Source organism: Vigna unguiculata, chromosome 10 (genome assembly GCF_004118075.2).
Source record: "Vigna unguiculata cultivar IT97K-499-35 chromosome 10, ASM411807v1, whole genome shotgun sequence".
Classification (NCBI taxonomy): domain Eukaryota; kingdom Viridiplantae; phylum Streptophyta; class Magnoliopsida; order Fabales; family Fabaceae; genus Vigna; species Vigna unguiculata.
Window position 1 is genome coordinate 10,800,734 of NC_040288.1, and position 72,089 is coordinate 10,872,822.

At 38.0% G+C, this 72,089-nt stretch overlaps 4 protein-coding genes across 4 annotated transcripts; 1 reads left to right on the plus strand and 3 right to left on the minus strand.

Annotated features, from left to right (window-relative positions):
* The first annotated feature begins 17,981 nt into the window (after positions 1 to 17,981).
* On the plus strand, positions 17,982 to 19,760 carry LOC114165224. The gene is made up of 5 exons (XM_028049883.1): positions 17,982 to 18,536; positions 18,625 to 18,678; positions 18,733 to 18,848; positions 18,932 to 19,189; positions 19,313 to 19,760. The coding sequence occupies exons 1-5, from the start codon at positions 17,982 to 17,984 to the stop codon at positions 19,758 to 19,760; spliced, it is 1,431 nt and encodes a 476-aa protein (XP_027905684.1).
* A 9,555-nt stretch (positions 19,761 to 29,315) lies between these two features.
* Positions 29,316 to 29,873, minus strand: LOC114165226 (uncharacterized mitochondrial protein AtMg00860-like). The gene is made up of 2 exons (XM_028049884.1): positions 29,802 to 29,873; positions 29,316 to 29,753 (listed from the first exon to the last, which is right to left on the minus strand). The coding sequence occupies exons 1-2, from the start codon at positions 29,871 to 29,873 to the stop codon at positions 29,316 to 29,318; spliced, it is 510 nt and encodes a 169-aa protein (XP_027905685.1).
* Positions 29,874 to 29,956: 83 nt separating this feature from the next.
* On the minus strand, positions 29,957 to 31,609 carry LOC114165227. The gene is made up of 2 exons (XM_028049885.1): positions 31,286 to 31,609; positions 29,957 to 31,204 (listed from the first exon to the last, which is right to left on the minus strand). The coding sequence occupies exons 1-2, from the start codon at positions 31,607 to 31,609 to the stop codon at positions 29,957 to 29,959; spliced, it is 1,572 nt and encodes a 523-aa protein (XP_027905686.1).
* A 17,273-nt stretch (positions 31,610 to 48,882) lies between these two features.
* LOC114167080 (metallothionein-like protein type 2) lies at positions 48,883 to 49,931 on the minus strand. Its single transcript, XM_028052012.1, has 2 exons — positions 49,806 to 49,931; positions 48,883 to 49,351 (listed from the first exon to the last, which is right to left on the minus strand). Exons 1-2 carry the CDS (start codon positions 49,868 to 49,870, stop codon positions 49,177 to 49,179), a joined length of 240 nt encoding a protein of 79 aa, XP_027907813.1. The 5' UTR covers positions 49,871 to 49,931; the 3' UTR covers positions 48,883 to 49,176.
* Between the last annotated feature and the right edge of the window lie 22,158 nt (positions 49,932 to 72,089).

A 72,089-nucleotide genomic window follows, 5' to 3' on the forward strand; every position in this document is an offset into this window, starting at 1 on the left:
AAACATAAAACATAAAGACTAAAAACATAAACTAGACGAAAATCCTAAGTGAAAATTCAAGTAGCCTTTGGAACCCCTTGAACCTCACACTACACGCTTAAACTATTACAATTAAATGTTAAGGATGGGATTGCTCTAAAGCATTTTCCCACCTAAGCCAAACGAAGCAAATATAAACATAAAACTGAAAAAAAATTACACAAAGTCCGTGACATCAAAACAGCAAAACACAAAAGAAAGCTATGTCCACTCTCACTCCAGCCTCCAAATATGTCTCCCTCAAGTGTTTCTCCCACTTTGATGCTCTATAGTCCCAGCTTACTCCCACAATTCCTCTCGGCAGTTTTACTTCCCAACAGATTCACTCACCCCACAAGAAAAGGCTTCACCTACAAGGCTGCTAACATAGTGAGATGCAACGAATCCAAAACAGAACCAAGGAAAGCAAGCTGCGTAAGAGTAAAAAATCAGAAACACAATAAAAGCTCAAATGAAAGAATTGAACAACATCAAATGAAAGATTTAATAGAAAAACTCAAAGGATAGCCAATAAAGACAAGCAAGAAAAACAAGCTAACCAATAAAGAAGGCACACAAAAGGAACCTAAAGAAGGGGTCTAGAAGACGATTAACAAAACTAAAATCAATAAGATGCAAAACAAGCTGAATCAAGAGTATATGCAATTGACATTGAAAAAGTAGTAGTCTTAATGTGAGCTGGGCAAGACAACTTGTATGTTGCTGAAAAAAATGTTTTCAAATGCAATCAAGACTTTTTCATTTTCATTTTCAGTTGTGTCTATCTTTCGCATCATATTCTTTTTCTTATCACTGATTTCTTCCTCGTTTTCTTTTCAGCTCTAAAAAACTTGAAGAACAGCTCACACAAAGGTCAAGTTTCTACCACCAAATCAATAAACAAATGCATATGACAGATTTCAAATCATCCAACTTAAAAACAATGAAAAGCACACTAGAAAACAATGAATGGTCAAGTACAATAAGTTTGGCCAGTACAATACTCAATCCATAAAACTGTTTCACACAAGGAAAACTGATTTGGTGAATCACATAGAGGACACAACTGCAGTAAACCACGTCAATCAGTGTAATAACACAAATAGATGCAATAGATTTTGTAATGAAACAGTTGCAGTGGTATATGGCAGAAATGAAATTGATACGCAACCAATCCTCAATGATGAGATAATGTGATAGTGTAAAAGAGCAGCAACAGAACCAAGACTCAAAGGTAATTTGCAAGCAAATGTTACTCAAACAACACTGACTCTCTGATTCAAACAAAATGAAGCAGCTGCACTAAAACTGGATGCAATTAACATAACAGCAAATTGAACAGGACACAAAGTGCGTGAAGCAGAATTGAAACTGCAGTATACTGAAACAGATATGGCCAAATCCAATGTTTCACAATGAATCCAATGTTCACTCCACAAGGTTATCAAGCCACAAGGAGAAATAGAAAACTGACTCAACATGCCTCAATTCAGTGAACAAATAAGGAACATCAGTAGAACAATTGATTCAACGCAACAGATCGTGAAGAAGGCAGATGCAACTATTCAACCAGAGCAGTATTGTTTCACGCAAAAGCTAAATACACACATGGCCAAGTAGACAGATAGATACTAAACCAGTACTAGAAAAAAAATGAACACAAGGACTAGTATTCAAAGAAAATAGACAAGACTACAGTTTGGAATTCAGATTCAAACAACTCCAACAACCAAGCAATATTTGCAAAATCTAAATGAGTTGATTAAAGCAAATCTGAATGGCAGAAAGAAACATGAAACCCGTGAATGCTCACAGAGACTGATACAACACTCAAACTCAAACAAATATACTAGTCCAGTAACAACATTTGAGCACAAAACCAAGATTTAATCATCTGTGAAGGAATAGAAGACTGTAGTGAACAAGGTACTTATAATGCCTATGCTTTCACAGACCAAGCTTGCATTTCCACACATAGATTGTGATATGAATCAGAGTACACAGTGATGGAATGCGCATGAAATGCTTTGGTCACAACAATCCTAGGTAAACAATGGATTTTCAGATAGCACAGATTGAACACATAGGCAGTTTAAGCATAATTGAACAAGAGCAATATCAATTGGCATTGCAGACAATTTGCTAACGATCTAATAGCAAATTCAGAAATCATACAATCATAGTAACTAGTCAATTAAAAATAGAACAGAACATAGACTGAACAAAAGCGAATAAGTGAACAATACACAAATTAGGCACAACGTCTATGGAATTCAGTGACATAAAAAACAACTACACAAAAACCTAAGACAAAACATCAGATCAGAAAATTTGAAAGCTACGTAATAAAATGAAATCAAACCTACGGACATACATTGACAACAACAGATTCAGCGAGCTAAAAACAGTCTTTACAGTATTGATTCAGAAAATTAGAGCAACGAATTGTGAATCAATTTCAACAGGAAATCACCACAGCACAAATTTAATCACAGGACATCAATCTTGAAACTCAAGAGGAAATAGAACAAGACATAAATCAAACTTAGAAGAAGAAAATAGCAGATATAAGGCTCGAATACTTAGCTTTGAAGACCTCCGAGATCGAGTGGCTTTGAATACCACTTGATGAGGCTCCTCCGTCGTGGTACTCACCAGAAAGCCTCTCCAATCGACGTTCCATCGATTGAAACTCGCGGAGAGTGAGGGAAACGTAGTGGAAAGGCTCGATTAAAAAGGTTATCACTCGGTTCGCTCTGGTTTTTCACTAGTTTGGTAAACCCGAAGAGGCTAAAACGTAATCTAGGGTTTAGGGTGAGCTGATGAACGGTGGGAGTGACCTCTACCGAAAATTTCATTCATCAAAGCTAATCGGTACAAATGGTTGGCTTGCCTTTTATAAATGAAGGCAACCGGAAAACATAAAAGAAAAGGGACGCCATCTAACAAGTTCCTAACGGCGAGAAAGAAGGTGGTTTGGGTATCCCTAACATCTAAAAGATGAGACACCATGAAGATTTGGTACCCCAGCAAAAGGGAGAGGTGGAACACGTGAAGGGCCAAGAGAGGGTTGAGTGAAACCCAACGGCGTGAATGGTGATGCACGAATGAAGAGAATGGCTGCAACGTGATGAACGGGTGAATGTTGTTGTCTCGCTTGTGATGTCTAACCCTAGCCACAAGTGCGCTGATTCACCTTGTGGCCCAACCAGCTGAAGCACAAACCATCTCTCGAAATGTGCAGAAGAATGAAACACGTGGTTCAAACTCATGGAAACGTTGGCGTACATTGGTGGCTGCAAATTATAAATGGGCTGCTCATAACAAATGGAAGCCCACAATGTAAGCGTGACACGCAACACTTATTGGGTTCAAGATTCACACTTCAATTCCAATTAAAGCAGGCCTTCAGATGCAGGCATGAAGAAAGATAGAGTCATGGGCTGAATTAAGAATTGGGCTTCAGGCTCATGATTTGATTGGCCCACTCATGAGACAAGTTGTAAACATGGGCTGCAATTAACAAACAAGCCTAATTAGAATCAAGCTTTATTTAATTAAAAATAAAAGAAATTAAAAAGAATGGGCCTAAGCGTTGGCCCAATGCTATAAGCCTTATTGGGGTCACATCAATTTCTAGATAAGTTTGTTGTAGTCTTCATATATGACATTCTTATTTATTCAACAACACATGAAGAATATGTTTACCATCTAAGGACAATGTTAGGCATATTGAGAGAGAAGTTATACGTCAAACTATCTAAGTGTGAGTTTTGGATGAATGAAGTGTAGTTCTTAGGGCATGTGATATCAACTTATGGGATAATAGTGGATCCATCTAAAGTGCAAGTAGTGTTGTAGTGTGAGCAACCTAAGTCTGTAACAGATATAAAGAGTTTTATGGGTTTAGCTGGCTAATACAGGAGATTCATAGAAGGATTCTCTAAGATAGTGGAACCTTTGACACAACTAACTCGGTAGGATCAATCGTTTGCTTGGATTGATTAGTGTGAGGAAAGTTTCCAAGAGTTAAAGCGGAGGTTGACAAGGGCCCAAGTGTTAATAATTCCTGACATAGGTAAATCTTTTGATGTTTATTGTGATGCTTCTCATCAGGGATTAGGTTATGTGCTTATGCAAGAAAGTAAGGTAGTGGCTTATGCTTCAAGGTAGTTAAAGATTCATGAGAAGAACTATTCTACTCAACATTTAGACTTGGCTGTTGTAGTGTTTGCTTTGAAGATCTAAAGATTTGTATGAAGCTTAGTTTCAAGTTTTTAGTGACCATAAGAGTAAGTATTTGTTCGATAAAAAAGAATTGAATATGAGGCATATATGTTGGATAAAGTTTATGAAAGATCATAACTTTGATCTGCTATACCACTCATGAAAAGCAAATGTAGTAGTAGATGCGTTGAGCAAAAAGAAGGTAAATGTATCCTATATGATGGTCAGAGAATTTGAACTGGTGGCACAGTTTAGAGATAATGCAATTACAAGTGGTTGAAGGAGAAGATGTCATCAAATGTAGTCATATGACTATATCTAGCAATTTTGTTATATTAGTGAAAGAAAAGCAGTGGAAGGATCCTAGCTTGTGGAAAATTGTGTGTTTGCTTGGTACATAATAGGCTAAGGACTTTGTGATAGGAGTTGATGGTGTGTTAAAATTCAGAGATAGGGTTTGTATTCCTAGGGATGTAAAATTGAAGAGCATGATTATAGACGAAGGGCATAAGTGTAAGACCAGTGAAATTTAATTAATTAATTAATTAATTAATAAATGCAGGTAGTGAGAGCATTTATGGCATTAAATATTGATTGATGTGACGTGGAATAGTACTAGTTCAATTGGTGGAGAGTACTTGATTATGTGAGAGGACTTGGGTTCAAGTCCTAGGTATGCCATTCATGTGTTAATTAATTGATTATTACTTTTAATAATATGCTTGATCATGTTCAGTGAATTGGTTGAATGTTTGTGCATTGATTTGTCATTGGCATGGGTATGGGTTCAAACCTTGGTAGAACCAAAGTAAACTTTCTTTTTGCCAAAAACTTCTTGTGGCAAGAATGTGGAAGGGCAAGGAAACCCTAGCAGCCAAGAGGTGCTAAAAAAATAGCCAATAATGAACCTTGAATGACAATTAAACTCCAAGTTTAATGTCATTTTCGTTTTTTGAATTAATGGTGCCTAATCAAGTGAATTAAGAGCATTATGAGAGAGGAGAATGGTTTTTTGCAGCTACCAAAGAGTGAGTATTGTGGAAAGGGTGTTGAGTGCGTGCAAGGAGAGAAGAGAGAGGATGAGAAGGAGTCTTGAGGAGGGATCACATGCTAAGGTCAATTAGGATCAAGAACTCAAAGATTTAAACACTTTTGGAGCAAGGAATCCAGGTTAGGGGAGTTGGACCTAACGTTTTTACTTCGTGTTGTTAATTATATGAAATGTATGTTGAATTGGATGCATATACCTTGCTTATTTCAAGTATTCTTCATGTTTCTAGAATTTTTCTAGAATCCACCTGGCAAGTGATGAACCACCGCCAGGTGACTCATCATTTTGTGCTTGTTTTTGGGTTCTGGATGAAAAACCACTTGGCGGTATGAGTCTGACTGTCAGGCGACACGTGTGTATTAACCCAATTTTTGGGTTTTTGGTTGAATGGCCTGGCAGTGGTGAACACTTGCCAGGCGACGTGAGTCGAATTGACTCGGTTTTTATGTTTTGTGCGTTTTAGGATGATTATGATCAGAGGGAAAGCCAGTTTTAATTGTTCAGGGATGATTTGATGTCAAACATCATTGAATTTCGTGTAATTGATGACTAAATTGGATGGAATAGAGTGAATATGTTTTAGGATTGGAAAGTTTGGGGGTTTGATACTGTGAGACCAGTTGGTGGTGGATTTCTAATGGGAATTGGTAAGGAATGAGTGTGGGTTGTAAATTAGTCTCAATATAGTTGAATATGTGTGAGGAATGGAAAAAATGGGCAAGGAGAAGACAAACTTGTGAGATTTGGGAGCTATCGCAGGGTGGAACAATTTTGGGATGCCAGAAATTATAGGCACCTATTGGCGGCAGGCCTCGTGGGAATTGTACTTATGGGTGATTAGTTAGATAATATAAAGAATTTGTTGTAATGTGCTAGTGATATGAGAAGCAAGAGTTCACCTAAATATATAAGAGCTTGGAGGGATAAACCTTCACTTGTTAAGCCATGGAAGAGGTCAATCTTGAGATAAACCAGACCACATGATGATGAGAATGATATCAGTAGTGTATAAAGTTGATGGTGAGGTTGTGTTCAGGTCAGTTGTAGAAGTCATATAAGTAAATTAAGATTAAGTGATGCTAATGATTTCTAGCAACATAATGTGATTGGGGATTCTTTGACTTGGTAATTAGAATGTGGGTAGGCTACTGTAGGCACCATTATGGTGCAGAGACATGACAAATTAATTGGCCGAGTGACTAGGAGAGTGAGGGTGTGAGCAATGGTTCCTGAACCAGAATTCATACTGCACGAATACATATATGGGGCTTGGCGGTAATATGTGAACCGTCAGGCGATAATTGTGAATCCAGAGGTTACAGGGACGTGTGGCGCCTGGTGGTGCAGGTCGTCCCGCTAGGCGATTCCTGCAGAGATAATGTGTACTGTAGCGCTTGGCGTTTGGCGATATGTGTCTCCCGCTAGGCGATCTAAAAGCCTGTTGCACTTGGCAACTCGTGTACATCGCCAGGTTACATATCTGCAGTAAAATTGTGTTTGTGTGCTTCGGATGTGCGTGATCTACAAGGCTTTGGTGATATCTCGAAGGTTGGGTTGCTAGTGTTCCTTGAGTTATGGCTCGAAACGTATCCCTTGAGTTGTGGCTCGAGATAGGGGTTAAGCATGTGGCATTCCTTGAGTTGTGGCTCAGAATGACATCTCTTGAGTTGTGGCTCGGGGTGGCGGATGAACACGAGGAACTCTTGAGTTGTGGCTCGCGATGGCGAGTGTTACGGGTGTCAGTGTGCACGTTGTGGTGTGTACGGATGGTCCAGTTAGATTTCCTCCTCAGTATCAAGCTGACAAGTTTGGTAGTCTTGAGACATTACGAATGCTTATTCGTATTGGGAATTCCACCTTGCATTACGGAGTGTTGTTCGTAGCATCCTTTCCCGCATGTGCTCTATCAGTTGTTGTTGGTAGGTGTGGCAACAAGACACCTTGAGGTACTCATTAAAAGACATAGAACACGGTTAACATGGTGGTGCCCATGTGGCATGAAATCAAAGGATGAAATGCCTTTGGTATATTTATATTGATATATAAATGTTATATATATATATATATATATATGATTTGTTTGATATTAGCTCACCATATCTGATTGTATTTGGCGATGATCGTGTACACGATACACGGGAGCATATGATGTTGCAGGTGGATCTGATGAGCAGTGGCGGAACTTGACCAAAAATTCTAGGGGGTCCAAATTATATTTGTTATATATAAGTTATTTTTTTTTAATTAAAAAATAATAATTTCTTACATAATTTTTTATTCAAAATAAGCTTTCATGACAATATAATCCAAACAATATAACAATAATATATATGAAAGAGTAACATAAAGTTTATCATCAACAATAATATATAAAAAAAACAAAAGTCAAAATGTTCCTCCAACTTTTAAAACCTATAAAAAAACATTCAAAAAGTTAAAACATGTTAATGACAATCAACTTATTGCCAATTAGAATTCAATGAAAATAAACTCAATTACCTGTAACAATGAAAACATCTGAGTCAGGTCGTCTGCTTGGTTTTTAACTAAAAAGATAGCACGGTAAGCAACATGTAGCATCTTTTAATGGCGAATACTCTAACCATGAAGGAAATAAGCTAAACCATGTGTACTGAAATCTTCTTGGATGATCATCTTTACCAGACAACGGATAATTTTCTAGATGCATTTGATATGAACCCCATTTAGATAAGCCATTTATACCTCATCAATTTGATTTTGTGGGTATTGTCAGATTTGAAGACGCTTCCCCGAATCACGTTCTAAAGTATTTTCAAATTCATTATATGTAACTTTAGGAACCTTAGAGAGTTGTTTTTCGTTTTCTTCAATATTTGGATTATCATGAAGTTTCTCAATTTTAGACGACGTAGATGCATTGTTTTCATCTTCATCACAAGCCTTCCTCTTGAAAACAGAATCAATTCTTTTACTCTTTATCATAATTTTTCTAATATAAATTTGTCAGTTCTTTTACAAAAAAATAAAATTATGAATACCTCAAATTAAATCTTAAAAGCAAGACTCAATATTTTAAGAAAACTAATAACTTCTGAATGATTAGCTTCCCTTACCTTAGAGTAGATTCTTAATCTTGCTCTTCCCTTACACAACTTCAAAGCCTAAAATAGCTCTATCTACACAAAGAAGAGTTTGATCAACAATTAAAGCATGATTTTATGATCTCTAACAGATAGAGATATGCCTAGAGCATAGAAAAGCCACATACAAGAGGAAAACAAATTGCTTAAAAAAAAGAAGGGAAAAAATGAACTTACTCAAAAGAAGAAATTGTTCAATCCAAAATGTTCATTAACTCTTCAATTTTGTCGTAGTGTAATTTGATTTTGAAAATAATAAGGAAATGATGGTGAAAATTGAGATAGAAATAAAACGAGAGAAAGAAATGGAAGCACAAAAGAGAAAAACCAAATAAAAAAAATATAAGAAATTATAATAGAGAAAAAACACGTGATTTTTAAATTTAAAAAAATTCCAAACTAAATTAATATAAATAAAGTAATAATATATAAATAAAATAATAATATATAAATATATTTTTTTAAAATATATAAAAATAAAATAAAATAAAAATCAATTAATATAAATAAAATAATAATAGATAAATATTATTTTTTAAATAAAAAAAAGAAAATGGCTGGGGGAGCCATGGCTCCCCTATGTCATAACCTTCTTCCGCCAATGCTGATGAGGCATAGAGCCGGAGCGGGGCTAGCTTGGGAGATTTTGTATAGAGTTGTTTTAATTATGAATATTACAGACTAGTAATCTTTGGTTTATGAACATGGATTTATTTTATAATTGAGTTTATAAGTGGAATTTGAGATACTTTATAAATGTAATAAAGTTTTAAATTTCCCGCGTTTTTGGGTAATGAGGTTTCATTAATTGACTTTTATTTACTATTTCTTTCTTTTATGATTTAAATTCGTAATATCCTGTCGGGACTTTACATTTGGTATCAAAGCTTTGTTTTCAAAATGATTTTGGGGTCTGTGGGGAGTGAGCTCATCGTGTTACGCTTGCGTGACTGTTTGATGTGTTTTTATGTTAATTTTTGCTTCTATAGTCATGACTTAAGTTGTGTGAATTGAACAGCTAAAAATGTGGCACGCACAAGTTATGGCCAATAGGAGAAGGAGGAACAATGTAGGAGCTAATGAGATCGCCCATGCGATTCATCAGATGCAACCTATTGCAGCACCACCCAGAGCCATGGTCGCGTCCGCTCAGCCGGTGACTATGGAGGACTTCATGCGACGTAAGCCCCCTAAATTCACGGGCAAGGCCACTCCTGACGAGGTGGATGCCTGGTTGAGAGTGTGTGAGAAAATCTGCCGAGTTATAAAGTGCATTGATGCACAGAAGCTGACCTTCGTCACCTTTCTGCTGGTGGTGGATGCTGAGTACTGGTGGGTGGGGATGCAACAACTTATGCAGACCCGAGAGGAACAGGTGACATGGACTACCTTCAGGATGAGATTCCTGGAGAAATACTTTCCAGACAACGCCAAACACGAGAGGGAGGCAAAATTTCTAACCATCCAGTAGGGGAACCTGATTGTGCAGGCATACATAGATAGGTTTGAATATTTGGCGAGGTTCTATTCGGCTGTTTCTACCGAGTAGAGGTGCACAAAATATGAAGGCAGGATGAAACATGAGTTGTATAGTTGGGGTCCAGCAGGGTGGCACGACAACAGAAGTCCACTATAGACTCTAGATTGTAGAAGAAATCATACAGCAAACCACCGACTTTGTCTAGAAAATTGCAGTATTTTAACTGTGGTGGGGAGCAGCTTAGGAGGGATTGTTCAAAACCCTCTAGTAGCTCGGGTGGCAGTAGTAGCACCGACAAGTGCTATGTGTGTGATCAGACTGGATATTTCGCCTAAAATTTCCCAACAAGAAGCCAGCCAGTGGAACACCACTAAAGAAACCAGTGGGAAAGCAACCTAGAGTAGCAGGATGAGTATATGCTCTGACCAGCCCCGAGGTGTCTCAGTCAGGTAATATGATGCAGGAAACTTGTATTCTTTGTGGTGATAATGTGGTGGTATTATTTGATTCAGGAACCACTCATTTATTTGTGTCCAATAAATGCGTGATGAGGTTCGGACTTGTAATGCAAGAGCTGGGGTGCGAACTGATAATTGCGACACCAGTATCTGGGGAGGTATCCACCAATTTTGTTTGTGTGGGATGCCCTATTGAAGTGGCGGACCGCAGATTTAAGAGGAATCTCATTTGCTTGCCAATGGATGGACTGGACGTGATATTGGGGATGGACTAATTGTCCAACAACCACATCGTTACTGATTGTGGACGACATAGTGTGGTGTTCCCAGAAACAGTAGGACTGAAGTTGATCTTAGCTCAGAAGGCGATAAAGGAAATAGAATGTCGAGTTACTTGTTATGTGATAGTAGCTCAAAGAGAAAAGAAAAGTACAGTTGAGCATATCAGAAGCATACATGTGATGGATGAGTATGTTGATGTAGGGATGTGGATTTTGCTATTGATCTCATCCTTGGAGTTGGCCTGGTCTCAATGGCACCATACAGGATGTCGTCGATAGAGTTAATTGAGCTGAAGAAGTAGATTGAAGATCTCCTTGAGAAGAGATTCATTAGACCGAGTTCATCACCCTAGGGAGTGCCTGTACTTTCCGACCATATTTGGATAAGTTAGTCATAGTGTTCATCGACGATATCCTCATCTATTCCAGAGATTGGGAAGAACATACAAATCATCTAAGAGTGGTGTTAGCAGTTCTCAAAGAGCATCAACTTTATGGAAAGTTGTCGAAGTGCGAATTTTGGCTAGATGAGGTACAATTCTTGGGTCATCTAATATCAGCCCAAGGAATAGCAGTGGACCCAGCGAAGATTGAAATAGTGGTGAAGTGGGAGAGACCATAGACAGTTACTGAGGTGCGAAGCTTCTTGGGTCTAGCAAGCTGTTACAGCCGGTTTGTGGAAGGATTTTCCAAGATGGTCAGTCTGAGAGAACCATACAGTCATTGAAGGACTTGCTGAGGACTTGTGTGTTGGATCACCTAGAGTGATATGCTGCCACTGGTGGAATTCACTTATAATAATAGTTATCATTCCAGTATAGGAATGGCACCGTACGAGGCTTTGTATAGTAGGAGATGCATGACACCATTATATTGGCAGTGGGATGGAGAATTAGTGGTGCTTGGGCCAGAATTCTAACAGTAGACTATTGAGAAAGTGAAGGTGATACAAGATCAGATGCGTGCAACCTAGAGTCGGTAGAAGTCTTACGCAGATAAGAGGAGGAGACCGCTTGAGTTTTAGGCAGGTGACCATGTAATCCTTAGGGTTACACCTACAGCGGGAATTAGGAGAGCTCTCAAGTCGAGGAAGTTGACTCCTCGATTCATCGATCCGTATAAGATCACGAGGAGGATTGGACCGGCAGCCTACAAGATCACTTTGCCACCTCACCTGGCAAACCTACACGATGTCTTCCATGTATCAGAACTGAGGAAGTACATTGCGGATCCTACTCATGTGCTAGAGGAGGACAATGTTCAAGTGCACGAAGACCCGACGATAGGAGTTAGGCCCGTGAGAATCTTGGATTCTCAAGTCAAGCGACTAAGAGGAAAGGAGATCCAGACTGTGACAGTTCTCTAGGACGAGGCAACACAAGAGATGACATGGGAGATGGAGGATTTCATGAGGAAGTCTTATCCTCACTTGTTTCTTGGTAAGTCTTATTTTTGGGTTCAAGTCCTAGGTATGCCATTCATGTGTTAATTAATTGATTATTATTTTTAATAATATGCTTGATCATGTTGAGTAATAATATAATCTTAGATTTATAAGAATCATCATGAAACATGAAGTGGTTGAATGGTTGTGCATTGATTTGTCATTGGCATGGGTATGGGTTCAAACCTTGGTAGAACTAAAGTAAACTTTCTTTTTGCCAAAAAATTCTTGTGGCATGAATGTGGAAGGGCAAGGAAACCCTAGCAGTCAAGAGGGGCTGGAAAAACAGTCAACAATGAACCTTGAATGACAATTAAACTCCAAGTTTAATGTCATTTTCGTTTTTTTGAATTAATGGTGCCTAATCAAGTGAATTAAGAGCATTGTGAGAGAGGAGAAAGGGTTTTCTGCAGCTACCAAAGAGTTAGTACTGTGGAGAGGGTGTTTAGTGCGTGCAAGGAGAGAAAAGAGAGGATGAGCAGGAGTCTTGAAGGAGGGATCACAAGCTAAGGTCAATTAGGATCAAGAACTCAAAGATTTACACACTTTTGGAATAAGGAATCAAGGTTAGGGGCTCTGGACCCTGCGTTTTTACTTCGTATTGTTAATTGCATGAAATGTATGCTGAATTGGATTCATATACTCTGCTTATTTCGTGTATTCTTCGTGTTTCTAGAATTTTTCCAGAAACCGCCTAGCGGGTGACGAACCACTGTCAGGCGACTTATCATTTTGTGCTTGTTTTTGGGTTCCAGATGAAGAACCGCCTCGCAGTATGAGTCTGACTGTCAGGCGACACATGTGTGTCAACTTAGTTTATGGGTTTTTGGTTGAATAGCCTGGCAGTGGTGAACACCCGCCAGGCGACATGAGTCGAATTAACTCGATTTTGATGTTCTATGCGTTTTAGGATAATTCTGATCGCAGGGAAAGCCAATTTTAATTGTTGATGGATGATTTGATGTCAAACTTCATTGAATTTCGTGTAATTGTTGGCTAAATTGGATGGAATAGGGTGAATATGTTTTAGGGTTGAAAAGTTTGGGGGTTTGATACTGCGAGACAATTTGGTGGTGGATTTCTAATGGGAATTGGTAAGGAATGAGTGTGGGTTGTACACTAGTCTGAATGTAGGTGAATCTACGTGAGGATTGGAAGAAATGGGCAGGGAGAAGACAAACTTGTGAGATTTGGGAGCTCTCGTAGGGTGGAGCAATTCTGGGATGCCAAAAATTATATGCACCGCTGGTGGCACGAGGCCTGCCGCCAGGCGCCATCGTAGAGACAATTATCTTTGCGTGGCTTCGAGAATTTCTGATGGTTCTGGGATCCCGGGGAATCTAGGTTCTTGCTACCTGTGAGTTGGAAATAATATTTGGATAAAAGCCTTGGGATGACTGGTGCAAGTTAGAAGTATGAATTACTCGATTCTTAATGGAAGAGAAGGTTATAATAATGCAGTATGTGTAGTGTGATTTAGGGTGATGTAAAGAGAAGTGGGAATTGTAATTATGGGTGATTAGTTAGATAATATAGAGAATTTGTTGTAATGTGCTAGTGATATGAGAAACAAGAGTTCACCTAAATATATAAGAGCTTGGAAGGATAAACCTTCACTTGTTAAACCATGGAAGAGGTCAATCTTGAGATAAACCAAACCATATGATGACGGGAATGATATCATTAGTGTATTCAGTTGATGGTGAGGTTGTGTTCAGATAAGTTGTAGAAGTCATATAAGTAAATTGAGATTAAGTGATGCTAAGGATTTCTAGCAACATGATGTGATTGAGGATTCTTTGACTTGGTAATTAGAATGTGGGTAGGCTATTGTAGACACCATTATGGTTCAGAGACATGACAAATTAGCTGGCTGAGTGACTAGTAGAGTGAGGGTGTGAGCAACGGTGCTTGAACCTAAAACAAACATTTGTACTACACGAATACTGATATGGCACCTGGCAGTAATATGTGAACCGCCAAGCGATAACTATGAATCCATAGGTTAAAGGAACGTGTGGCGCCTGGCGGTGAAGGTCATCCCGCCAGGCGATACCCGTACAGATAATGTGTACTGTGGTGCTTGGCGTCTAGCGGTACGTGTACCCCGCCAAGCGGTCTGGAAGCTTGTTGCGCCTAGCGAATTGCGTACAACGCCAGGCGATATGTCTGTAGCAGAATTGTGTTTGTGTGCTTCAGATGTGCATGATCTACAAGGTTTCGATGATATCCCGAAGGTCGGCTTGCCGGTGTTCCTTGAGTCATGGCTCGAAACGTATCCCTTGAGTTGTGGCTCGGGATAGGGGTTAAATACATGGCATTCCTTGATTTGTGGCTCGAAATGGCATCTCTTGAGTTGTGACTCGGGGTGGCAGAAGAAAATGAGGAACTCTTGAGTTGTGCCTCGGGTTGGCGAGTGTTGTCGGTGTGAGTGTGCACGTTGTGGCGTGACAGGATGGTCTAGTTAGATTGCCCTCCTCAGTATCAACCTGACGAGTTTGGTAGTCTTAGGACGTCATGAATGCTTATTCGTATTGGGAACTCCACCTAGCGATACAGAGTGTGATTCGTAGCATCGTTTCCCATATGTGCTCCATTAGTTTTGGCTGGTAGGTGTGGTAGCAAGACACCTTGAGGTACTCATTAAGAAACGTAGAACGCGGTTAATATGGTAGTGGCCATGTGACATGAAATCAAAGGATGAAATTCCTTTGGTATATTTATATTGATATAAAAATGTTTATATATATATATATATATATGATTTGTTTGATATTAGCTCACCCTATCTGCTTGTGTTTGGCGATGATCGTGTACGTGGTACACGGGAGCAGATGCATAAAGCCGGAGCGGGGCTAGCTTGGGAGATTTTCTATAGAGGTTTTGTTTATTATGTATTTTACAGACTGATAATCTTTGGTTTATGAACATGGATTTATTTTATATTGAATTTATAAGTGGAATTTGAGATACTTTATAAATGTAATAAAGTTTTTAATTTCCCGCGTTTTTGGGAAATGAAGTTTCATTAATTGACTTTTATCTACTATTTCTTTATTTTATGATTTAAATTCATAATATCCTGCCGAGATGTTACAATAAGAGTCGTCTCGACATGCATCTTGGCATGACTAAGATGTAAAAAGATTTGAAGGAGTCATTATGGTGGTCTGGTTTAAAAACTGATGTATCTTAGTTTATAACGGTCTGTTTGACATGTCAAAAAGCCAAGGTGGAACATCAAAGACTCGGAGGGATGTTGCAACAGTTTGAAATACGAGAGTGGAAATGGGATAACATCGTCATGGATTTTTTTACCCCTTATGATGCAATCTGGGTGATAGTCGACTATTGACAAAGAGTGCTCATTTTCTAGTTGTTAATTTAAGGATGTCTGTGGCTAAGCTAGCATAGTTGTACATCATGGAGTTGGTGAGTATACACGAAGTACCTGCTAGCATAGTGTCAAACAAAGATCCAAAGTTCACTTCTAGATTTTAGCAATCTTTGTAAAGTGCTTTGGGTAGCATATTGAATATGAGTTCAGCCTATCACCCGAAGATAGATGGTCAGTCAGAAAGAACGATTCAGTCACTTGAACACTTGTTGGGAACATGAATGCTTGATAGTCTTGGTGCATGGGATGAAGTTCTGCCTTTGGTATATTTTACCTAAAACAACAATTATCATGCCACTATTGGTGTAAGACCCGTGAAATTTAATTAATTAAATAAAGGTTTAATTAATCGCAAGGTACCCAGTTTGGTACTAGTGTGTCAAATTGGTATCTGCTTTTAAAAAAGTATCAATTGCGTACCCAAATACGTTGATGTGCATCAATTGGGTCCAATAATTTAGACGCCGTTACAATGGTTAACGTTGACTGATTTAAGTTGGTCTGAGAAGCAAGAAAATAACACGTGGCCATCAGAGAATTAGTGACGTGGATATTGTTGGCGTGAGAAGTAATTTAATGTTATGGTAAAAATTAATTGTAGAAGGCAAAAAATTAAAAAGGAAGGAATTTTGGTAAAGTTACTGGTGTAGTTCGAAGAACAAAAAAGGGGAGAAGACGAGACCGGCGAATCGATTCGCGCTTGCATTCACTGGCATTCAGTACATGATCGGAAGCATCCTTAACAGCGACGTGGGTTTAGCGGTGGAAGAAAGGTATGTGTTCCTGCCATTCAGTAGACGAACCACTCGTACAGGCATTCACTGCCATTTAGGGTTTTTAGTTTTGTCTGACATTGTGGTAATTTTTGGGGTTCTGTTCAATGTATTTATTGTTTTGTGTGCTTTTATTCTTGTGTTGTTGTTATTTGTATTGCGGTGCCGGTGTTGGTCCTCCACTTTCAGATTTCTTTATTCATTTGGTCCCCCATTACATGTGACGGTGACGGTGACGGTGTTGCGTTTACTGTGTGGTCCCCCTTTGTTCATTTTGTCGCTGTCTTTGTGTGTTGGATGGTATGGTTTGTAATTTCTTTTTGATTGTTTGGGCATTTTCATATGTGATAGGTATATATAGATAGGAATATAGTACTTCATATGGAAGAAAATTTCGAAGTTGTTTTTCACCATGGGGGAAGGTTTGTTAATGATGGGTCACTGAAATACGTTGGAGAGAGTAATATTTTGTCATGTGACCCAGACAGATGGAGTTACTTTGAGATAATGTCCATTTTGAGGGAAATGGAATACGTCAATGTCAAAGAATTGTGGTATTCAGTAGGTGGAAGTGTTGTATTGGATGGAAGGCTGGAATTACTGAGCGATGATAGAGGTGCATGTCACATGGTGAACATCGCCACACTAAATGGTCAAGTGCACCTATATGTGGTGCACTTCGTCTGTGAGCCTGTAGTAGTACATATGATAGAGGGTGGGACTGAGACAGAAGTTGGTGTGGATGGTGCAGTTGAGGGTGAGGTTGATGTGGATACTCGGGGTGATGAAGAACCTGCTGGGGTGGGTAGGGTTGAGGTGGAAGCTGCAGGTGAAGGTGAGGGTGATATGGAGGCTGCAGTTGATGTAGAACATGTTGGGGTGGAAGTTGGTGAAGCTCCTACAGATAAGGGTGAGGGTGAAGTGGAGGTTGAGCATGATGAACAACCTGCTGAAGTGGGTGGTGCAAGTGAGAATGAGGGTGAAATGGAGGTTGAGCATGATGACCAACCTACTGAAATGGGTGGTGCAGGTGAGAATGAGGGTGAAGTGGAGGTTGATCATGATGACCAACCTGCTGAAGTGGGTGGTGCAAGTGAGAATGAGGGTGAAGTGGAGGTTGAGCATGATGAAGAACATGTTGTGGAGGGTGAGGAAACAGACTATGAGGGTGATGATGATTATGAAGTGAGGAGTTGGACTGATTCTGAAGAGGAAGTAATGGGTGAGGATGAGTTGTTTGATGTTAGAATTGAAACTGAGGAATTGGAGGATGATTTGTTTGATGTTACTATTGAAGGAGGAAGTGGTTTGTCTAGAACAAACCCAAAGGGTGAAAATGTGTTTGACAGGAGGTTGTCTGATAGGGAATGGGAGTCCGAGACTTTAGATAGTTGTGGAAATAGTGATGCAAGTGATGATGATAGAGAATGTATGGTAACTTTGGGATATTCTCCATGCCCAAAAGTATGGAAGACTATAATTGGGAAGTTGGGACGTACTTTACTGAGAAGGAAGAATTCACTGAGGCTATTAGAACTTATGGTGTCCAAAGTGGCAGAAAGTTAAAAATTTTTAGAAATGACAAAAGGAGAATTTGTGTGAAGTGTTTGGGTGCGAAGGGTAAATGCAAGTGGTATGCATATTGTGCTTATAAAGCAGCACAAAGTACATGGCAGTTAAGGAGAATTATCAACAATCACACATGTAGTAGGGAATTCAATGTGCGTTTGATGACTTCAAAGTGGTTAAGTGGAAGGCTGGAAAAATCACTAAAAGAGAACCCAAATATGAAGTTGACTGATTTGAAAAACAAAATTGGGAGAAAATGGAACATTGGTGTTTCAAGATCAACGGCCTTTAGGGCTAAGACTATGGTATACAAGAACATTGATGGGTCATTCCAAGAACAATATAAACGTGTTTATGACTATGCACATGAGTTGTTAAGGTCAAATCCAGGTTCCACTGTCAAAGTCCATGTTGATGAGAATGAGGGCAATCCAATTTTCAAACGACTATATGTATGCCTCAAGGCTTGTAAAGATAGCTTCTTTTGTTGTAGGCCTATTATTGGTGTAGATGGTTGTTTTTTGAAGGGAAAATATGGGAGAGAACTGTTAACAGCTGTGGGCAGAGATGGAAATGACCAAATGCTTCCATTGGCATACGCTGTGGTAGAAGTAGAGAACAAGGAAACATGGACATGGTTTCTTGATTTGATGATAGAAGACCTAGGAGGAGCTGAAATTTGTTCTAAGATCACTTTCATGTCAGACCAACAAAAAGTAAGTAACTATATCCATGTGCTATTTGATGTTTAATTGTGATTCCTTAATATTTGACCAATCAATTGTTATGCTCTATAAATTGCAGGGTCTGCTTCCAGCATTGCAAGAACTGTTGCCTGGTGTGGACCAAAGATTCTGTGTGCGTCATATATAGGCCAAATTCCGCAAAAAATTCCCTGGAAAAAATCTGAAGAAATTACTCTGGAAAGCAGCATATGCCCTACACCCACAAGCATGGGAGGCTGTGATGAGGGAGATTAAAGAGTTGAATGCTGATGCTTTTAAGCATCTCATACAGATTCCCCCAAGGCATGTTTTTAAATAATTTTTTATAAATACTGTTTTGGATTTAAACTGATTTCAAATTAAAAAGGTTTTTTCCCTGCAATCAGATTCTGGTCCAAGCCCAGATTTACATCAAGACCTGCGTCTGACACTGTTGTGAACAATATGTCTGAGGGTTTCAATAGCACTATAGTAGATTCCAGGAGTAAACCCATCATAACCATGATGGAAGAAATTCGAATGTATCTCATGCAGAGATGGGCTTCCAATAGAAAGAAGGTAAATGCATTTCATGGTTCTATTTGCCCAAAAATTCAAGATAGACTGAACAAGGAAGCACAAAAGACCAAATATTGGTTACCAAGGTAAATGTATTTGATGCACCTAATTGTAATAATGTTTCATTAAATATGAATGTCTTCTGGCTAATTTTTAATTATATCTTGTATTCATTGCAGCTGGTCTAGACAATAACTATTTGAGGTCAGCCATACTGCTATGATTGGGGAGAAATATGTGGTGGATTTAGATAAACAGGAGTATAGCTGCAGGAAGTGGGCAATAACATCAATTCCCTGCTGTCACGCAATCACTGCCATCCGATTTATGAATTTGAATGCAGAGGATTACCTCCCACACTGGTTTCTGAAGTCAACATACGAGGAGACCTATTTGTCCCTCATATATCCTATTAATGGACCTCATCTGTGGGAGATGACATCTTATGCTGATGTGTTACCTCCTACTAAAAGAGTGCTGCCTGGAAGACCAAAAAAGAAACGAAGGCTGGAGTCGTGGGAGCTGAGGAAGGATGACACCCAAGTCAGGCAAGGTGGAACCCGTAAAAGATGTGCCATTTGCAGAGCACTTGGACACAAAAGAAATACTTGTCTGCAGGCACCTCCACCACAACAGCAACCAACTCCAACTGCTTAACAAACACAAGCAAATCAGCCAACTCAGGCAACTGATATCAGTGGTGGTCAACAAAGTTAGATTACTGCATCTGAACCAGTTATGCCAGCAGCAACAAATCAGCCAACCCAAAATCCTTCATGCCAACAGAGTGAAGTGCCTCAAGCAACCCAAAATTCTGCATGCGAACAGACTCAAGTGCCTCAACCACCAACAACAACCACATTCAGAGAAAAACTGTCATTTAGGAGGGGACCAATCACGGAGCCATGAAGAAATTATGGAACACTTGTTTTATTTTGGAAAATCAATATGTGGTGGCTTTTTTTTGACAAACTCAGTGTTGTTATCTTAGAATGTAGCAGTGTTATTTTGGAAACAGCTTGCTAAGTGCTGTTATTTACATATTCAGGTCTTTTGAAGAACAATATTATGTACTGAAATGGCATTATGAACCACTTTAATATTATTTGCTTTCTCATCTCCAGATTATCTTCATTATCAAATCATGTTAAATGCAAATAAATAGAACACAGTCAGTTCACTCAAACTTGTAATTCGTTCATTAAGAATTCATTACAACATTACACCACTGATACTTACTGAAGCAGTCAGTCTAACATCAGTTCAACAACTCTTTTGAACTAACTTACAAACTAAAATTACATTAACGAAAAACAAAAACACTATTATTACACTTAAAATTTTAACCCATCTATTAGAAATCGCAATTGCTTTTTCCAGAGTGTAAATCTTTCTCCTTTGTCTTCCAATGGTAGCATCTTTTTCATCTCCATTATCTTCATTCAGCCATTTGAAGTAATTGCACCCTTTAAATACCTCATTCCCACCACTCCGCTGTTTGCAAGAACAAAGAATCAAACATTAATCAAAAATAGAGAACATCAAAAACATTAATAAAGATTCAATCAAAATTAAATTAAAATCAAACATCTACTCCGACCTTATATTTAGGACACCCCCAAAATTGTTTGTCGGCATTCCTGACTGTTTTAGCGACTCTCAACACAGCGTTCTCCGCACAAAAGCAAAGAGGACATTCACCCAACACCCTATACGAACCACCAGTGGAGGACACACTTTGCTTCTGCAAACCCCACGAAGAGCACGAACAGCCTTCACTGCGAGACATTGCAGATTCACCAAAAATTACCTCTTCCAATCAAGAACGAAGACCAAAATGATTGAAGAAAGAAGAGCAGAGGAAGAACCCCACCACAATGATAGCGAAAACCCAATTCTACAATTAGGGCACAACACAATCTGATTTTTAAATATACCACACCACGTCACTGTACAATTATTTTTTCAGCCACAACTGCTTTTTAAATTGACACGTATCCGTTCACAAATGCCACATCATCTCATTTTTAACGCCATTTCTCACAATTTAACGGTATGGACCCAATTGATGCACATAAACGTATTTGGGTACGCAATTGATACTTTTTTAAAAGCGGGTACCAATTTGACACACTAGTATCAAATTGGGTACCTTGCGATTAATTAAACCTTAAATAATTAATTAATTAATTAATGCGGGTCGTGGAAGCCTTCATGGCATTTGATAGTGGTTGATGTGATGTGGAAAAGTACTAGCTCATGTGGTTGAGAGTACTTGGTTTGTGTGAGAGGACTTGGGTTCGAGTCCTATGTATGCCAATTATGTGTTATTTAATTATTATAGTTTTAATAATATGAATGTGCGGGTTAAGTAAGAATATAGTATTATGATAGTTAGAACGAAACATGAATTGGCTTGATGGTTTAGCATTGACTTAATATTTGCATGGCTAGGGGTTCAAACCTTGGTGAGACCCAAATTAAGTTTTCTTTTTGCTAAACTTGATTTTTGGAAAAGAAGAGAAGAGGTAGAGAACCCAGCAACCACGTTAAGGTAGCCAAAGGGGCTGAAAAACAACCCCATAATGGTCTTGAATGACATTTATCACAAGCAATAAAATCAATTTTCGTTTTTGGCTAATTAACCTTCATTGAGAAGTAATTAAAAGACAAAATTGAAGGGAGAAAGAAGGTTTTCTTGGTCTAGATTGGTACTGCACGAAAAGGGAGAGAAATCAGAGTGAAGAGAGTGAGTTGGGTGAATCTGTGAGGCGTTTTTCAAGAGGACTAAGAGAGACCTTTGAAAGCAAGTGGAAATCTAGAGCCATTCAAGTTTTAAGCAAAAGGATCCAGGTTTTGGGAGTTCTGGTTGTATGATTTATTGTTATTTCGTATGATGATGAATTCTGGATCAAGTTTGAATTATGAACGCTTGCATTTTTTGTGTTATTCACGTTTTCTGGATTTTTTCCAGAAACCGCCTGGCGGCGCATGAACTGTCGCCAGGCGTTGCACTATTGATGTTGTTTTTTCTTCATTTTGATTGGTTGGTCAGTGATGTTGTGGTATTTGGATTGAACTCTTATTGCACATATATCAATTGCATGATGAATTATTGTTTGCAGTGACTAAATTGACAAAAAATGCATGAACTCGCGAAGGAAATTGGGGGTTAGGGTTTATGTTGGGATTGTGGATAATGAACATAAACTATCTCAATATTTAGTACACTGATTTTACAGATTTGAGAATAATATGGATGATTTCTAATCTGGTATTATGTGTGCACTAGAATTTTATGTCAATATGATGGTGTGCCGTAAGTGGGATGTTTGAGTCATGGTTGGTGCGAGAGCGATCCGGGCAAAACCCATAATTTTTATACACCACTTGGTGGCACCTGGGATTACCGCTAGGCAACAACGCAGGCGCAAGCAGAGACATTGGTTTGTCTCGTGATGGGTTCTGGAGTGGAAGTAAATGAAACCTTGGCATGTAAAAATTATGTAAGGGGATGAAGTGTGAGAATAAAACCTTACATGTGAGATGATGAACTTTGGGTGCTAGAAGTTGTGAAGTGAATTGTGTACAAGAAGGTGCATTATAGTTAATTAAAATATATGCTAATAATTGAGTAGGATGGTAGGTACAGGGTGAGTAGGAGTGCTTACTATAATTATATTCATAAATGAATGAAGGTGTGTAATGCCAAGAATGATTGAGTTTATACGCATCCATGTATGTGTAGTTCAAAATTAAAAATATCTTAGTGAAAATCTTGATAGCATGATGTGTCTAAATATTGATTAGTATGAGTATAAGATTTGGACCATATTGAGTGAGATGAGATAGGTTTCAATTCAGTACCTGAAAAACAACATGGTGCGAATAAATGAGAAGAATTGTCTTGTTGATGTGACTTAAATGTGTGTATTGTGATTGAGCTGCGTAGTATAAATGGATAACTGTGAATGTGATTGGAGTTTGGTTAATGTGTGATTTGAGGTCCAATGGGATCTGTTTTAAGGGCCAAAAACCAGTAGCATTGCGCTACTGGTATAAATCTGTGACAGGGGTCACAGTGCGAGCAGGGCGCCTGGCGGTAGGGAGGGTTCCGCCAGGCGGAATGGTGCAGCAGAGACCCTGAAGGCGCATTGGCGCCTGGCGGGGCGAGGAGAAAACGCCATGCGGTGGCGGCGAGTGGCGCTCGGCGGCATGATGGAGTCCGCCCGGCGGTGACGGTGCAATGATGATGCTACAGGCGCGTGGCGCCTGGCGGTGTGTGATGCCAGTGTTTGCCTGACGACGTGAGATGCGCGCCAAGCGGTTTTAGTTCAGTGATGGTGCGCGAGGAAAGGTTTCTACACAACTTTAGGTGATGTTCATGACGCGAGGCTTTGGCTAGGGGTCCAATTACGAGTGTAACCCGTATTGGAGTAACACATGACCACTCTAGGTTGTAGCCTGGTGGTTTAGGAAGTCCAGTGGAGTGTGCGATTTGTGGCTCGTACGGCGAGGTTCGGATGATTTCCCTCTTCAGAGTATTCTGATATAGTTTTGGTAGTTTGGAATAGCTACAAACTTTATGTTTGTTTCGGGGAGCTCCACTTGGTGTCATGGTGAGATGTTGTGGCAAGGTTATTCCCACGTGTGGACTATCAAGTGGTGGCCTGTAGTCGGAGGGGCGAGTAGACACTCGTGCAGCAAAGATCGATCATTGTTCTCACCTAAAGGGTATAGAGATGATAGACGTCTAATGAAAGTATTGGAAGTGGAGAAGTAAGGAAAAAGGGAGAAGAATAATAACCCAGGTTTAAATGTTTTGATGTTGTATTTAATATTTTATTAGTTGGTTTTATTTAAATGAGCTCACCCTATCTCTGTGTGTGTGGCGATGATCATGTAACTTGTTACATGGGAGCAGATGTTGATGCAGGTGAGCGGACAGGTGCATAGAGACGGAGTGGGGATCTCTTGGGGAATTTTCTCACTAGTTATTTTATTGGACTATGGTGTTATTGTAATAATTTTATAGACCATTTTAATTGTATTATAGTATTAATGCGAATTATTTTATCTGTTTTGGCGCGTTGAACTTTAGGTTTTAAATATTTCCCGCGTTTTGGGAAATTGTTGAATGATAAATGAGGTTGTTTTATTGAATTTTATTTTTTTTTATTTTAATAAGTAATTTCCGGCTAGGACGTTACAATTGGCATGGCTCCGTATGAAGCCTTATATGGCAAGCAATGTAGAGCCCCTCTGTGTTGGTATCTAGATGGAGAAGTAGTGGTGTTGGGACCAAAATTGTTGAAACAAACCACAAAAAAAAAAAGCGAAGAAGATACAAGAAAGGATGAAGGCATCGTAGAGTAGGTAAAAGTCATATGTTAATCAAAAGAGAAGACTTTTCGAGTTTGCAGTTGAGGATCATGTTTTTTTGTGAGTAACCCCAATTGTTGGTGTGGGAAAGGCTATTCGTTCGAGAAAGCTTTCTTCTAAGTTCATTGGTCCAAATCCTATTTTATATAGAATTGGACCAGTGGCTTAAGAGATCTCTTTACCTTCTCAGTTGGCGAATCTTCATCCAGTGTTTCAAAATGTCTTTATGTTAAGGAAGTATCTGTCTGACCTTTCTCATGTGCTAGAAAGAGAGGATTTACAAGTCAAGAAAGATCTCTTAGTAAAGGTGCAAACTGTTGTTATAGAGGAACAGAGACAAAATAGCTTAGAGAAAAATCCATCATTCTTGTAAAGGTCATTTGGGATAAGAGAATAGGTGACTCTACTTGGGAGTTAGAGGAGGATATAAAGTAGTCATACCCCTATCTGTTCTCTGGTAAGCCAATTTTCGAGGTCAATTTTTTTATTGTTAGTGAGAATGTGAGAACCTATAAAATAATATTTTAAGAGTGATCTTGTTTTATAATAATAAGATCCTATTATTTTAATAATATAATTGTAACATCCTGGTAAGATACTACTTAAAATAAATAAATAAACAAATAAACAAGTTAAATAAAAGAAATACCTCATTTATTAAATAACACCTTTCCCAAAAACACGGGAAATGTTTCCAACTTTAAAACATTAAAATCCAAAATCCATAAAGACCGTAATCAAATTACATATAAATCCAACAAAACAAGTATAAAAATCCCCTCGTGCACTGAGCCCACACTCTGCCACTAAGCGTCTCTTGGCTCACGTGAAACATCATCTGCTCCCGGATAATAAATTTACCCAATCATCGCCACACACAAATAGATAGGGTGAGCTATGCACATATCATAAACAAATATGAAATTAAAACCCAGCCCAACATAAGTATTCATTTGTTTAATTTGCAAAAATACCCTCTTCCCGCACACTCATAACCAATATGAGTTCATGCATGTACTCTAAATATGGGATTTCATGTGCTTCCACGACCCTCTCGCTCGTGGTCCAACCTACAAGCCTATCCCGCTCATAGACCTGCTTCACGGACTCCCTCGCCCGTCATCCGAACTCCTCGCTCGAACCGAGACACGCATTCCCGCCTTTCCTACTATGAACTCCCTTGCTCATAGCATTCCACGGTTGAGCATGACAAGAACTCCCTCGCTCATTCATCCTAACAAGGGTACCTCCGATGAACTAAACCGTTCACATTCCGCATGCGGTCCACCCATCACGAACTCCTCGCTCGTGACTCAACCAAGAACATCCCAACTCCTAAGGACTTAGTCCTTCAAGTCCAAACACCACAAACACATGCATATAACTTCCTATAAGGTAGGAAATACCAACAAACAGTACAAACAACACATATAAACATGACTCTTCACCATTCTCGATTAAACTATGCCTGTTCGCCCAGGATAGTACATCTGTCTTGCTTAGGCTAAACTACCTCGCCTGAGCGAGTATGCAACAGCGGCTGCACCACTTCATCTCGCTTAGGCAAGCTTTTCTCGCCTGGGCGAGACCTTAGGTCTCTCAACACACAAAGCACCTCGCCTGGACGAGGATTCAACAAGAAAACACCAAGTCTCATCGTGATCTCGCTTAGGCAAGCCATTCTTGCCTAAGCGAGTGTACCTGTCGCTCAACACTCCAAAACATCTCGCCTAGACGAGAAATCGCACTCAAAACGTTAGGTTTCCTCGCGACCTCACCTAGGCGATCCATTCTCGCCTAAGCGAGACTAGGTGTCGCTCAACATTGAACCAAGTCGCTTGAGCGAGCAGCGCGAACCAAAACCAGAAACGAGGTTCTACAACTCTCACTTGGACGAGATAGACTCGTTTGGGCAAGAATTGTAGATTTCCCTCTCTGATTTCTCACCCAATTCACCAAAACACCAACCAATCATTTCCAACACAATGTAATGGCAAAAACACATCAGAATCGTGCTTTATATCCAAATTAGACTAACAAGACACAAGGTTTAAGCGTCCACAACCATTCCAAACCAAAAACCCTCATTCCCAAAACATATAATGCACAAAAGGGTTTGCAACTTTTAACCATCCAGCCAATTCATTATTTCATCACACAAACACGAATTCACCACAACCATACTCCAATTGATAAGGCAATGACACAAAATCATAATTAATATCATGAAATTGACATATTCAAAATACAACTCCCCTAACCTGGACTTCTTGATTCAATTTGGGGAAAAAAAGAATGTTCCTTTGTTGCCCACTCTTTTGTTCCAAAACCCTCCCAATTCAGCCTTCAATTCTCTTCTCACACCCTCAGAACTCGTGCTCCACTCAAAAGCCCATTACCAACACTGCCAAAACCCTTCTTTTCCCTTAAAATGTCCTTTTATAGGTGTCTTAATTAAGGGTTTAAAGGTTAAAGCGAAAATTGACTTTATGCTAGGTTAATTCTACCTTTTCACATTCCCTCCAAACCAAATTTGGAAAAAATGAGAAGGTTAATTCGTGTCTATTAAGGTTTGAACCCGTGACCTTCCACTCATAAGGCCAAAGCATAACCACTATGCCAATTCACATTTTATTGATAACCACTATCATCCTATGCTAATATTATCACACACCAGTCACAATTATTTTATAAAAACAACTAATAAATCATTTAACACACAACAGGCATACATAGGACTCGAACCCAAGTCCTCTCACACAATTAAGTACTCTCAACCACTTGATTTAGTACTTTTCCACATCACATCAAACAATATTAAATGCCATAAAGGCTCTTCCTACCCGCATTTATTAATTAATTAATTAATTTCCACGGGTCTTACATTCTCCACAACTCAAAAGAATTTTCGTCCTTGAAAATGAGACTTACCAGAAAACAGGTGAGGGTACCTCCTCATGACATCCTCCATCTCCCACGTCATCTCCTGTGTCGTCTCATCCCAAAGTACCTTCACCGTCTTTAACTCTTTGCCCCTCAGCTACTTGACCTGGGTATCCAGTATGTGAACCGGTCCAACTGGCATAGTCAGATCCTCGTGCACTTGCACGTCATCTGACTCCAACACATGATCTGGACTTGCAATGTATTTCCTCAACTGTGAGACGTGGAACACATTATGCATGTTGGCTAGGTGAGGTGGCAAAGCAATCTCATACGCCGCAGCTCCTATCCTCCATATAATCTGATAAGGCCCTATAAATCTCGGAGTCAACTTCCTTGATTTAAGAACCCTTCTGATACCCGTGGTTGGAGTAACTCAGAGGAATACATGGTCTCCTTCCTCAAACTCCAATGGTCGTCTTCTCTTATCGGCATAAGACTTTTTCCTACTCTAAGTGGCTCGCATCCGATCCTGAATCAATTTGACCTTACTAGTCGTTTGTTGTAGAAATTCAGGACCAAGCACAAAGGCTTCACCATCCTGATACTAGCACAATGGAGTTCTACACCTTCTTCCATACAATGCTTCATAAGGTGCCATGCTAATGCTAGAGTGGTAATTATTATTGTATGTGAACTCCACCAAAGTAGCACATCATTCCAGTTTCCCATGTGATCTAGCACACAAGACCTCAATAAGTCTTCTAGAGATTGGATGATCTGCTCAGATTGCCCATCCATCTGAGGATGATAAGCTGAGCTCATCCTCAACTGTGTACCCAAGGCCGCCTGTAATGATTGCCAAAACCGTGATGTGAATCTAGGGTCCCGGTCCGACACTATGCTTTCGGGTACTCCATGCAATCTCATCACTTCTCGCACATACAACTCTGCTAATTTGTCCATCGACCACTTCTGATTCATAGGTAAGAAATGTGCACATTTTGTTAGTCTGTCTATTATCACCCAGACTGAATCATGGCCCTTTGTCGACCTCGGAAGATGCGTCACAAAGTCCATAGCGATACTGTCTCACTTCCACTGTGGTACGTCCAGTGGTTACAGTGTACCTCCCGGCCTTTGGTGTTCAATTTTGGCCTTTTGACAAACCAAACATTGAGCCACAAAGTCTACAACATCTGCCTTCATTCCGTTCCACCAGAAGAACTCCTTCAAATCCTTATACATCTTAATCATACCTGGATGTATGCTAAGACGACTCTGATGGCCCTCCTTTAGAATCTGCCTCCTGAATATAGGTCCTCCTGGTACACATACTCTACCTTTAAATCGTAGAATGTCATCCTCTCCCATCTGATAATCTTTCCCTTTCTCTGTACCCAGCCACCCTACAAACTGTTGCAATTCCAAATCGTGCCCTTAAGCCACACGAATTTCATTCAAGAATTCATTAGTGACTTTTAGCAAGCTGCACTATATAGAGTCTTGCCCAAACAGCATCCCTAGATTCATATCTTTGAGCTTCTCAATCAACTCTAATTCCTTTATCATTATACAAGACATATGCATCTTCTTCCGACTCAAAGCATCGGCTACAACATTTGCCTTGCCCGGGTGATAGAGCAATTCAAAGTCATAGTCCTTCAAATACTCCATCCACCAACACTGCCTCATATTCATTTCCTTCTGATCAAACAAGTACTTCAAACTCTTGTGATCGTTGAATACTTGGAATTGAGAGCCGTACAAATAGTGCCTCCAAGACTTAAGAGCGAACACAATGGCTGCTAGCTCCAAGTCGTGAGTCGGGTAATTCTTCTCGTGTACCTTCAATTGTCGTGATGCATATGTCACTGGCCTCCCTTCTTGCATTAACACACACCCCAAACCCAAGTATGAGGCATCACAGTACACTTCAAACTTCTTTTATGTATCAGGAATCACGAGTACTGGAGCGGTAGTTAAGAACCTCTTCATCTCCTCAAAACATTCTTCACACTTCTCAGTCCAGAAGAATGGTTGATCCTTCCTCGTGAGTTGGGTCAAAGGGTTCACCTTCTTTGAAAACCCCTCCACGAACCTCCTGTAATAACCCGCCAGGCCCAAGAAACTCCTCACCTCCGTTACAGTCTTAGGCCTTTCCCACTTCAACACAGTTTCTATTTTGGCTGGATCCACTACTATACCTTCAGCTGAGATTACATGCCCGAGGAATTGTACCTCATCAAGCCAAAAGTCGCATTTGGATAACTTGCCGTATAGCTGGTGTTCTTTGAGCACATCCAAAACCACCCTCAAGTGATCAGCATGATCTTCGCGAGTCCTCGAGTAGATAATAATGTCATCAATGAAGACAACAACAAACTTATCCAACCAGGGTCAGAAAATCCTATTCATATAGTCCATGAATACTGTCGGTGCGTTCGTCACTCCAAATGGCATCACCACGTACTCATAGTGACCATATCTGAACCTGAATGCCATCTTTTGCACATCATCCGGCTTGACCAGAATCTGATGATACCCCGACCTCAAATCTATTTTGGAGAACACCCTGCACCCTTCAACTAATCCAGTAAGTCGTCGATCCTTGGTAGTGAATACTTGTTCTTAATTGTCAGCTTATTTAGTTGTCTGTAATCCACGTAAAGTCGCGAACTCTCGTCCTTCTTATTCACTAATAAGACTGGAGCTCCCCAAGGTGACGCGCTTGGGCGAATAAACTGCTTCTCCAATAGTTCCTCAATCTGCTTCTTTAGTTCTACGAGCTCTGCAGGTCTCATTCTGTATGGAGCCATAGACACTAGACCTGCACCAGGAATTAGATCAATGGTGAAGTCAATGTCTCGACTCGGCGGCAATCCTGACACCTCATCTGGAAACACATCTGCATACTCACTGGCTACTGGTATAGATTGGATTATCTCTACAGCACTTTTCTTCTTTGGCTTAGCCACCACCATATAACACATGACCCCTTCTTGCAGTGCTTTCACAGCTTCTTGAGTTGAGATCAACTTCAACACTTCATGTTCTGGGAATACCAAACTACGCCGTCCATAATCAATTATCATGTGATTACTAGACAGCCAGTCCATCTCCAATATCACGTCCAATCCCTCCAAGGGCACGCACACCAAATTCACCTTGAATTTGCGACCTGCCACCACCATTGAACACCCAACACAAACTGAACTAGTAGCTACCTGACCCGAGGAAGGAGTTGAAACAAGCAACTCACACACCAAGTCACATTTTTCCAGGCTCAATCTCCCCACACAGTCATTAGAGATAAACAAATGCGTTGCGCCAGAATCAAATAATACCATTACATCATGCCCCATAAGTAAACAAGACTGTAATATTAGATTACCTAACTGAGTAGCCTCAGTATATGTCATGGCAAAGACCCTCCCAACTGCTCTAGCTCTCTCCGCTCCAAAGGCTAGTGATTTCTTCGGGGCATTGGCCTTCTTCTCAGGGCATTGATTAGCGAAATGCCTAGGCTGATCGTAAATGAAACATTTGTGATTGCTCCCCTGTCCCCTGGGTGAACTCTTCAACTGTGGGAAATTCTTGTTCAGGTGTGCGCGCCCACATTGGAAACACTTAAAGTCTCCAGAGGTGGCAGGGGGACGGCTGTAAGGCTTTTTCTGTTGCCTAGCCTCTGCAACATTCCTCTGATGTCGGACAACTGGACCAGGGCCCTTCTCTAGATGTTCTGCACTCTTGGCTTGCTCCACCAAGACCGGAAATCTCTTCTCCCTCAAAGGTGTTACCACCCTCTTCAGCTCATGTCTGAGTCCTCGCTCAAACTTTAGACACCTCCATTCTTCAGAAATAGCTTGCGAGTAATACCTTGCCAGGTGCTCAAATATGTTCACATACTTCTACACCGTCATATCCCCTTGCTGCAGTGCAAGGAACTCAGCTTCCCTGTCTTGTTTAGCCGTGTCAGGGAAGTATTTCTCCAGGAAATGCGTCCTGAAATTAGTCCAATCCACCTGTTCCTCTCGGGTCTGCATTTGTTGTTGCATTTGTTTGCCAGTGAACTCAGCTGGCTTGTGGCGCAAGAAGTCCTCCACGGTCAGCACCCTGATTGGTGCAATCGCCGTTCTAGGCTGCACTGCTATGGGTGGCTGCATCGCATCCACCATCCAGTGAATAGCCTCTGCGATGTCATCAACACCACTACTCCTTCTCCTCCTGTTAGCAGCCATAGCCTCAATACGCCACATTCAATTGTTAAGAATCAACTCACCAGTTAAACAAAGCCACTCATGATTTACCAACATGCAACTAAAACACACACACAATCAAACGGTAAGCTCACTCCCCAAAAGCCCCAAAATATTTTTAAAATATCTTCAAAACTTTTACTTTGATACCAATTGTAACATCCCGGTAGGATACTACTTAAAATAAACAAATAAACAAGTTAAATAAAAGAAATACCTCATTTATTAAATAACATCTTTCCCAAAAACACGGGAAATGTTTCCAACTTTAAAACACTAAAATCCAAAATCCATGAAGACTGTAAACAAATTACATATAAATCCAACAAAATAGGTATAGAAATCCCCTCGTGCACTAAGCCCACACTCCGCCACTAAGCGTCTCCTGGCTCACCTAAAACATCATCTGCTCCCGGATAATAAATTTACCTGATCATCGCCACACACAAACAAATAGGGTGAGTTATGCACATATCATAAACAAATATGAAATTAAACCCCAACCCAACATAAGTATTCATTTGTTTAATTTGCAAAAATACCCTCTTCCCCCACACTCATAACCAATATGAATTCATGCATCTACTCTAAATATGGGATTTCATGTGCTTCCACGACCCTCCTCGCTCGTGGTCTAACCTACAAGCCTAACCCGCTCGTAGACCTGCTTCACGGACTCCCTCGCCCGTCATCCGAACTCCTCGCTCGGACCCGGACACGTATTCCCAAGTTAAGCATGACATGAACTCCCTCGCTCATTCATCCCAACAAGGGTACCTCCGGTGAACTAAACCGTTCACATTCTGCATGCGGTCCACCCATCACGACTCCTCGCTCGTGACTCAACCAAGCACATCCCAACTCCTAAGGACTTAGTCCTTCAAGTCCAAACACCACAAACACATGCATATAACTTCCTATAAGGTAGGAAATACCAGCAAATAGTACAAACAAAACATATAAACATGACTCCTCGCCATTCTCAATTAAACTATGCTTGTTTGCCCAGGATAGTACATTGGTCTAACTTAGGCTAAACTACCTCGCCTGAGCGAGTATGCAATAGCGGCTGCACCACTTCATCTTGCTTAAGCGAGCTCTTCTCGCCTGGGCGAGACCTTAGGTCGCTCAAGACACAAAGCACCTCGCCTGGACGAGGATTCAATAAGAAAACACCAAGTCTCATCGCGATCTCGCTTAGGCGAGCCATTCTCGGCTAAGCAAGTGTACCTGTCGCTCAACACTCCAAAACTTCTCGCCTAGACGGGAAATCACGCTCAAAACGTTAGGTTTCCTCGCGACCTCGCCTAGGCGAGCCATTCTCGCCTAAGCGAGAGTAGGTATCGCTCAACATTAAACCAAGTCGCCTGAGCGAGTAGCACGAACCAAAACCAGAAACGAGGTTCTGCAACTCTCGCTTGGACGAGATAGACTCGCTTGGGCGAGAATTGTAGAGTTCCCTCTCTGATCATGCACCCAATTCACCAAAACAATACCAAAACACCAACCAATCATTTCTAACACAATGTAATGGCAAAAACACATCAGAATCATGCTTTATATCCAAATTAGACTAACAAGACACAAGGTTTAAGCGTCCACAACCATTCCAAACCAAAAACCCTCATTCCTAAAACATATAATGCACAAAAGGGTTTGCAACTTTTAACCATCCAACCAATTCATTATTTAATCACACATACACGAATTCACCACAACCATACTCCAATTGATAAGGTAATGACACAAAATCATAATTAATATCATGAAATTGACATATTCAACATACAACTCCCCTAACCTGGACTTCTTGATTCAATTTGGGGAAAAAAAGAATGTTCCTTTGTTGCCCACTCTTTTGTTCCAAAACCCTCCCAATTCAGCCTTCAATTCACTTCTCACACCCTCAGAACTCGTGCTCCTCTCAAAAGCCAATTACCAGCACTGCCAAAACCCTTCTTTTACCTTAAAATGGTTTTATAGGTGTCTTAATTAAGGGTTTAAAGGTTAAAACGAAAATTGACTTTATGGTGGGTTTAATTCTTATTCAAGGGTAATTATTCTATAGTTTTCCAACCCCTTTTACTAGGGGTACCTCTACCTTTTCACATTCCCTCCAAACCAAATTTGGCAAAAATGAGAAGGTTAATTCGTGTCTATCAAGGTTTGAACCTGTGACCTTCCACTCATAAGGCCAAAGCATAACCACTATGCCAATTCACATTTTGTTGATAACCATTATCATCTTATGCTTATATTATCACACACTAGTCACAATTATTTTATAAAAACAACTAATAAATCAATTAACACACAACAGGCATACATAGGACTCGAACCCAAGTCCTCTCACACAATTAAGTACTCTCAACCACTTGATCTAGTACTTTTCCAAGTCACATTAAACAATATTAAATGACATAAAGGCTCTTCCTACCCGCATTTATTAATTAATTAATTATTTAATTAATCAATTTCCACGAGTCTTACAATAATGCCTAATTATAAATACAAATTTCATAAACATTACTTAAAATTATTTCATCTCTCTAGAAACCTCTTTCTTAGAATTCTTCCATCTTTTTAGGCTATCTCACATTATGATCATCCCTTTGAAGATCAGAGACCGCTTGTGTGATCGTCGTAGTTAGATCTTCGAGTTCTTCCGATCAATTACTCAAATTGAGTAAGTTGATTTTTAGCTCATTCTTTGTGTAATTTTGATCATTCTTTGCATGTGTCTTTCTTTGAGGTTGTTTGTGACTCTATTAGTTTCTGTATGGTTCTCTGTTGATCAAGGGTTATGAGGATATGATCTGATCATTTTGTTATATTTCTATATGTAAATAGAGTACCTTGTGGCTTAGGGAAGGTCTTGGTGTTCTTAGAGCCAACCAAGCTTTTACTCAGGTAAGGGAAGCTTTGTTGTTGCTAGTGTGAGTGAATTTGGTGAAAATTGATGGTTGTGTGTTGATGTTTTCTTTAATTAAGGAATGAGATGGGTTTTGATTTATGAAACTATTATAGCAGGAATAATTGTTGTGATCTGATATAATGATTGATGAAAATTGGTATGTTGAATGCTGATGCTTTTGCCTTTGTGTGTGAATTAGGTAATTAAGACTATGGTCAATTGATCAATTTGGTACCACATTTAATTGGTAAAAATTGTTCTGAAATGAAGTTGTACGAGAGAAGTATCAGATTGATCTTTTGGATAGACCAATTTACCTAAATCATAGCACAAAAATCTGGTTTTTTTGACACAACGTTGAGCCTTACATACCAAAGCCGAGTGTTGGCTTTTATGAGCCAAACGACATTAAGTGTTGACCATGTGGCGTTGAGTGTTAGAGACCCCTATAGGTATGGAAGCAATTAATTGCCATGACCCTCAACACTCGTTTTTACGAGACGAATTGCGCTGAGCGCCGTATGCTAGCGTTAAGTGCTCATTTTTATGAGGAAAAATTGCGTTGAGCATTAGATGCCCTGTTTTAACTTTTTGGCTTGTTTTGGCAATTTTCAATTGCTTTATGATTTAAATGAAGTATGTTAATGGATTTTATTAAGATGAAAGGAATATAGAATGTTGTGGTGAACATATGTATTGATGTTTTTTGAATTTCAAGGGAAATTCTTAAGGTTTTTATGATTAGTGTATGCCATTGATATGGGTGGGTCTGGAAGGAGATATCATGAACTCTAACAATAATTCAAACTCACATAGAGTATAATGAGTTTTGTGGTGAGATAGGTAGGGGATCCTAACCTTTGGACTTGTTCTTCGATCATAGGTCAACATTAACCTTGTGTGGTTGGGTGATGATCCTTTGTGTCTTGTACTCTGCAGAATATAGAAAGCATCATAGGTGCATACTTGTAGTGATACCTATATCTATGGCATGTATTCAAATAATTGAGTCTAGTGCCAACTACTATTTGTCTATAAATCTTTATTGTATTCGTTAACATTTTATGGTACTGTGTATTACATTTATAAGTATGTATTTTCTTTTATACTAACTTACCCTTTTGCTTTTCTATGTTCCTTGTTATATTTTTCCTTTGCTATGATCACTTAAATTTGTGAGCAAAGAATAGTATAGGCATGAACGACTCAAGAGTTTGGGAGGCCTAAAACAAACTTAAAAAATGAGGCCTTTTATTTAAAATTTATTTTTCAATATTTTTTTGATACAAAATTATTTATCAAATTTTCATAATTAATTTCATTTAACACTTCTTATTCAATAGATAATAAGGCTTATCCATTTAATCTTTCTTGAGACATGGTTGACACTGAAATTGTTAACATTATTCTATAAGTTATATGCATTTGGAAAAAAATCTCATCTTTTTTTATAATTAAGAATGACAATTGGTTTATCATTTTCCAAACCTATAATTTCTCTTAAGATATTTAATCAAGAAAATAAATCAAATCCATCACTATCCAACAAATTGTCACATTTTAAAGATTTTTCAACGTTTAAGCATTTTTCTTTCGAAAATTTACAATCTAGTGACTTTTATTTTTTAACACTACATAAAAAACAAAAAATATATTCATATCTTTTAAATTGTTCAAATCTACTCTAAATGTGGTAATTTCTTTATCTACAACATACAAAAAGTAATCAATTCTAAACGACTCCTAAAGAGATTTTACAATTTCATTCACAGTGTTTTCATCAAATTGTTTCATTTTACATCTAATACGTTTTTCACAAAACTTAGGTTCTTCTCAACTCGATAATAAGTCTTTTTTTCTAAACTTATTTTTATAGAAAACTAAACTTTGAATTATACTCCAATTAATCTATTATCCACAAAAAGATTGACCCCTAATTTAATTAATAGTTTTATAGAAAAATTTCAAGTCCTTGTTAAAATATATGCAAAAAAAAAAAACCCTTGAAATTCGTAAATCGAAAAGTACTGAAAAACAAAACTAGGCAAAAGAAATGTATTTTTAAATTTATTACAAATCCAAAACAGAACAAAAAATATGACAACACAACAGAAAAAACATACTAACCAGAAATTATTATGAAAAATTGGTACACATGGACAATATGAGATTGAAAAATTGTAATCTGCTAAGACCTTAAAAAAATAACTCTTAGAAGAGAAAATGAGAGGCAAAAAAAGTGACAAAGAGATAAAAAGATAAAAGAAGAAAATAAAATTATAAGAGAATAAAAATACTAATCATTCTCTTATTTAAACTCATTAATTATTTTAATACCAATAAAAAGTAACATACATCAATAATAATTTAATTAAATTTTATTCTCAATCACAAACTTATAATTAATTTAATAGAGCTATATTAGTAATAAAATATTCTTTTGAGGCCTTTTTCTTTATAATTAATGTAATAGAGCTATATTAGTAATTTTATAATTAATTTAATAGAGATATAATAAGGAAATATTAGTAGTAAAAATTTCTTTTTAGGCCTTTTTTTAGCTGGAGGCTTAAAGAGAGTGGTTTTACTTGCTTTACCCTTGAGTCGACTCTAAGTGTAGGCGAGGATGCTCCTTTAGTTGGATAGTTTTATAAGGATCACTTCTTCTTTGATGCAGTTTAGGAACAATTCCTTTTGTTGAGAAACTCTGTGAGATTTTCAAAACTAGAGTCCATATATATTAAGATTATATAGTTATTTCTTTAGGATAACTGCATTAATTAATTAATATATATATATATATATATATATATGACTATCTATTTTTTTATCAGAGTATTAATATTTTATTTACTAGTTCACACTATTAAATGAGATGCTACAAAAATAAGGGTTAAATTTTAAAAGTCAATTACATTAATTAAAATGGTAACTTGAAGGATTAAAGCTAAACAAAATGGACACAAAAAAGGAATCTCTTTATATATATGTATAGATTATTTATAGATATTTTTTATTTATTTTGTAGAAGACTTTTCTTTGTGTAATAGATGATTTAGTGGATGATTTTTTTATTTAATTTAGAAAATTATGTAAATAAAAAAAAGGCAAAATTTAAAAAATCAATTACATTTAACTAAAATGTTAACTTGAGTGTAAAAGTGAAAAAATAAATGAACACAAAAAAGGAAAATCTCATTACATATTGATATAGTTTAGTGAAAACTAACGTGTTAGGCGTGTGTGTTCACATTTTTGTGATAACAAAAAATAATAAAATTATAATTATAAAAATAAATATAATCAACTTTTCAAATTTAATTATAGATATTTTTATTTATTTTGTAGAAGATTTTTATTTATTTAGTAGATGATTTAGTAGATAATTTTTATTTATTTAATTTAGAAAATTATTTAAATTTAAAAACAAGCGGTTAAATTTAAACAATTTGTTACATTTAAATAAAGCGTTTACTTGAAAGATAAAAGTGAAAAAAAATAACACAAAAAAATCCCCTGTATAGGTATAAATTAATTATAGATATTTTTATTTATTTAGTAGAAGATTTTTATTTATATAATTTAGAAAGTTACTTAAATTTAAAAAAAAAAATCAGTTACATTTAAATAAGACAGTAACTTCAAGAGTAAGAGTTAAAAAAAAAAAGTTGACACGGAAAAGAGAAATCTCATTTATACATAGCTGTAGATTAGTGAAAACTCATATGCTTTTTATTGTATATGATAAAAAATAATTATGGTAATATATAAATAATTTTTACAATTTTATTGTAAATAGTTTTCCTTTATTTTGAAGATAATTTCTATTTAATTTATTTTAAAAAAATAAAATTAGAAAAAGAAATTAAATTAAAAAAAATTCAATTGAAGGTAAAAATTGAAAAAAATATGAACACTAAATATAGGAATCTCATTTATAATTTTATTTATTTTATAGGCAGTTTTATAATTAAAAAATGTTTCGAATTTAAAAAAAAAGTCAAATTGAAAAAACAATTAAATTTAAGAAAATGATAAAATTGATAAAGTAATTATTCGAAGGGTTTTGTATGTTTTTCATTCTTATATATTCTTATATATGTGAAATTGAAATCAAAGTTCACATAAAATTCATACCTATATTTTTAAAATACTTGAAATTCATCTTTCATTTTGGATGACGTTAATTTTTAATGGAGAAGTTGACCGAATTAAAAAGATTATAAACGTGACTGACTCATAGGCAGATACCTGTAATTTAAAAAATGAATAAAAATCTAATTCTTTTATTTTTCTTTTCTTTTACACTTTTTTTCTCTCTTTTCTTTCCCTTTTTGTCTTCTTTCCAATACCAAGGGACCTTCGTCTGGCCACAATCTTGCCCACCATCTATGTTCGGCACCTCCTCCATCTTTATTTTCATCTCCATAGCCATCATACAATCCCTTCAACTAGCAACCACACATATAAAAAGAACTCATCTACATGGAGAAGTGTATGCACGAGTGTTCGCAATCAAGTTTGAGAGGGAACTTTATCTTCTCAATGAAGCTTGGATGTATAGAGTAATATACAAAGAATGTGTGCGTCAAACATGTCACCATGATCCTTCCATTTTTCAAATTCTTCTCTCTGCTTTTAATGGATAGGATCAATCTCATAACTAACTTGCGGGCAAGTCTATCTAGATTGACAAATATAAAGAAAAAGGTTAATTTGGACTTATACAACACTTATTTTTTGTAATTATTTATTATTTTTTTATATAACCAGCATTATTAATATTATTATTTTTTTAAATATATAACATTAGGGAATATCTCTTTTCAACTATTAATGTTTTTCTTTTAATTGTATTTTAAAATAGGGGAAAACGTATAATAAAATATAAAGCGAAGAGATGTCCTATTTCATATATTCCAAATTTATCCTTAATTATATTATAAAATTAAAAAAAGTTAAATATTAAATGTAACTAAAACTTCAACCCAACAATATATTTTCTTATTCACTGTCTTTTATTTAGCTTTTATTATCAATATCTTTTCTTAATATATCACTAATAAAGTGTTACTTCTTCATTAGTAACTAATAATATAATATGATATCATCCAATAACAACTTTTTAATTTTCATTATCTAAAAATTTAAGTATAAAAATGGTAAATGATTTTGTCTACAGTTAATTCAAAATAAAAATTAAATTTTGAAAATATTTTTCTGTTTTTTGTAATATTGTTACTTCTTTTATCATTTTTATGTTTACATTTATTAACCAACTTTTTAATTTTCATTATCTAGCGACTTGGTGACTCTATATAATTCAAGGAAAAAATATTAATAATAATAACTATATAAAAAAAGTACGTGAGTATATCGTAATTACTTTCAATATTTACGTAGTTTATCTTTTATCTTTAAAATATAATTAAAAGTAAAATAGGTGTATCTATCTTACCCGATAAACGTGTCTAACAATAAGATTTAACAAGATCCATTAAACCTCCATAGTAAAAAGATCTTTGGATATACATTTATGAGAAAAAAATGTTCATATATTAACCGTAACTATGACAAATATCTATAATTTGATTACACCATAATATTCTTTAATACCATATATTTATATAATATTTGGTATACGATGTATGTTGTCACATTATTGTTATTATTATCACATAATTGAGATAAGTTGTTATTTTATTGATATTATTTGATAATACATTATCAGTTTTATCTCATGGACCTTAGGGTTCAAAAACCCTAAAAATAAAGCTATTGTTCCTTTGAACACTTTCATACTCATTCTTTCTTACTCTAAATAGCTTATCACTCTTACTGACTTGAGTGTTAGAGAGTCTTTTGTAGGTGAATTATCCCCTGTGTTTCAACCCCCAAGAACATCCCCTCAAGGATTGCCCAAGCCATTGAGATCTTGTCATATGTCCAAAGGCTTGCCTAAAGTTCCCGGTAAAAATATTTGCACCCATCGTGGCCCTAATAAAACTTTGCCCTGGCCTCACTCTTCCATGGTCACTAGTTAGAGCGAAGCTTAGTTATCACACGAGATGGAATCCAACCTGGTGACGACCCTTCAAAATCAAATGCAAATGTTGATCCAGGAGAACGAACAACAACGCAAAACACTACGATGAGGAACTCGCTACCCTACGAGGCAAGCATCAGGCCAATCTCCAAATGTTGAATCAAAAGCTGACTGGCTTGGACAATGGGAGCCCTCGTCCGTACTCCACAAACATAGACTTGGCACTCAACGGCCAATGAGGAATCCCCCTCACAAAAAAATGTAGCAGAGGTCGGTCCTTGACACCTTGGAGGAGTTCTCAAGGGGAAGGCCAATGTCACTCCCAGGCAAGACCAAGCCTAGAAGCCCAGCGTGACTCTTCCAAGAACCACAACTAATCAAGAAGACCTCACAACCCTCATCAAAGGTGGGCATTAGTGAAATCTCAAAACTCTACCGAACATCCCAAAACGAAAATGGATTGAGGAGAATGCCAAACTGACCAGGTACAAATCTAATGTTAGAAATATCATGACAAGGCCGACTTCATGTACCCATCATACATGGAAAAATTCCATCCTTTCACGACAGAGGTAGCCCAGGCCGGCATCCCGAAGAGGATCCTTATCAATGTCTACAAGTATGATGGAACAATCAACCTTAGCACCCATGTGAAGGCCTATTTGATCTAGGTTAGTATCCATACTCATGACAAAAGGGTATTTTGCAGGTTGTTCCCTACCACTTTGGATGAACCGACTTTGGACTCGTACTACACATTGCCCCCACACTCAGTGTACTCTTTTGAAACAATGAGTACCAATTTCAGAGCCTAATTCATAGATCGCAAAATGGTACACACTAAATCGGCCGCCAAAAAAATACATAGAGTAGGGGGAAAACGAAACCCTCAAGCACTTCATGGAGAGATTCACCACCATAACGACCATGATCCCAAATCTCACTTTGTTCGTAATCATGCACTCCTTAATGATAAACCTCTTGTCACCTAAAGATTCAATCAAACTCAATTTCCTCACTAATACTAATTAATATAGTATAGTGATCAACCAAGGATCAATCCGACGGATATGCAAATGCAAATGATTGATTTAGTGAACTTATCTTGTGGAAATCTATCAAAATATGCTTGAACTAAAATTAAAACAAACCTAAAATGCTATAAGAATATAAAAATGCAAACTGTTCGATGAAATGCCTAAATGAAATCTAATGCACCTAAGGTGTTTGATGAAAAGCTAACACTAACTAATAGAAGTGTGAATATGCATTGCAATGATCCTAAATTCGAATTAAGCCCACATAATGCTTCTAACACCTAATTAAAACTCAAATGAATCAATAGAATGAATTAAGAATACAATTATGCAGAATTCGAAAGCCTAGAAAAATTCTTGAAAGAAATTCGTATTCGAATGTATAGGGCAACCTTCAAAATTGATTCACAGTGCATGAAATGCAAATGTAATAATGCAAAATACCTATAAATGATCTTTATTGATGTTAGGAATAAGAATTACTCAAAATGATAAACTAAAACTTGAATTCCCAAATTATGAACCCTATATAACAGAAATAACGAACTAATGCACGAATGATGAATTAGATGTGATGAATGATGAATTGGTTATGCAAATGTTTCAGAAACGTTGTATGTGAGCTCACGATGAAGATGCAAACGAGAATTGAACATAAGAACCGCAAATTAATTAAAAACGAAAATTAAAGAAGAATGGAATAGTGGTTCAATGCAGTAGAAATGAGAGTCATCATTCAAATTGATGATTTATGTATGGTTGATCATAATCAAATGACTTTTGATATCTAAGTAGGATTACTGTGCATCCTCTGCAAATTCAACTTGTTTCCAAGTCGAATCTAGTGTTGTTGTCGATTAGCATCACTCAATCACAAAATTGAATCATGAGATAACTTCAGTCGTGAATGACAAAAATCATTGATTAATCGGTAAAAATGAAAGGAAAACAAAAATTTCATCGCAAAGAATAAGTTCACAACAATTGGAATCAATAAAATGAAAGTAGTAGCTTATAACACAACTCAAAACAGTAGGAAATCAATAGCAGAAATGTGTGGAAATAGTACTGAAATGTGGTGTGGAACATCAATTGTGGTATGGTGGAGAAGAGAGAATGGTAGCGTGATGGAGGAGAGGAAAGGTAGTGAATCAGTGAATGAATTTTGGTGAGTGTGTGTTTCGAATGTTATTTGGCACCTAAGTTAACACAACCAACACCTGTTTCTAGTTGTACAAGTTTCATTAACTACCAACTACCACAAAATGTGCCTACGTACTTTGCAATTTCCACTTGGAACTTCGGTGGCAAGTTTCCTAGCAATTGTGTCAGCTTACTCCAGGTCACTTGTGCACGTTTGGTGATGCTTCCACATCTATGACCTACTGCAATTGGCTGAAAAAAATCTAAAGATTAGGGATTAGGGAGTTATCAATTAATCTGTGGCCTTCAGCCTAGACCCTTTTCAGACTCCATTTTTACACAAAGGTCAGACAACATGCATGATCTGAGAAAGCGTGCACCTAAATACAATATTATTAAAGAAAACAAGTTAAAGAGGGTGAAAAAGCCCATTATCCCAATAAGAGGGAGTAATAGGAAGAATAATGTCTTTGATCAAAACACATCCTAGTATAAACAATACACCCCCTTGAATGCCAACAAGGATACCATGCTCAAGGAGACATGCAACTTGGAGCTCATCTAACTCCTCGGACCTCGACAACCTCCCTAGAGACTAACTTGACGAAGAAGTGTGCCATGTTTTCTTTGATGGCCATGTATTTGGCCCTCATCCAACTAGGCTTTTTTGCCCTCTTCAGACTGTTTTATTCGATGACCACATATTTGGTCGTACATCTCTCAAATCATCCCTGTTGTTTTGCCTTTATGTAAAAAATAATTCTGAGAAAGGTTTGGGCTGAAGGCCACAAATTAAGGAGTGTATGATTATGGACGGAGTGAAGTCCAGGATCGTGGTTTTTGCAATGATGAATCTTTTCGTGAAGTGCCAAAGGGTTTCCTTTTCCTCCTACGTAATGTATTTCAGGGCGACCGATGTAGTGGGTATCATTTTTTGATATGCAAACCGGGATCTGAACATGATATTCAACGTTTCAAAAGAGTTCACCGAGTATGGGCGCAACGTGTAGTACAATTCCAAAGTTGGTCCATCCAGAATGGTAGGGAACAACCTGCAAAATACCATTTTTTTTCTTGAGTATGGATACTAACTTGGATTAGATAGGCCTTTAGATGGGTGGTCAGGTGGTTGTTCCATCATACTTATAGACATTGATAAGGATCATCTTGTTTGCTTTGTTGTCCATTCCCTTGGATAAATGTTTGTTTTTTATTTTGAAGGGTTGTCACCAAGTTGGATTCCATCTCATGTGATAACTAAGCGTGACTCAGGGTGGTGACCATGGAAGAGTGAGGTCAGGGAAAATATTTACTGGGGTCCCACAGTGGGCACAAAATATTCTTACTAGGGACTTGAGGCTAAGAATGGCAACAAGGCGGAGCACAGACGAGTTTCGTTATCCCATACCCATTTCCATAGAAAAAATTTATCCTCATCTCCATACCCAAACCCAATGGGTATCAAATTTTTTTCTCATCCCCATTACTATCGGGTAAAGGGTATATACTCGTACTTATACCTGTACCTGTTTTCTTATTGTTTAAATATTAATTAATTTTTATAAAATAATAAAAAAATTATGGTAAATGAAAGAGTTGTTTCTTCAGTATCAAGTATTTAGAAAGAAATTATAATAGTATACATTTCAAATTAGAATACCAAATAAAATTTCATGAGAACCAAAACATTTATTAAATTGAAAAACATGAATGAAACCTAGTAGATAAAATTTAGAAATATTTTTGAAAAAATATAAAAGGAAAACAAATATTCAAATTAAAAGATATTTTAAATGTCTATTTACTTCAATTTTTTAAATTCTAATGAATGTCTTTTTTATACACTAATAAAAGTTATAATACATCACTAAAATCACGCAAAGAACAACATTAAACTAATAATAATAGAGTTTTAACATAGAACTTCAATATATGTTGGATGATGATAACAAAAAAAATCATGACAATTACATTAAATTTTTATATTATAGTAAATAAAATTTATTTATACAATTATAATGACAAAAATTACATAGAATTAGAAAATAAAATATATCAAAATAATATTCTACATGATAAAAATAAACAACAAAAAATTATTAAAAAATTATGAAATTATGAAATTTGTGTCTTAGAAACCATTTGAGAGACTATTGAATGAAATCGCATAAAGAAAAACAAATATATAATTTAAGGTATGATAAGATGAAAAATACTTTAGAGATCTAAGAAAACTTTTCAAATATCAATATAGTCAATGGTTGAGAGATAATGAAAATTGTTTTAGCGAAACAAAAAAGTTCTTCAAATGAAACAAAAGTTAATAATAATAGAGTAAAAAAGGTAAATTTTTTATATTAGAGTAAATGAAAGGTTTATGCCATTTAACACTTAAATTGAGAGTGTTAAACATTCTCATGTGAAAGGAAAATATACAATAAATAAAAATATAAAAAAAGAGTAGACAATTCAAATTTGAGACATAATAAATATTTAATTGACATACATCATTTGAACATAATTGTAAAAAGGTTATGATAAGATGAAAAATATCTTTGAGATGCGAATGCATTTCATGACTAACCAAACAATTAGAAGAAATAAAAAATAGAGAAAGTGTAATATATATATATATATATATATATATATATATATATATATATATATATATATATATATATATATTGAAAAGAAATATATGAATAAAACTCTCAACCCTCGTAATATTTCATACTGTAATTATATGACACCTAATATTCTATATTGTAATACGACTCTTAAAATTTCATAAGTCCGCATCAAACTCTCAAGATCAAAATGTGGACTTAAGCGAATGTTTACTATATATATATATATATATATATATATATATATATATATATATATATATATATAAAGATTACTTAATTAACTATGACTATTTTAATAATTTAAATGGGGACGAGGATATGGCGGGGACATGTATTATGACGGGTATGGGGACGGGGACGGGGACGAGGTGGATATGTACATCCCCATCCTCATCTCCATACCCAATTGAAAAAGTCAGAGATTCCTCATGCCTATACTCATACCTAGTTAATGTAAGGATTGCTTGTCAAAATAGATGTGAGTTTATTTGCCATCCCTACTTGAGGCAAGCCATTGAACAGGTGGCAAGATTTCGATGGCTTGGATGGGATGTTCCTAAGGGTTGTAACATAAGATCCACCTGCAAAAGACTCTTCGACGCTCAAATCAGTAAGTGTGATAGGATACCTAAAGTAAGAGAGGATGAGTATGAGAGTGTGTGGCTTTCTTGAGAAACAATAGTTGTACTTATAGGGTTTATGGGCCCTGAGGTCCATAAGATAAAACTGGTAAGGTTAAATCATTCCACTAGTCCCCATTTTCGTAGGGAAATCACAAGTAGGTCCCTTTCTCTTTTTTTTTGTCTCAATTAGGTCCCTATTTCAAAAAATATGTTGCAATTAGGTCGTTTCCGTTAGTAGTGCACTAACAATGTTAGTTATGTTGTATGTGTCAGTACGTGATTTTTTTTAAGAAAAAATTGTATTTTTTTTTAAAATAAAATAAAATTGCCACGTGTCATATAAATGTTGTGCCATGTGCCAGAGGTAGTGTGAAATAACAGTGTCACGTATTACTATTGAATGTGAAAATTCTCAATTTAGTCCCTGTATTTGTTATTTTGTCTCAGTTTGGTCCAATTTTTTTAAAACGGAAGGAATTTCATCTATATTTAAATTGAGACAAAATTTAACCTTTATATAGATGTCACAATGATAATTTTAACAAGATTAAGTTTTTATTTTACATTGAATTTTATTTAAATATTGTTTCAAATATTTATATTTCAATAATTTATAGACAAATGTTAGAGTTGGTTTAAAAAGAACAACTTTATAAATTGAATTGTAAAATTTTAAATAAACATATTTATTTTAAATTGTTATAAAATTGCTTAAATTTTATATTTGAATTTATAAAATTTTTATTTTTAAAGCAATTCTAACATTTATCTATAAATTATAGATATATAAATACTTAAAACAAAATTAAAATAAAGTTCAATGCAAAAGATACATTTAAGTAAACTTAATTTTGTTAAAAATATCAATTATAATAAAAATATCATTGTAAAATTTATATAAAAATTAAATTTGGTATAGGAATGAAATTGATTCAGTTTTACAAAAATTGAGACCAAATTGAGACAAAATATTAAATACAAGGACTACATTGAGAATTTTCACATCAAATACCTTTGTCACGTGGTATAATATCAACTTGACACGTGAAATTTTTTTGTTATTCTTTTAAAAAATAAGAATAAAATTTAAAAATTAAAAAAAAACATGTGCTGACATGTGGCACATACGGAAATGACCTAATTGCAACAAATTTTTCAAAATAAAAACATAAGTCAGACAAAAAAAAGGGACCTACTTGAAATTTTCCTACGAGAATGGGAACCGGTGAAATTACTTAACAACCGGTAATGTAGTGTCAAATAATATTAATAAAATAATAACCTACCTCAATTAAATGGTAATAATAACAATAATGTAACCTGTTATACCAAATATTTTGTATTGCTGTATTTAGGTATATTATGGCTCTTATATGTATGTCAGAATGTCTTCTTAGTATATAGGTTTAACTGAGTTGGGTAGGTATAATAGTTATTAAAAGTTTAATTAAAATATCTTATAACTAATTTTTAGTCATATTTAATATATTTTTTCTATGTGTTTCTATTAGATAATTAGATATTACAAAAATGACTTTATATAATTTAAGAAAAAATATTAATAACAATGACTTTATAAAAAGAAATAAGTAATTATACTGTAGTTATTTTTAATGTTCGGTTTATCCTTTTATTTTTAAAATATAATTAAATTTAAAACAAAAATGTTAAATATATATCTCGTTATATATTATTTTACATTTTTATAATTTTTATAATTTTAAAATAGTATTAAAAGTAAAATATGAATATAAAATAGATACATAAAAAAGAAGAACATTTGTATATGGTTGTTGATAAAGATTGTTTTTATTGTATAATAATCATAATGCTTAAAATTAAAATTGAAATATTTAATAACTAATTTTTATGGATATTTTATTGTAAATTTTCTAAGATTTTCAATTAAATATTTATAAAACTTATTTTTATAATTATATTTTATGTACATAGTTGTTTTTATAATTTTTAATATAGATTTTAGTAACTTTTTTTAATTAATTTTAATGCAATAGGTAAGTTTTAATTATATTTTCTCTTATAAAAAAATTCATATCTAGATATTCTTGTATTTCTACTAGTATATACAGGTGTATTACATTTATTTCCACTATAATGTGCATGCATATATAAAACTCAAATGTTTAAGAAAAAATATTTATTTAAAAAGAAGTAATCCATGAATTAACTTAGGCTTAGTCATATAATTTTTGTGGACATTTTAATTTTATTGATTTTTTATATAAATTTGTAAACATTTTGAATTTTATTGACCTTATTATAAAAGTTTTTTTTTGTAATATCTGTTTGCCTTTATCACTTGCACATTGAAAATCATTATTCATTATTTCCTTGAATATCATATTTATTAAATCCTTATTATTTTTCTTTTACGTTTATTACTTTTTATTTCTAGATGTTATTAGTATATTTTTAAGCACATTATTATATTATTTTGTAATTCTAATATCCTATAAAAATCTATCTTTCATAATTCTTTATTTACCATTCTACTTTTTATAATTTTTTTATAAATTATTAAAATAAAACAAAAATAGTATTGTGCAATGTTATAGACATTAGAATATTTTTTTTATGTTAAAAATAGAAATCCCTTTGGTAATTTTAATATTGACATTATGAGAATTTATATTTAAAGGAAAATGAATTTTAAAACTCTTCTTAAATGTCAAATTCTACTCTTATCTTGCTTTAACATGTATCACCTGCCACTAATTAAAATCATCTTTACCAACTTTTATATATATATATATATATATATATATATATATATATATTACTTACTAATACTAAACAATAAACTGGTGGAAGATATAAATAAAATACTTCAACTGTGAAATGGAAGAAAAAATGTCTGACCTGAGAGGACTTTCTTTTTTATAATATAATTTTTACTTTATTGTGAAGCAGAGACTGAATGTTCTTTACACAAAACCAACAAAACAACCATAGCCTGAGACATTCACCACAAATTACACATAACATATGAAATTGCTTGAGACAAGCCAAGACCATGAAAACCACTGAGGATGTTACATTAAACACCACACAACACAACAAACACAAACACATAGCTATTATTCTGCAACTAATAGATCATAAGAACTGTCTCTGCTTCATCATTTCTTCTGCACCTCACTTACAGTTGCAAGGGTCACAGGTGCAGTTTGATCCACACTTGCAACCACCGTTCTCAGCTCCAACACCCATTTCACCACCATCGATGTGGGCCTTCACAGCTGCAACACCCAAAACAAGAGTCTCTGTGGTTGTTTTCTCTGCATAGCTCAAATCCGGGTACATCTTGCAACTGCATCATTTAAAAAAAGAGCATTAGATCTTCGTGTAACACAGACCAGAATCTTTCAAGAGAGAGAAACAATTGTGTGCATGGTTTAATCCTAAGGAACTGTGAAAATATTTCTCAATTTCTCTTTTCCATCACCTCAAATTTGCATCTTTTCTCAATTTCTTAATTTCATCATACCAAACTAGCCCTTTAAAACTTTTGTTTTGTTGGTGTTTTAGACATCTTGGTGAAGAAGGTATCCAAAAAGCAATTCAAAACCCCAACCCAACAAGAGTGTCCCCATAACAAAAACTCTGAAAGCTATGAGAGCCTTGGGAAAGTATTAAAATCCAGCCATTTAAAAGTAAAAAAAAAAAAAAATGTAAGGAAAACCACCATAAAATTGCATGCAATTTAGCTAGAACAAAACAATCTACAATGAAAAGTGTGAGAAGAATGAAAAAGGTTTACCTACCCTCCACAGTTGCTGCCACAACCGCAGCTGCTTCCGCACCCACATTTCCCACTGCAGCAAGACATTTTCAGATCAAAGCACAAAAAACAATGAAAATAACACTGTTTAACACAATCACAAATTGAAACTGATGTTTTGGCAAATGAAACCTGAACCCAATTTATAGCCAGAGGTGGGGTTAGGATTGAGATATTGACCGTCCACGTGTCAGATGAATCCAAAATTCATAGCAGTCCTCTCCGCATTCCGATGTCACTTTAATCACTCGTCCCTTCCCAACGATCTGAGCGTTTGCATTGAAAAGCTTTCCCCAACTATTACTCTTTTCAGTATTTTTTTACCCACATAAATTTTACGCAAATAACACAGTTGTTTTGTGTTTGACGTTGGGAATTCGGTACCCGAATTCTAGACAGTCATGTTACATTTTGTTTTTTAATTTCCGATCTGGGTTATATTTTTTTTCTAGACAGTCATGTTACATTTTGTTTTTTAATTTCCAATCTGGGTTATATTTTTTTTCTTTTAAATGAATTTCAATTAGAATTTTGGGAATTTAAAAAAAAAAGTTTTAAGTGTTATTTTTTAATTTATTTTTTAGAAAAACTAGTTGAATTAAAGGTTAAAAAAATTTAATTTCTTTTTAAATTTCTTTAGTTAAAAAAAATTTAAAATAGATTTATTATTGAATATTAAAGAAATATATAAAAAAATGTAATTTATTTATTTTTGAATTTGTTGAAGTTTAAATTTTCTTAAAGAAAAACTAATTTAGTATCGTGTATTAAAGTTATTTTAAGTATTATTCCGAGAAATATCAAAATAAATCTAATTAAATTTTTTATTGAATTTCTTTAGTTAAAAAAATAATTTAAAAATAGATTTAGTATTGTGTATTAAGTTATTTTAGGTGTAAAAAATATAAAATTTAATTTAAAAATTGTATATTAAAAGGTTAAAAAAATAATTTGATTTGTATACTTAGTTTTTTAATATGGTAAGAATTTTGGTAATGTAGCAATGGCTTTTTTAAAGAAAATAAATTTCAAAATATAGATTGATTAAACAATTCTTAAAAATTAAAAAAGAAATATCGAAGTACAAAAAAGTATAAATATATTTAATAAAATAGAATTATGTACAAGAAGTAAAAAAAATAACATTCTAAATTTGTAAAAAGTAATTTCAAAACGATAAAAATTACTAAAATAATTTAAAACCATTGTATTATTGTATTTTAAATAATTTTTTATTTGTTTTTGGTTTATGTAAAATAAGTAACGATAAAAGATAATAATAAAATATTTACCATTTAATTGAATCAAGGATAAATTTATTGAACACAATTTAAAGTATAACATAAACTAAGTGATTCGATGTAGATCATCTAAGTACATGATTGTTAGGAGAATGATTTCTTGTGTGTCATTTAGTTCTACAGTAGGAACATTTTCATGATTGTCTTCCTTCCCTAATGTTCATCTCAGTCCTAATTTTACTTGATTTAGGACGACCCTTCTCGCTCCTTTTTGTGGGAGGATGAGGCCAAACCTGTGGTCCTTGGTATGGTGACCAATATTCTTCATGTCTTATACTTTCATGACAAAATCTAGCCTATAATGGGGACTTGTGTACATGTTGAAGTCGTGATGTGCATGTTTGCAAGCTGCAATAACATGTGAACAGGGTAGATGGATTTTTTGAAACTTTCCACAATCGCACCACCTTTCATCTAATCTTACTAGAAATTTTCCTATAGGGTACTTCTCTGAGATTCACCATCTCTTCCATTCTGAATCTTGTGGTATTTCTATCAAATTCAACGATCTGGTACGTGTTTGACTTGGAGTCCGCATCTTGTAGGAAGTTGGTCTCATATTTAGAGTACACATGACCAACACTCACCATTACAGTTATTTGCCTGCCTCTTTTTGTGAAGTAGGTGTTGCCCCTAGTGTACGTGGCCAACACTATAGAAGAAATTGGCAAATTCCTTGTCTTCTTTAGGACAGAATTTATTGCTTCAGCCAGATTTGTTGTTACGTGACCCTACCTTCTTCCTTGGTTATATGCAAGACACCACTACTCCCTTAAAATTTGGTCTACCCAAGCTTTTGCTTCTGGGTTGTCTTCTCTAATGATGTTCTAGTAGTAGTTGCAGCATGACTCGGTCAGTGTGTATGCTAAAAACAAAATTTTAAAAACATTTCTTTTACTAATAATGGTGTTGAATACAACTTGTATACAAATCTAGGCAAATAAGTTTGCATGACTTGAAGTAGGGACGAAAATCGGTTGTAAGACTATTCCTAGTTTCCATACACATCTTCAATTTCTTGTTGTTTCGCCAATCACGCCTTTCTGTAGGTTGTGTTATACCCCATAGAGGTCTGGATGGATGAAATTATTATTGTAGTTGGTATGGATGGGTCTGACTTCACCATTTGTCTTACATGTTGGGAAATTATTCTTGAGCCCAGGTGCATGTGGTCTTGCATTATGAGTTGTGTGGCACATGTGTGCACACCTTCAACCTTTCTGATTTCCTACACTTGATCCCATGTACGTAACATTGTCTGACATTTCCAAGGACACATCTGCTATACACATTGCGCCTTCAACCTTGTTGTGTTTGAGTGTGTGGTTTTGTAGTTGCAATGGTTTACCTATTTAAAGCATCTAGAAGTTGTTCCTTTGTTTGGAACCTCATTCATTGGGTCAGTGTACCTACATCGTGCTCAAAGTTGTCATGCAATATTTTGTGGTGGTCATATGTGTTTGGAAATTCCTGGTGTGGGGTTTGGTTGTATTCTTCATATGATTCAAAGTGTTGTGGTGGGTTGTAAGGGACAAGTGTATGATGGTGTTGTTGTTGTAAGGGGTGGACATCTAAGTTTTGGTCATGGTCATCAGGTTGATCAAAAAGTATTTCGTCCTTATCTTCACTAAATGGGTCTAAGTACGCTATAGGTAGACCTACATTTTCAACTTGTATAGTGGTTAGAGGAGACAACATTTGGGTGTTGTGTTGTGCGGGTGATTGAAAAATGTTGGAGGTGGATAGACCAATTTATAGTTCGGTAGATAGGTAGTGTTAAGGTCAAATGGTTCTTGTGAGGCTTGGGTGTTTGGTTGTGGATCATGTGCATGAAAATGTTTTAAAGAATTTGGTTGTGAAGGTATGGTACCTGAGTTGTAGGTGGTGCATAGTTCAATAGATGTAACAGTTGGAGTGACTTGTATCATGTCGAAAGCCCCATCTAAGTCGTCGTCATCTTGAATTTGAGTGGTTGTGTACGACATGTTGGCCACACACTTTAGTAGGAAACTTGAAGTGTATCAGTGGAACTCCATCCCTTCCATCTCTGTTTGCCTTGTCAATTATTACGTGAATAAGTTTGGACAGCCCAAAACCTCTATGGATATGAATCATGATTGTCTTTACATATGTAAAGGAGACACCAGTTTGAGGGTCACTAGCAATTTCTCCATCGTCGTACACGTAAACAAACATTGATCCTTCCATTTGAGCTTGTAGTTGAACAAGACCTTCGAATTGAGTTTTCAGTGTAAGGAGAAATTGCAAGATTGAACTTGTGAGTTTAGAATGTGATGTTGAAGGTGGTCTTTTATACTGCAAATTAAAGTTATCATGTTTGTGACACGACTTCTTATGTACCCATGTGAGTTGCACAACCTCTAATGTGTCCATGTGACTTGCATGACTTATTATGTATCCATGTGACTTGACTACATTTTAGGTGATCATGCTAGTAGCAGTACATGTTAGGTTTTCATGTCAGATGAATAAAATCTTATGTATTTATGTATCTAGAAATGAACATTACCATTTAACCACCCTCCATTAAACAAATTAAAATGCATTCAAATTATGTGACATGTGATATGTCAAATTCAAATTAAAGGCACCACTGCCCATGAGTAGCATGCTTTAATCATTGTCATTACGTCTAGCAGCTTTAATTATGTGGCATGTGATACGTCAAGTTTAAATTAGAGGCACCACTGCCCATGAGTAGCAGACTTTAATCATTGTCATTACATCTAACAACTTTAATTATGTGGCATGTGATATGTCAGGTTCAAATTAAAGCCACCACTACCTATGAATAGCAAACTTTAGTCATTGTCATCATGTGACACCAACTTCAATAGTTTCATGCAAAATAAAGTCGTGGAGTTAGACGATCACAATTGATATACACACTACACGATAAATGTCAATCAGGGTTTGTTTAAGTTTACCACGTCAACGAAGGCGCTTATAAATTATTTTGTTTTAATTCACAACCATAGTTGGTTATTAGCAAAACAAGAAAGGTGATCCATCACAAAAATAACATTCATAATAGTTTCCTACTTGCTGTTAACTATAAATGTTGTATAAATTGTGCTTTTTATTTGTTGACTACTATGAATTTACAAATGTTGAAGGAAGAAATTGAAAGCTATCATTATTGCAGTCAGGGAAGACGAGTAAAAGATGTATGGTTTCACAAGCTTGTGTTAGGACGATGAGACCAGTATGATACAATTCAGCTTGTAACGGATGACGATGTTTGCGACATGGTTGCCTTCTTCCTTCCACTCCCACATGATCTTCCAATGAAGCTTTCAGTAACCCTACATCCTTCTAAAGGTGACAATTTGGATGCAACAAACTTAGTTGCAACCAAAAATGTCAATGACTAAACCTTAGTTCTTTATGTGTTTAGGAAGTTTAAATAAATTGTTTACTTTTATTTATGATTATTACTTAATTTCCATCTTGTGTTAAATTTAACTTGTTTTAAGTACTAAGTACCTGTTTTGTGGGCACTTTATCTGCACCTGAATATTTTTTTTAGTCTCCAAAACTTATGCTATTGGCTTTATTGCATGAAATATTATAAAATTAAGTTTATATATGATTTGTATGAAATTACTAAGACAACAAATAAAATCCAAAAAGTCATGATCTTGACTTCATTTTTCAGCATTTTTTACTACTAAGTACCTATTTTGTAAGTAATTTATCTGCACCTAAATAATTGTTTTAGTCTCCGAAACTTATGTCATTGGCTTTATTGCATGAAACACTGTAGAATTGAGTTTACATAAGATTTTTATCAAATCAATAAGACAACAAATAAAATCCAAAAAGTCTTAATCTTGACTTCATTTTTCCAGCTTTTTTACTACTAAGTACCTGTTTTGTGGGCATTTTATCTGAACCTGAATATTTCTTTTTTTTTTCTTTTTGCATTCAAAACTTATGCCATTGGCTTTATTGCATGAAATACTATAGAATTCAGTTTATATATGATTTCTATGAAATCATTAAGACAACAAATAATATCTAAAAAGTCCAAATCTTGACTTCATTTTCAGCGTTTTTTTACTATTAAGTACCTGTTTTGTGGGCAAAAACTCCATTGCAACTCCTCCCCACTTATTTGCATATTGTTCCCCACATGTTTGTTGTTGCTGCTATATTATGTTTTCTTTTTTGTTTAAGACTGACTCCAATGAAGTATTTTGTTGTTGATAAGGACTCAATGTAATCTTTCGTCCATATTCTCTACATAAAACATCTTGTCTATAAGTTACAAAAGTGTCCACAATTTGCATAAAAAACCCAACACAACTTCCCACTTATTTCCACATGGCTCCAAACATATGAGTCAATGGTGGTTCCAAATATTTTTCCGTTAAGACTAATACCAATTGACTTTATTTTTGTTCATAAATACCCCAATTACATTTTTTATTCATATTGGGTACAAAGAACATTGCAAACTATGAATAATATGTACAAAAACCCTAACCTAACTCCCCACTTATTTGGACATTGGTTCCCAAATTTGTACGAGTGTTGTTGTGTTTTTTCTTGTGAAGACTGTTTCCAATAAACTATTTTGCTGCATCATTTAGTCACCATCATACAAGCTTTAGTCACCATCATTATGAAATGATCTTTGCACATGAATGACTGCCCAAATTGGAGGTTGGAAGATTGACATTAATCACCCCTAACATGACAATACACCAACCTCTATCTAAGGGATGACATTTGTTTCAATAATCCAATGGCTAACATTCCCTTGCTTAAGTCTTGAATCATCTATAAAGATTAAAAGTTATTGTTTTAAATTGTTGGTATTGACACAAACCTAGATAGAGATAAACAAAAATGTTGCTATGGAGACAACAATAGCAAATGGGTACATACATTGCTTCTCAGGTATGTGAACTTCATTTATTATTAACACACCTATGTTCTTATATAATCACATATGTTACTTGGTTGTTTAGGACGCAAAATAGAGCATTGTATCGTCTTACTATCACTTCATGCTTGAACCATATCCAAATATTGTGCCTGTACTACAGGATGTAGGGTTTGGCAATGTGACTAAATTGAGACATCTAAAGGTTGACCATGGTTTAGTGACTACCTTGGCAGAAAGGTGGAGGCCTAAAACACACACATTTCATTTTTCGATTGGAGAATGCACCATAACCTTGCAAGATGTGTCCCTCAATTTAGGGCTTTATGTCAATGGACCCCCTATCATTGGTCCAACTATGTTGGATTAGGACGAGGTGTCTGATACCTTGTTAGGTATAACACTAGTTAAGGGGGAATCCATTGTTGGTTCTATGATCAAACTAAAATGGTTATGGGAAAATTTGTTGCCTATAGATGAAAATTCCAATATTGAGGTCATTCATGTACATGTCAAAGCTTATATATTAGGACTTATTGGCGGCGTATTAATGCCTGATAAGACTGAGAATAAAGCATGTTCCTGCAGAGAACAAACAAGATAAGTTAGGCACAAGTGTCACCTTACCCGTGTAGTCTGCTATCTTCTCAGTTGGCCTCTTCCCGGTTGGTACATGTTGGTTTGGACCCAGGAGGGGTTACCTGCAGAAGGGACTCCGAAGCTCAAGTGAGTCAAAACTCTTAAAAGGTCAAATCAGTGATTAATGAATGCGTACCTTTAATTACTGGGTTCCACGTGTATTTATAGAGTATTAATCATGTTTGGTTATGCCATGGGCCGGGCCCTGGCTTGGGCTTTAGTTCGGACTGTAAGTGGGCTTGGGCCCTAGCCCAGGCCCTTAGGACCTATTGAACACTGGGGGGCTTTAATTTTACTAAGTATATTGGAGTAGTTGGCCTAGGCCGACTACTTTCCTTGACGGTTTATGCTATCGGTTTAATCTGGTAAGGCTTAGGCCAACACGGCCTAGGCTGACTACTTGACTGCCTTGGCATATATGTATCATTTACTTATTTGGTCGAGTTTGGCTAGGTGTGGTACACCAGTCCCCCAGCCTTGGCCGATATGAGTTATCGGTCAAGGGTGATTATGTGTTGGTGTGCTAACGGGATCGGCTGGGTGTGGTACACCAGTCCCCCAGCCTTTAAGTGTGATGAACAGTGTTAAGGCTAAAAAGTGATAATAATTTGATGGTAGGTGAAGGGGTGTCAAGGGTTAAATCAGGGAGTTTTGTCGCCGTCGTTTTTAAGAGTCATGTCTCTCGTAATGATGGTGTCGATTGGTATGAGTTGTTGTTTTGGCGGGAAGGGGTTTTTGCCGTTTAGGATTCTGGCCTATAAATATGGATTTCAAAACAAGCAAGGGTTTACTTGGTTCATTTGCGAGAATTTCGTATTCAAAGATCTTGTATGCGTTTTCTTGTCCGACTAGTTCCCAATTCCAGCCGACATCTTTCCGAAAACACGAGAAAGGTATGTCTAATAGCGATAGCGTGTCGTTGTCTACATCTAGTAGTGAGAGTATGGAGTCGGGGACGAGTAGAGGTAGGCAAGTTGATGAAGAGAGTACCAGTTCTGGAGGTATGGTAAGCGGGATCCCCATGGAAACGGTGAGGGAGGTCCGAGAAGATCCCCTAGAGGAGTTGGCCGAGAGTGACTGGCCGGCCAAAGGCGGTTATGGGTAGGTGGCTGCCGATGTCCGTAATCAATCATCTTTATTCCGGTGATCTCGCTTATTGAACTCTTGGTTGAATTGTACGCTTGTCATCACAAAGGGTGTTAGCGGGGATATCGTTTCCCTGGTGAGGGTTAGCGCTATTGACCGTGTGTGTCACGGGCAGGAGGGGGCCACGAAGAAGTTCTTCTACATGTACATGTGTCACTTTTCTGAGCTACATGTGCGGCTGCCATTAGATGATTTCACTATGGGTGTGTTGCGCACGCTGAATGTGGCACCTACGCAATTGCACCCGAACAGTTGGGCTTACTTGCAAGCCTTCCGCATCTTGTGCCAATCTCTATACTTGGAGCCTTCACCTTACGCTTTCCTGTACTTCTATGACACTAGACCCCGCCAGCCGATTACTTGGCTGTCTCTGATAAGTCGTCCTAGTATCAGCAGACTGGACGCATTTTCCCAGTCTTTTCAAGCACTTTAAGGACGGATACTTCAAAGTTGTGGTGAAGGAAGAAGGCAAGCCCTATTTCTTGAACGCAGGTGGGAGTACAAAATTCCCATTTAGCTGGATGGGTACCCCTTCTCGGTACAAGAATATGGGGACCGACGAGTTGTCGGCGAGGGATAAGGAGGTGATGGAGACCTTGATGAAGTTTGTTGATAAGTTGCCCACTAAGGGCTTAGTTAGAGTTTATAATTCGGTGCATCCGATTATAGATATTGAAGGTATTTGTTTGTTACTTAAACTGTGTTAATGATTCTAAGTTGTTTTAAACGGGGTTTAATATGTTATTGTAGGGCACATGGCGCAATCAGGGAAGAAGAATTTGACACTCTTCCAATCGTTGAGGAAGGAGATGGCCGCTAAGGCTAAGGCAGCTGGGAAGACTGACGTTCCCAACCTGCAAGAGTCTGTGGTGGAAGTACATGTACATGGCGGAACGAAGAGGAAAGCCAAGTTGCCACCTCGCGCCGGCAAGGGGAAGGATGTGAAGAAAGTGAGGGCGGCCTTACTCGGGGCGGGGTCGGCCAGTGGGGCAGGGTCAGCTAGTGGGGAGAAGGGACCGGAGTCTGGCTTAATTGAGTTGCCGGAAATATCTGTGAGGAAGGATATCGCGATCAACCTCCCAGAGACCATTATAAACTATATTGATGGTATGGAGGCGAATCATATCGTGAGGACAATGGTGGAGTTTGGGAGCAAAGCTTTGATATTAAGCCGCCGCATCGGGTCTTTATATCGGCGGGAGGTGAAGGAGGGAGGTCGGGAAAAGGTAGAAGAGTTGCAGGGGAAAGTCAACAAGTTTGAGGAAGAGAGGGCTGCGTGGAAGAAGGAGAGGGAGGGTTGGGAGGAAGAGAAAAAGAGACTGGCAACGTGGAGGGTTCGCTGTTTGGATTCAGAGGGAAAATTGAACAAGAGCATAGGGGAGTTGGAGGAAAACTATGATGTACTGAAAGACAAGTATGAAGGTGTTGTAGGTGAGCTTGACGACCTGAAGAATTGTATTATACAAAAGCACATCAACGACTTTGAGAAGGGACTACGTTAAGCGACCTTTTTCCATCAGGAGGTTGACATCACGGACTCAAAGTTTGATGTGAACAAGGACGTTATTGACGGAAAGCTTGTCAAGGAAGACGAAAGCAGTGCGGATGAGGAGGCGGAGGAGAAGGCGATTGAAGAGGAGAAGGGAGCGGGCGATGCCGAGGAGGTGGCCCCTGATGCAGCAGAATAGGATTTCAGTTTTTATTGATTTAAAAAATATTATTTGAGCCTATGTCTGTAATAGTTGGTACATTATGTTACATTGGTACATTCTTGCACTTATGTTGAATGCGATTAATGTTCTGTATGTTATTGTGTATGATGGATTTTGATGATTTGTGGTGTATGTATGGCGCGTTCGATTGTATGTTATGGGTGTTCGACCCAGGCCGCTTACTTGTGTTAAGGGTGGTGAATTTGAATGAATTAAAAACGAGTTAAGGGTGTTCGACCCAGGCCGCTTACTTGTGGTAAGGGTGGGGAACTTGAACGAATTAAACACAAGTTAAAGGTGTTCGACCCAGGCTGCTTACTTGTCGTAAGGGTGGGGAACTTGAACGAATTAAACACAAGTTAAGGGTGTTCGACCCAGGCCGCTTACTTATGGTAGGGGTGGGGAACTTGAACGAATTAAACACAAGTTAAGGGTGTTCGACCCAGGCCGCTTACTTGTGGTAAGGGTGGGGAACTTGAACGAATTAAACACAAGTTAAGGGTGTTCGACCCAAGCCGCTTACTTGTGGTAAGGGTGGGGAACTTGAAAAAATTAAACACGAGTCAAGGGTGTTCCACCCATGCCGCTTACTTGTGGTAAGGGTGGGGAACTTGAACGAATTAAACACAAGTTAAGGGTGTTCGACCCAGACCGCTTACTTGTGGTAAGGGTGGGGAATTTGAACGAATTAAACACAAGTTAAGGGTGTTCGACCAGGCCGCTTACTTGTGGTAAGGGTGGGGAACTTGAACGAATTAAACACAAGTTAAGGGTGTTCAACCCAGGCCATTTACTTGTGGTAAGGGTGGGGAACTTGAACGAATTAAACACAAGTTAAGGGTGTTCGACCCAGGCCGCTTACTTGTGGTAAGGGTGGGGAACTTGAACGAATTAAACACAAGTTAAGGGTGTTCGACCCAGGCCGCTTACTTGTGGTAAGGGTGGGGAACTTGAACGAATATGAGAGTAAAAACATAGGAAAATTGTATAGTTGAGAACCCTTCGTTTTATTTATTGAATATGGGGTGCCTCGTTAAAACCTCCCTGGCCAAAACCCTTCTTAGGGAAAAAATACCAGGTGAGGAAAAAGAGTACACCCAAGGTTACAAGTATTCGGCTTAATGCAGTATACATTTCAACACACTTACAACTAAAAGCGAATTAGTAATGGATAGGAAAGGATCTACTTAGGAGATGGGATTGAACACCTTGTGGTTCCCCAAGACACCTAAGTAGGCCAAAATACAAGTTCAAAGAGTTAAAATTGGTACACAGAATTTAGGCAAAGAGGAGCAACCCAAGAGCACCAAAATTTTAGAGAACTTTGAGTAGAAAATAAGGCACAAAGGATGCTCCAAATTGACTAAAAGAAGTGACCAAATTGTAGAAAAACTAGTAAACTAAAAGATGCAACAATTACAAGCCACAATGGCCAACAAAAATGCTTGAAATTGGTGTTGGAAGCTACTCCCGAGGCCAACTTGAACACCATAATTTTGCACATCAAAGTGATGCACTCCCAAGAGCACTTTGGTGCCAAATGAAGCCTTAGTTGATGGCTTTGAAGTATACACCAATTGGAGGAATATTTAGACCCCTTGTGGATGCAAAATGCAACACCAAACAACAATAAAACCTGGCCAAAATAATGAACAAAAACAACAAACAAACTATGCCAAAGGCATTGGTTAGCTCTCACTCAAGCAAGAAATTGATGGCTCAAAACTTTCCAAAATATGGTGAAGGTGAGAGGAAGAATTCAAGCACACTCTCTAGAGTTTTACTTCTCAACCACCACCTAAAATGCTACCTTAGACTAGCAACCAATTTGGAAAACAAAATCACTTAATTCACAATCAAGAGCATTGAAGCCAACATTACTTGCCAATTGAAATGTATAACACAAGAAAAGCTAATTAAGAAAGCTAAACCACATTGAATATGATTTGACAAGACTGAATTGAATAGCCAAAAACAAGGACAAGCAAGAAATTAAGGCTTGAAAGAAAGGAAAGCACAACAAAAGGAATCCTAGAACGGAACTAGAATAGAGTAAAAACCAAAAATAGAAACTGCAGTACTCATAAAATGCTTATGGTATTCATTGCATGTATGCCAATGTGAGGGAAGTAATCCACTCCAAATGAAAGAAATTGATGGCAATATTGAATACACACATAAACAAGCAAATGCATAGACCAAGAACACTGAAATTCTGAAGCAAAACACACCAAAAACGCACTAAACAGTGATTTTCCCGAAAACACAGCACCAGAAAACGCTGACAGATGCCTTAACTTTGAAGATTTTTCATATGTTTTATACTGGACATATTTGAATTATTCTTTTTGCTACTTTTTTGTCCAGATGTTAAGAAAATTAGGCAAAAATCAGAAGGTGATTTGGTGCTATGAATCGTTACAGTTAAATCACACAAGAAAAGTGTGCGTCAGCACACAAGTGAAAACAGCAGCAAACTGGCACTGAAAAACGCAGAATGTTGCCTCTACTTCAAAAATTTGTATAGAATTCAATTCTCAACATAATTGAATGATTCTTGTTGGAGAATTTTCGTCTATGACTTAGATTTTTGAAGCAACAATCAGCTTAAAATTTGGTGCACCGAGTCACTCGTGACACTTCTCAAACAGAAGGTGTGCAATGGAAAAAAGTTGAAAACAGAAGCAAAAGCAGAGTGAAAGGGGAAGATGTTCAATAGACAAATCAATTTGATTTGGAGCTTGATTATGATCTAGAATCAAGCATAGATGAAGATGAACATCTTAAGACACTCTAAGGCACAAACCAATCGGTGAAATGACATTAAAAGAGTGAGGAAAGCTGACTCAAACAACCACACGCATAGCATGAAGCTTCATTGCGTTTTGGAGTGGCGTTTGACACGGTTTCACTCAAGCAAGTGCAGAAAATGAATCTAAACAGTGGAAAATTGAAGAAACATGTAAAGGAAAGCATGAACAAAACATAGAACACAACTTGAACGGTGGAAATTGAAAAGAGAAAAGAATCACCGAATAAAATTGACAAGAAACACAAGACTAGGAAAGAACCTTGCCAAACCTTGAGAGACCATGGTTTGATGGCTCTTGATACCATTATGTTGGAGCTCCAAAGGTGCATGAAGAGCTCCATGGGCAGCGGAAATGGATGAAGGAATGGAGGCAAGTTGGAAGGCACTTGCAAGCAATGGAAGGTGAAAGAGGTGATAAGATTTCCTAATCTATGCTAGCCTAAGGAAGGTGGCTAGAGGTAGAGAGTGAAAATCTCTAGAAAGTGGTGACTCTCAAAGGCAATAGAGGGAGGAGTGCTCTCAACTCAAGTTGCATCTATTGCATAAAATTTCAAGAGTGTCTACAAATGAGTGAAATTTTGGCTTTTATATGAAGCCATTTACACATGAGAAAGGAGAGCCATTAGATGGAGTGGGCCTTGATCTTGGCCCTTAGATCAAGCTTGGAGAAGGAGGCTTGATCTTGGCCATTGGATGATGCCTTGGAAAAGGAGGAAGCATTCCTAACCCTTGGATGCTTTGGATCCATAAGGTGTAGGAAGAAGTGTTGACTTCCACTTAGTCCACCTTGGCTCTTTTGATAGCTCATGGACAAATCTCCTATTGGGCTTAGTCAAGCCCAATTTTATCAATTAAACTACTCATTGTTTGACTTATTATTCTAGAAAGCAAAGCCTAAACAATGGGCCAATATTATTGCTATTCTATTGCTCTTTGAGACACCTATTCAAATCTTCACATCTTCTTTGGGCCTCTTGATGGGCTTGGGCCATCTTGATTGAAGCCCAATTGGATCTTTTTGAGCATGCTCCTTGTTATTAGGCCTCTTGATAGGCTTGGGCTTGAAGGTGCATGTGGGCCATGTATTGGGCTTTGAGCATGATTTGGGCCTAGGCGTTGACCCAAGCTATAAGCCTTGTTGGGATCACATCAGTATACATTTAACTAAAATAAAATTTCAGGTGGGACACGTTCCAAGTGTTGGGTATCTCTTCCCCAAATAGATGTTCAAGGCGATAAGCTCATCCTCCTGTGTCTTCACGTATGCGGTATGGGTCGTCCCAGTTGGCGGAGAACTTGCCATCCTTCTTTCTTTCACTGCTGGCCATTCTCCATACTAAGTCCCTGATTGCGAATGATCGTGGCAGCTCGTCGTTTGACAGCTAAATTGCGTATCTGGGCTTTTTCTCTGAGTTCGGGTAGGAGGTCGAGATGCGTAGCCATGTTTTGGTGGTTGTGGGTTGGGTCGTATAGTTCTCGGTGCAGGGATGGTTCGCCAATCTCAACCGGTATCATGGCGTCTGCACCGTAAACTAGGCTGAATGGGGATTCATTTGTTAATGATTGAGGGGTGCACCTGTAAGCCCATAGCACTTCTACTAACTCTTCGGGCCATCGGCCTTTGGCGCTATCTAATCTCTTGCGCAGTTCCACTAGGATAACTTTATTGGCCGCCTCTGCTTGTCCATTAGTTTGTGGATGTTCTACAGAACTTGTGATGTGTTTGATGCCCAGGCCAGTGTAGAACTTGGCTAGCTCCTTATTTATAAATTATCGGCCATTGTCTGTGATGATGGTATGTGGAACACCATATCTGCATATAATATCTTTCTAAACAAACTGCTGAACTTGTTGGGCAGTGATGGTGGTTAGCGGCTTGGCTTCTATCCATTTGGTGAAGTAATCAACAACTACAATTAGGAATTTCAATTGCCCTTTGCCGTGTGAGAAGGGGCCGAGGATATCCATTCCCCATTTAGCGAATGGCCATGGGGATAGTATGTGGTGTAGTTGTTCTTGCTTCTAGTGGATGAGGTTGCCATGTTTCTGGCATGGTTTGCACTTTCTGACATAATCATGGCAGTCTGCTTCTATAGTCGGCCAAAAGTACCCGGCTCTAAGGACTCTTGTAGCCATGGTACGTGCGCCGGAATGGTAGACGCAAATGCCTTCGTGTAGCTCTTTAATGATATATTGCGCTTGCTTTATCGTGACACATTTGAGGAGAGGTTGGCCGTATCCGCGCTTGTAAAGGTCGTCGCCTATCATGGTATACCTAGCGGCCTTAGCCAGCCAAGTTTTGTCTGCATCTTGTGGGGGGTTACTGGTTTTTAGGTATTGGATATAGGGGGTGGTCCAGTTATGGTTTTGGGGAGCGGTGGTGTTGTCAGTTGGGGTGTAGGTTAGGTTTTGGCAGGTATTTGTGATGAAGGGTGTAGATAATGTTTATTGTAGTAGAGATCGGTGGCGGTTTTTAATTTGGTGCTGGCTAATTTTGAGAGGATGTCGGCTCTGATGTTGTCGGTTCTTGGGATATGTTCGATATGGACTCGTTCGAAGGCGGATTGTATGACTGCGCGGACTAGGTGGTAATACAGTAAGTTTGGAGTCGGTCTTACATGTTAACGTCTTGACACCAACTTCGCGGGCAAGAGAAAGGCCGACGAGGATAGCTTCGTATTCGGCCTGGTTGTTTGATGTTTTGAAGGCAAAGTGAAGGGACTTTTCGATGAGGATGTCATTGGGTCCTTCTAACACGATGCCAACATCGACACCTGTTGGATTTGAGGAACCATCTACATGAAGCGTCCACTGGTCCTCTGTGGGTGTGTGTTGGAGGTCATTGACAAAATCTAAAAGACATTGGGCTTTAATGGGACCATGGGGTTCGTAGCGAATGTTGAATTCCAACAGCTCAACGGCCCAAGATGACATCCGTTTGGCTAGATCTGGTTTTTGCAATATTTTTTGGATTGGGTAATTGGTTTTGACGGTGATGTTGTGGTTTTGGAAGTATGGGCGTAGGCGACGGGCTGCGGGGACTAAGGATATGGCCAGCTTCTCCACCATTTGATATCTGGTTTCAAGATCTTGCAGTGTTCTGCTAACGAAGTAGACAAGGTGCTGCATGCCTTCTATTTCTTGGACGAGCGCGGCGTTGACTGTGTGGTCGGTGGCTGTGATGTATACGAGGAGGGGTTGGCGAGTGTCCGGCTTGTGGAGGATAGGTGGTGAGGTCAGGGTTGTTTTCAGTTTTGGAAGATTTGTTCACAATCGTCAGTCCACGTGAACCGGGTGGATTTCTTTAGGAGTTGGACGATGGGTTGGGTTTGTTCGGCCAGTTTGGGTAGGAAGCGGGAAATGGCTGTGAGGCGGCCTATGAGGCGTTGGACCTCTTTAATGGTAGTGGGACTGTGCATCTTGATAATGGCCTTGCATTTTTCGGGATTGACTTTTATGCCGCGTTGGGTCAACATAAACCCAAGAAATTTACCACAGTCGATGCCGAATACACATTTATCAGGGTTGAGGCGAAGGTTGTATTGGCATAGCGCGGAGAAGACCGCCAAGTGGTCCTCGACATGTTGATGGTGGCTTGGAGACTTGACAACCATGTCGTCAACATATACTTAGACACATTGTCCCATTAGATGACTGAAAACCTTGTCCATTAGCCGTTGGTAGGTTGCTCCAGCGTTCTTAAGACCAAAGGGCATAACTCTATAGAAGTAGTTGGCATCGTCCGTGATGAAGGCGGTCTTATGCATGTCAGATACGGCCTTGGGGATTTGGTTGTACCCAAAATATGCATCCAAAAAGCTAAGCACCTTATTCCCTGTCGCGTCGTCAACAAGTCGGTCGATATTGGGTAAGGGGTAGGCATCGCGAGGGCAGGCCTTGTTCAGATCCGTGTAGTCTACACACATCCGCCATTTGCCATTGGCTTTCTTCACCAAGACTACGTTAGAAAGCCAAGTGGTGTACTGAGCTTCTTCTGTGAATCCTGCATTCAGTAACTTGTCGGCCTCAACCTTAGCCGCTAGTCGTCGTTCTTCGCCAAGTTTGTGTTTCTTCTGGGATACGTATCGGGCTTCTTTGTAGATGGATAGTTTGTGGGATGCCACTAGAGGGTCCACCCCAGGTAGGTCAGCGGCTGACCAGGCGAAAAGGTCTGTGTTGCTGGTGAGGACGGGTGTGATGATGGCACGCTGGTCAGAATTCAAACCGGTGCCTAGGTTGATAGAGTGGCCGTTGGGAAGCTCTAGATGGGAGGTCTCCTCAATTGGTTCAAGACGAACATGCCGGCCTACTCTGGGGTCTAGATCTTCGCCTGACAGGGCGATGCCGGAGCTAGGTGGTCGCTCAATGTGGTTGGTTTGTTGAATTGGAAGCTGTGGGCGCAGGTTGGCCATGTAGCATTCGCGTGCCAAGCACTGGTCGCAGTGGATGGTGAGGATGTCACCGGAAGGAGAAGGGAACTTCATGGCCAAGTGGGGGGTGGAGACGACAACGCCAAGGGTGTTGAGGGACAACCTAGGAGGACATTGTAGGATGTTGGCGTGTCGACGATAAGGAAGCGAATTGGAATGGTTTTAGTTTAATGTAGCCGCGGGTAGATACTTGTTTGCCAGAAAAGCCATAGATTGGTTCGTTATACGGGACCATAGCGGTGTCCGGAAGTTGGAGTTTTTGGTAGGTGGGCCAGTAAAGGATGTCAACGGAGCTGCCTTGGTCGACAAGGACTTTCTTAACGGTGTAATTTTCGATTTCAACAGTGATGACCATGGGGTCATCTTGTTGATGGTCGAGGCCATGAAAGTCATCATCTGTGAAGATGATGGGAGGCATGCGGCGTCTGTGGTGGGAATGGGTGATATGGTTGATGGATTGGATATGGCGGAGGTGTCTCTTTCTGGCAGAAGAAGTGGACCCTCCACTAGCAAAGCCACCAGAAATGGTGTTGATGGTGCCACGTAGGGGAAGGTCGGCAGGGGTGATGTCGGTGCGAGCCGGTTCGGGTTCCTGGTTAGCGGGTTGGGCGGGGCGTCTGTCATGACGGGAGTCGTGTGGAGGGCATCTGTGGTCAGATCGAGGGGGGTGGCGTGATCGAGAGGGATGATCATCTCTACGGATGAAGCGACGAAAGTGACCAGCACGGACCAGTTCTGCTATCTTATCCTGGAGTGCTTTGCAGTCTTCTGTAGTGTGGCCATGGTTACGGTGGTAGCGGTAATATTTGGTCATATCAACGTTAGGAGGTGTGGTTGTCTTGCGTGGTGGAGGGATGAGGTCAGCTTGTAGGGCCTCATCGAGGATGCGAGAACGGGGTACGGTAAGAGTGGCATATCTGGTGAAGCGAGGTTGGCGGGGCTCGCGTGGACGGGTATCAGGGCGGGGAGGTTGCGGGGTAGGGTTGGCGGTGGTGGCTGCATAGTCATTACAAAATTTGGTATGGAGGGTTTGCATCTCCTCCATGCGGACATAATCGGCTGCACACAATTTAAGTTCGTGCATAGAGACAGGTGGGTGGAGGTAGACATTGTTGGCGAAGGGGCCGGGTTGTAAGGTAAGTGCCATGCATTGGAGGATTATCTCCTGGTTGAGGTGTGGGGTGCGAAGAGCTGCCTTACTAAAGCGATCTATAAACGCTCTGAGTGGTTCGCCTTGTTCCTGTCCAATGCCCAGGAGGGAGATAGTGGTAGTTTGGTGTGGACGGCTGCCAGCAAAATGGGTGGAGAACATGTGGAAAGAATGTCGAAGCTGTCGATGGAGTAAGGCGGAAGGGTTGTGAACCATTCCAGAGCAGGGCCCTTGAGGGTGGTGGGGAAGGCTTTGTAGAAGACTGCGTCTTGGGACGTGTACAGAGCGACATGGGTGATATAGACTTTGAGGTGCTCGTTAGAGTTGGTTTCGCCAGTATAGCGGTCCAAAGTGAAGGGTTCCCATTGGGTAGGAAGAAGGGTGTTGGCGATAAATTCGGTGAAAGGGTGACGACGTCTAGGCTGGTGGGGAGGGAGCAGATGAGGTGGGATGGGATGGTTGATCATAGCGGGGAAGGTGGAGGTAAGGTTGTGAGGGGGATGTGGGTTGTTGGGAGGTATTGCGGGTTGTATGGTGGAACATGTGTGGTGTGTAGGGTGGTGGGTATGTTATAGGGGATCTGGGTGGTAGGGAGGGTAGCGGCAGGGGTTGGGGCTGCAGTATGTCCTGGTTGAGTGGATGGGAAGTGAGTGGGGTGCGTGGAGGGAATGGGTGTTTGTTAGGTGGTGGTGAAGGTGTGAGGGGTGTGGTTGTATTCGCTTTCCTCCTCTGTGGGCTGGAAGGCTGGGGACCTTGCAGCCTCAGAGGCTTCCTTGGCCTTTCCCTTTAGGGTAGGATCAACTTCGATCTTTCGCATAAGGCAAGAGTTCTCTTGCCGTAGCGCCTCCATCTCATCAGCACTATGTTTCTTCAGATCTGCCAGCTCTTGTTGCATCTTCGCCTGGCCGTTCAGGATGGCGGCTAAGTCAGGGGTGATGCCAGCAGGTCCTGAGGGACCAACATCTGCCTTCTTGTTCACTCCAGCTCTGCTGCGGGTGGAAACCATCTTCGGAGAAAAACGGGTACTAAAGGAGCTCGTCTCGTGCCCCACGGTGGTCGCCAATTGTTCCTGCAGAGAACAAACAAGATAAGTTAGGCACAAGTGTCACCTCACCCATGTAGTCCGCTATCTCCTCAGTTGGCCTCTTCCTGGTTGGTACATGTCGGTTTGGACCCAGGAGGGGTTACCTGCAGAAGGGACTCCGAAACTCAAGTGAGTCAAAACTCTCAAAAGGTCAAATCAGTGATTAATGAATGCGTACCTTTAATTACTAGGGTCCACGTGTATTTATAGAGTATTAATCATGTTTGGTTATTCCATGGGTTGGGCCCTGGCTTGGGCTTTAGTTTGGGTTGTAAGTAGGCCTGGGCCCTAGCCCAGGCCCTTAGGACCTATTGAACACTGGGGGGCTTTAATTTTACTAAGTATATTGGAGTAGTCGGCCTAGGCCGACTACTTTCCTTGACGGTTTATGCTATCGGTTTAATCTAGTAAGGCTTAGGCCAACTCGGCCTAGGCTGACTACTTGACTGCCTTGGCATATATGTATCGTTTACTTATTGGGTCGAGTTTGGCTAGGTGTGGTACAAAGCACATTAAATGTACTTGAACTATTTGACTAATCTTCGAAGAATCAGGAAATATAATTGGAGTTCAGCGTGTTTGGTTGTGTTTTATAGGTAGATGTGCAGAGCAGCCGATTGAGGTGCGAAGACTATGGGTGGATGTGTTTTGTTGTTACAATGATGGGAATGATTTTAGATGTCCTTTATTGCACTCATTTCAAGAGTTTGACCAACTTTCTTGCTTGTTTGCCAATGGAGTGACAGTCGAGTACTGGACTACAGAAATGTCCCCCACAATGATTTAGATGGATATCGGTAAGGATAAACCACATGCAACAGAATCAAGTAACATTTTACATTTATATAGCGATAAACATAAGCTAAATAATTGACTAACATTTTCAATTATTGTTGTAGTTTATTTGGGTTCCTCATGAGAGTTTGAACTTTTTTATTGATGTTGAAGCATATTGGGACCAATCAATATGGACGTCATGCACAACTTTAATTTGTTTTGCCATTGTTGAATGACACCAGTCGGACATGGTGAATTCTGCTATCACAAGAGATCCCTGAACAACCTAACAACCTTGATCATCTACATAAAATAGACATGAGGGGGAGACAAGATGAGAACTGGGTTACTAGACATGCACAATGGATAAAAGTATGGAAAATTTGGCGTGAGCTAACGTTGAATGGATTTTCGGTGCTTGGGCCACCTCAACAAACAATAGAGTACATGTCTTGGTATATTTCAAACTCATGTTTATATTTGTCATTCCACAAATGTTAAATGATCCTAGAATACATTGTGCATTGACATCGACATATGTCCCTCTAACTGAACCATATGCGACAACTTTGTTTGCATTTCACATAAAAAGATATTGTTGTTGTAGTGACCATCATTGAGTACCACTAAATGGCATGCTGAAGATCTTCGTCATTCCTTACAAAAAGAAACTCATCAATGTCTTCCTCAACAAATTCAGGAGGGACATTGTAACATCCCGGTAGGATATTACTTAAAATAAAATAAAATAAACAGGTAGAAATACATACATCATTTATTAAATAAAGCATTTCCCAAAAACACGGGAAAATTCAAATCCTTTAAATTTAATTTCCAACATAAATAAATAAAGTATTAATAATATACTTAAATCCTCCTATTACAAATTTATTGTTCAAAACCATAATGAAATTACAGAAAGTTATTTAAAAAATGCTTTATAAACAATCCCATGATCTATGTTCCCACTCTCCGCTTCTATGCAGCTCCTAGCTCACCTGAAACATCATCTGCTCCTGGATAATAAATTACCTGATCATCGTCACACACACAGATAGGGTGAGCTATGCACAGATAGACATATAAACATAAAATAAATATGCCCTCCATCCCAATGAAAATAACACCACTAAAATATTTCATTATTTTCAAATTACCCATCCCTGATCTCAAAGTCCTTCATGAGTCATATGCATGAACTAGGTCTTGGGACTTCACTGTGCTCCCACGAAACTAACCCATTCGTGGTCCAACCCTATGAGCCTATCATGCTCATAGTCCTGCCCTACAGACTCCTCATCTATAGTAAAACATCCAAGCCTCCCTCGCTTGGACCCTAGCACACACGCAATCACCATACTATGGACTCCCCGCCCAATAGTAGCCGACGGGAACATAACAGTTCCTTGCCCATCGTGCGTCCGACGCATGTAATCAGCATACTAAGGACTCCTCGCCACTTAGCAGCCGACGGGAACTACACAGTTCCATGCTCATCATGCGTCCCACCATCAAGCACATCTGAGACCCCTATTTCACTTAGTCCTTCAAGCCAACACCACAAACACATGCACATAATTCCTATACTTTAGGAAATAACAAGTAACAATACAAACAACACATATAAACATGACTCCTCGCCATTCTCGCTTAAGGTATGCCTGTTCGCCCAAGCTAGTACGTCGGTCTCACTTAGGCTACACTATCTCGCCTAAGCGAGTATGCAACAGTGGATGTACCAATTCATCTCGCTTAGGCAAGCTCTTCTCGCCTGAGCGAGACCTTAGGTCGCTTAGCACACAAAGCTCCTCGCCTGGACGAAGATTCCACACAAAAACTCCAAGTTTTATCACGACCTCGATTAGGCGAGCCATTCTCGCCCAAGCGAGACTAGGTGTCGCTCAACACTGAACCAGGCAGCGCGAACCAAAACCCGAAACTAGGTTCTGCAACTCTCACTTAGACGAGATAGACCCGCTTGGGCAAGACTTGCAGAGCTCCCTCTCTGTCACGCACACGATTCACCCAAACCAATGCCAAACCAAACCAAAATAATACCACAATAGCACTCCATCATTACCAATAAAACAACACACTTATGCATCTTTCAAGTATAAGCACACATTCCTCTCTTTTATAATTCATATATACTTACCTCTTAAATCAATTCCATTACTTTTAAAGTATGATTATCATGTTCCCATACTTTCCCAAAACCCGTCATGATCATGCACCACTCGATCATAGTGATATCATCAATAGTGGCTTTATTCACACACTTATAACATCATACATTCGAGCTAA

Excerpts from the sequence above, each read along its gene's own strand:
- LOC114165227 (XM_028049885.1), bottom strand. The coding sequence starts at position 31,609 with ATGGCTGCTAACAGGAGGAGAAGGAGTAGTGGTGTTGATGACATCGCA. Across the intron at positions 31,205-31,285 it reads TGCAGCAAGGGGATATGACG|TTTGAGCGAGGACTCAGACA; the intron begins GTGTAGAAGTAT and ends AGGTGTCTAAAG.
- LOC114165226 (XM_028049884.1), bottom strand. The coding sequence starts at position 29,873 with ATGGCATTCAGGTTCAGATATGGTCACTATGAGTACGTGGTGATGCCA. Across the intron at positions 29,754-29,801 it reads GAGTGACGAACGCACCGACA|TTTGTTGTTGTCTTCATTGA; the intron begins GTATTCATGGAC and ends TGGTTGGATAAG.
- LOC114165224 (XM_028049883.1), top strand. The coding sequence starts at position 17,982 with ATGACTTCAAAGTGGTTAAGTGGAAGGCTGGAAAAATCACTAAAAGAG. Across the intron at positions 18,849-18,931 it reads CTCATACAGATTCCCCCAAG|ATTCTGGTCCAAGCCCAGAT; the intron begins GCATGTTTTTAA and ends CCCTGCAATCAG. Across the intron at positions 19,190-19,312 it reads ACCAAATATTGGTTACCAAG|CCATACTGCTATGATTGGGG; the intron begins GTAAATGTATTT and ends ATTTGAGGTCAG.
- LOC114167080 (XM_028052012.1), bottom strand. The coding sequence starts at position 49,870 with ATGTCTTGCTGCAGTGGGAAATGTGGGTGCGGAAGCAGCTGCGGTTGT. Across the intron at positions 49,352-49,805 it reads TGTGGCAGCAACTGTGGAGG|TTGCAAGATGTACCCGGATT; the intron begins GTAGGTAAACCT and ends TAAATGATGCAG.